Consider the following 72,089-nt stretch of genomic DNA (forward strand, 5'->3'; position numbering starts at 1 on the left):
GGTCATATTTGTAAGAAAGAACTGGAGAGCAGCTGGGAGGTAGGCAGCCAGCGATCCCTGCTGCAGGAAGATTTCCACAGGCTGCATGAGGAAGTGGGGTAAGGAGTTATACCCTCATGGAAGACGTCAGAAAACTGCAGAAGGAAACAGTACAGGATCCCTTGCCGTGAAGCGCATCAAGAGCTGTGTTTAGGAGAACTGGATGAGGAGGCCTAGAGGGCAGGGCTCCAGCCTTGACTCTCACACAAGCTCACGCTTGGGAGCCATGCAAGCCGCTCAGCACCTGTTGTGGATCAGATAGGTTCTTCCAAGGCTGCAGAGGGAGGGAACATCGTCCCCGTGGGAAAGCACAAGGCTGTCGAACAGCCTCTTTGCTTTCGTTCCCACCTGACTCCAGGCCTGTCGCTCCCATTAGCATACTCCAGGCCACAGGGGACCAGTGGGCCTGGTTATTAATGTACTTTCCAGGCGGGAGGTCCAGAGTGGGCCTTTGTCATGGTCGCTAGTAGTCTCTGCATCCCACCAGCTCTGCAGGAATCCGGGCCAGGGTGAAATGTTCTTAAAAGAGGAAAATTACCCAGAAAGCGTCTCCCAAAGAAAAGTCGGCTCTGAAAAAGTTTGTCCGTGTTGCAAAGCATTATCTTTAAGTCCTCCAGCTAAGCTAAAAGCCTGTCCCATCCCTCCCTGGGATTTCTGGTGAATTAATAATGCCACTGATGAATATTCAAAAGTAGACAGCTATTGTGCCTCCAAGCACATAATTAATTATTCATTACACATTTTTATTCACTGAATTAAAAAACACAGGGTGCTCTGGGAAATGAAGTGTACTTCACTGCAGGGGCATGAAATTCCACACTGCCCCTTTAAGGACTGTTATTCTCTATTTGTGGTTACCAAGCAACATAAATGCTGGGCAATTAGATCATGGGTTGTCCCTGAAGACTGATGGGATAATAAGCAGTAGTTAAGTATTAAGCTGACCCAGTGAAGGTCCCATATGAATAAACCTGGGTAGGACCACAGCTGGTGTCTTTTAAATGAAACTTTTACATTAACACCGTACAAAAGGTGATTCTGTTCTAGGAGCACGCGTCGGCAAAACTTGCTCATCTGCAAACCCTCACAGGTTCGATATGTCATGCCTCTGACATCGTTGCACTTGCCAAGCTGTACAGGGAGTGCGCTGTCCGCTCCCAAACCACAGTGGCTTACCTCCATCAGGATTCATCCTCAGCCTCCCAAAGAAAGGAAACGAACCAGTTGGGGAACTTCCAAGTAGGAAAGCTGAGTTTCTCCACTAGACTGAAGTTGGAGCAAAGGCCACCCTGGCAGGAAGGCCCAGTGATGGAGAGCGAAAACTCCTCCTTTGCTCATGGCCACTCACTCCTTCCTGGATTCCAGCCCCAGGTGGACCTTCCTGCCCTTGACTCCAAGGGCCAAGTCCTGATTAGTCCAGGGCTGGGCTCTGCATCTATGCACTGTCTCTCTTCTAGGTGTCACACCCCTCAGGGATCAAATTCAGGTCCTGGCCATGTCTGTTTCTTCAGAGACTCTTACAAATGATTATTAAATAAATATTAAGGGTTTGGGACACCTTCTTTATTAGTCATGCCGTTTGGTTGTAAGGTAAACTTGGACTAATGATCAAAGTTAGTTGTCGGTTTATAAATCTACTGACACTCTTCTTCAATGCCCCTGAGTTCTGCCAGCAGGGATGCCATATACAGTTGTACAGGATGTGCACTGCACAAAGGGCACATAGCCAAAGGGGTAAGTGGAGACTGAAACCTGGCCTGTGGTCCAATTACTAAGTCATACACCTGTCCAGAATTTTTCTAATTCTCACAAAGGCACTGAATGGGCTGACAGCAGCCCTGGCTATAGTCAGAATGTGGTTAGCAGGAGGGGAGAGCTGGCTCTGAGGAAGTAGAGCCAGTGGTCCTTAGAAGGAAGAAGCAGCAAACAATCTGGGCAGGCAGAGGCTGGAGCCCAGAAGGTAACAGGTATCACCAGTGAGGTTCAAGAGAGAAAGCCCTCGGGCAGAGCTTGCTTTCTGTCCTTGCACAGCCCCCATGTATGGCTTTAGACCTAAGCAGAGGCCCACAGGTTATCTTCACTGTTGACTCAGGGACAAGGAAAGGAAGTATGGGGTGTGAGCAGTGAAAACTGGCAAGATAGAAACCAGGACGTTTTTATTTGTGTGCGTCTCAAAGCAACTTTACGGGGTGTGCATTTATCCCCATTTGCAGATGGGAAGACTGAGGTTTAAAGAGTTTAACAACCTGCCACTGTCACAGAACCAGAAAGAAAAGAGGGTCTTGATCCAAACAGGCCAACTCTAGAGCCTGTGCTCTTAACCAGTGCTGATATGCAAACTAGCTAACAACCAGTAGGATATCAGAGCAGATACCAACCAGCCTTACAGATAGAGCTGGGTCCTAGGGGCCCCTGCCAGCCACAACCTCTCAGCTGCTGGATTACTGGGTGCACAGGGCAGTGGAGCGGGGACGAGGGTGGGGGGAGGTGGGAGGGATGGCAGCAGAGATCAAGCAGCAGCTGTTTACCCCTAGAATGCAAACCTTCAGTGTTCTAACAACTGGTGCAGCCACGCAGATGCCTACCCGCCAAGTGTCAGCCTGCTTTGAACAATTTCAAAGCTTCCCATGAGTCTAAAGAGAAGCATAAGGGGTTAGCCTGAAGCTGAGTGCTGAGAAGGGATCAGAGTCTGTGCTCAGGAAGTAAAGGTGAGGCACCAGGGTTTCCCTGGTGGCGCAGTGGTTGGGAGTCTGCCTGCCGATGCAGGGGACGCGGGTTCATGCCCCGGTCCGGGAGGATCCCACATGCCACGGAGCAGCTGGGCCCGTGAGCCACGGCCGCTGAGCCTGCGCATCCGGAGCCTGTGCTCCGCAACAGAAGAGGCCACAGCAGTGAGAGGCCCGAGTACCCCCCAAAAAAAAAAAAAAGATGAGGCACCAGGAGACACAGGGCAGAGCACTTCCAGCAGCCAGCTTTTCAAGCCCTGGGCTGGGGCCTTCCTGCTCAGACAGAGAACTGAGAAACTCACTGCTAAAGAATAGAAAACAAGGCTGACGGTGGAGCTTCTAAGTCCTGGTTCAGGCGGAGCCACTGACCAAGCATCCCTGAACACATGTCCCGTCTCCCCGCTGGTAAAATGAAGGCTTTGGGCTAGAAACTCTTTCAGGAGCCTTCCAACAATAGCGTTTTATGATTCCATGTTTCTAACAAACATACACGCTATTGAAGGAAAAGGAAAAATAAAATCATCTGCACTTTTTGTCATCGAGGTTTTGTGTTGTTGTTTTTTTCCAAGCTCAGAATGTCCTATGATCCCCACTGGTGACAGGAGATGACGGTTTTATTGTAGTTGTAGATCATTAATTTTGTAGACAAAAATGTGAAAACACAGCTTATCTCTGTCTGCAGACACTTTGCTATGCCAGAGCGTGAAACAGTTCTCAGCTGAAGATAAAGAACGGCTGTCTAGAGTTTTGTGATATGAAGCAGAGAAGACAGTTCCCCCCAAAGCTAAGTGGGCTCCATGTTAGACATGAGAGATAGGCTGCAGCAGTCTTCGGGTAAGGACTGAAGTTTATAGGGGAAGGAACAGAGGGTGGGGGCTGGAGAAGCTGGGAAAGGCCAGAAGAACAACCCATTCAGCTACGCTTTCACCACAACCCACCCCTCCTGCCCTGCTTCTGTGTAGACGCTCTCAGAGCCACTGTTGGGGCACTAATTATCACCAAGACTTTCTTCCTTCCTATGTGCTTTTCTTGAGAGCAAGAACTTTATCTTAGTTGTTTTTGTTCTCTGAGAAATTAACACAGTGCCCCGAACAGAATGAACACTTAATAAATGTTTGATAAATAAAAGGATGGATGAATGGATGGGTGGATGGATGGATGGATGGATAGATGGGTGAGTAACCCAGGGATTCTCAGTGTCTTCTCTCTCCATTCTCAAAGGGGCAGAATTTGCAAACTTAAGAACTTTCTAGGTTTGTTCTTGCAAATGTCCTCCAGGTCTTCCCATGACTGCATCTTTAACTCTGAGCCCTTAATAGTCAGTGCTAGCAGGACATTCTGGTATAGCAGAGCAAGGAGCAATGATAAAACTGAACAAAATTCCCAGAAAAAAAAAACATTTTAGAGATCTAGAAATCAATCAAAGCTACACGCCAAACTGAGAAGTGGTTATTCATGAAAAACTACAGTAAGTCCCCTACATACGAACCTTCAAGTTACAAACTTTCCAAGATGCAAACGTGGTCTTCAGCAACTTAGTGACCCTCGGCGAGAAGCTGGAGCTAGATCTGCAAGAGGACGACCTCATTGAACTCCTTGCTGTGCAACACGAGGAGCTTACTAATGAAGACCTGATGGAATTGGAGGCCCAGAGAAAGGACGAAGGGAGACAAGAGGAAGAAGAAGTAACTGAAGAACCAAAGAGATGCAGGAAATGGCAAGGGGGTTATCTTTATTTGAGGAGACACTGTTAGTTTTTGAGGCACAGGACCTGAACATACAACAGTACACGAAGGTTGCAGCAGCCGTTCAGAATGCTATCAAGTCATCTATAACAAGAAAAAAAGAACTACTACCCAGACGTCACTGGATCATTTTTTCAAGGGGGTAGATAGAATTGAATCCAGCAAGGGACCAGACCCTGTGCCATCAGCGTCAGGCGTGAGTGACATTGCAGCTTGTCCTCCGTCTCCTATTGCTGACGACCCTTCAGCTCTACCATCTCCCACCTCCTCTCCCTCCTCCAGTCAGTAACTCTTCTTGCCTGTTCACTCGATGCCAGCCCCTGTGTGCCAGCTGTTGTACTGGACTAGTATACTTTTCAAGGTACTGTACTGTAAGATTAAAAATGTTTAGTTTTTCTGTTTGCTTTTTTTAATGTATTTTTTGTGTGAAAGTGTTATAAACTTATTACAGTACAGTACTGTATAGCCGATTGTGTTAGTTGGGTACCTTTGTTGGACTAACTCTGTAGGACTTATGAACAAATTGGACTTATGAACGAACACACTCTTGGAATGGAACTCATTCATATGTAAGGGACATACTGTACTGCACTTCAGATAAGAACAATGGAAGTATCTAGCATCCTTGCCTGGGGCTGCTCCTTTCCCTCATTCCAGATCCTTCTCCCAAAGTGAGGTAAGCCATGAAAGCCAGTAGCTTTGATGGCAGAAGGGGTAGCTTGATTTGGAGTAGAGCACTGGAAACCCCAACCCAGGGGCTCAGTCAGTAAGAGTAGCAATTTCAGTGGCAAGTGAGCAGAGAAGACCAGCAATTCAGCTAGCCTGAGGTTGTGGTTCTCACTGGGGCAAGTACAGTACAGACCAACAGACTGGCCAGAAATTTAACAGGGTGATGTGGGAAAAGATACAAGGATAGGAAGCCTTGACAAGCTCTTGACATATCGATGTAGGAGAGACTGGAGAGGACCCAAGCTATGCAGATATCCCAGGCAGATTATAAGCCTGTGCACATGTTCTGAGAAGATATGAAAGGAAAAGGGAGCAGACTAAAAACTACTTGAACTTTAAAGGTACTCCTTTTCTTATATAAACCAGTCCATCAGGGGAGGGTTGAAGCCTTACCTGCTCAGAATGTTTGAGCACAATTTCTGACAAATCATTGATTAACTAGTAGGCTATACAAATACAGGGGTAAGTTTCTAGGCATCCAGGCTTTAAAAGATGGAGGTGGGAGAGGGAATAGGTTTTTGAAAAAACTAAGCAGAGACATCTGCAGCTGCACTCTGAGGGAAAATAGATTCCAGAGGTTTAGTCCAGGCAAGTTATTAAACAACAATCAAACAGCCACAACAACCACCATTGGAGAGTGAGGGAGGATCAGAATCCAGAGTGGCTACATTATGTAATCTTAAATTATTCAGTTTTCAACAAGAAGTTATAAGATCTGCAAAGAAACAGGAAAGTGTGAGTGAACCACGCTAAGGAAAGGTGGAAAAAAAGTAGTCAGTAGAAATTTTGTCTAAGGGATCCCTGATGTTGGAGTTAGCAGACAAGAATATCGAAGCAGATGTTATAAACATGTTCAAAAAACTAAAGAGAACAATCTTTTAAAAATTAAAGAGAAAAACAAATATTGTATGTTAATGCATATATGTGGAATCTAAGAAAATGGTACAGATGAACTGGTTTGCAAGGCAGAAAGAGAGACACAGATGTAGAGAACAAACGTATGGACACCAAGGGGGAAAAGGGGTGTGTGTGTGGGATGAATAGGGAGATTGGGATTGACATATATGCACTAATATGTATAAAATAGATAACTAATGAGAGCCTGCTGTATAGCTACAGGGAACTCCACTTTGCTGTATAGTAGAAGCTAACATAATATTGTACAACAAGTATACTCCAATAAAAAAGAATTAAATTAAAAGAAAGTATAAAAAATTAAAGAAAATATAACAATGACTCAACAAATAGAGAATATCAACAAAGATAGAAATTATTTTTTAAAAAAACAAATGAAAACTTTGGAGCTGAAATCTCCAACTAACCAAAATGAAAAATTCATAAGAAGGACTCAACACCAGATTTGATATGGGGATAAGAAAGAATCAACAAATTTGAAGATAGACCAATAGAAATTATCTAATCTGAAGAAAAAGGTGGAAAAAAAGAATGAATAATAATGGTATTACCTTGGACACATGTGGAACAACATAAAAAAAACCAATATATGTATAATGGGAATCTCAGAAGGAGAAGAAAGAGAGATGGGGGCTGGGGATGGTAATAAAAAAATAATGCCCAAAATGTTTCAGTTTTGATGAAAAATGACATATTCTAGAAGCTCAATGAACCACAAGTAGAATAAACACAAAGAGATCCACCCTAAACACATCATAGTCAAATTGTTGAGTAAAAAAGAGAAAATCTTGAAAGTAGCAAGAGAAAAATGACTCATCACAAGTAGAGAAACAGCAATATAATTAATGGTAGACTTTTCATCAGAAACAATGGAAACCAGAAGGCAGTGGAGTGACATATTCAAAATTCTGAAGGAAAAAAATATCAACGAAGAATTCTATATCCACTAAAACTATACTTCAAAACCCAAAAGTAATATGGAGACATTTTCAAACAAACAATGACTCAGATAATTTGTTGCTAGCAGACCTGCCTTAAAAGAAACACATTTATTTATGCTGAATAATTTGTTGCTAGCAGACCTGCCTTAAAAGAAACACATTTGTTTATGCTGAAAGGAAATAACATCAGACAGGTACTTGAATCAAAGAAATGAAAAGCACCAGAAAAGGTAAATATAAGGATAATACAACATGTTGCATTTTTTAAATCTTTTCCTAAATTCTTTAAAAGACAGAAGATTGCAGAAAACAGTAATTATAACTTGCTGTGATGTTGGGCTTATAACATGCAAAGACACACACACACACACATAAGTTCTAGACATCTGTTGCACAACAATGTGAATCTACTTAACACCACTGAACTATACACTTAAAAATGATTAAGATGATAAAATTTCTATTATTTTTTACCACAATTAAATATTTTAAGCATTTATTGAAAGGATAGATAATTCAATAATAGTTGTAGACTTTAATACCCCACTCTCAATAGCATAACTAGACAAATCACCAAGAATACAGAAAGTAACACTGTCAACCAATATGACCTAACCAGTATCTATAGAATACTCACCCAATGACAGCAGAATATGCATTCATCTCAAGAACACATGGAATATTTTCAAGAATAGATCATGTTCTATGTCATAAAACAAGTCTCAATAAATTTAAGAGAATTGAAATCATACAACGTATGCTCTGCAATCACAATGGAATTAAATTAAAATCAAAAACAGAAAGAAATTTAGGAAATCATTGAATATTTGGAAATTAAGCAGCATAATTCTAATTAACCCACAGGTCAAAGGAAAAAAAATCAGAGGACAAATTTGGAAATATTTTAACTGGAGGAAAACAAAACATCAAAATTTATAGGATGCAACTAAAACAGTGGTTAGAGGGAAGATATAGTTTTAACCATTTATCTTAAAAAAGAAGAAAAGTTTCAAATTAATAACTTAAGCTGGGACTTCCCTGGTGGCGCAGTGGTTAAGAATCCACCTGCTAATGCAGGGGACAGGGTTTTGAGCCCTGGTCCAGGAAGATCCCACGTGCTGCAGAGCAACTAAGCCCATGCACCACAACTACTGAGCCTGTACTCTAGAGCCCACAAGCCACAACTACTGAGCCTGCATGCCACAAATAGTGAAGCTCACATGCCTAGAGCCCGTGCTCTGCAACAAGAGAAGCCACTGCAATGAGAGGCCCGCACACCTTGACCAAGAGCAGCCCCTGCTTTCCACAAATAGAAAAAGCCTGTGCACAGCAACAAAGACCCAACACAGCCAAAAATAAATAAATAAATACATAAATTTATTTTTAAAAAATTATAAAATAAATAACTTAAGTTTCCTCTTTATGAAACTAAAAAACAAAGAGAAAACCAAACCCAAAGCAAATGAAAGGAAGTAAATAATAAAGATGGAATGGGAGCCAATGAAATATAAAACATAAAAACAATAGAAAAAAAATCAATGAAACCAAAAGCTCATTCTTTCAGAAGATCAACAAGGTTGAAAAACCTTTAGCTAGGCTGATCAAGAAGAAAAAAGACACAAATTATCAAGAACAAGAATAAAAAAGGGAAAATCACTAAAAAGGGATACTATGAACAATTTTGTGTCAATAAAATAGACAACTTAAGTGAAACAAATAAATTCCTAGAAAGGCACAAATTACCTGAACTGACTCAAGAAGACAGAAAATTTGAATAAACCTATAATTCGTTTTAAATTTTTAATTAGTAGTTTTTAAATCTTCCCACAAAGAAAAATCCACTCTTCAGTGATGAATTCTATCAAATATTTAAAGAAGAAATAATACCATCCCTTTACAAACTTCCAGAAAACTAATTCGATTAACAGTATTACCTTGATACCAAAGTCAGACAAGACATCACAAGAAAAGAAAAGTAGATCAACATACTTCATGAACATAGATGTTAACATTTTAACAAAATATTAGCAAACAAAATTCAACAATATATTGGGTTGGCCAAAAAGTTCCTTCCATTTTTAAGTAAAAATAAAAGACACATTTTTCATTTTCACCAAGAACTTTATTGAACAACGTATTCACCCTTTTGTTCCACTAACTTGTGCCATTTTCCAGGCAACTTCATAATTCCATCTTCCCAAAACTTTTTACCTTTTTGAGCAAAGAACCATTCCAGCTGTCATTTACAGTCTTCCAGGGAACTGAAATCTTTTCCATTAAGAGAATTTTGTAAAGATCTAAATAAATGGAAATCCAAAGGTACAATGTCTGGTGAATATGGCAGATGAATCAGAACTTTCCAGCCAAGCTGTAACAGTTTTTGCCTGGTCATCAAAGAAACGTGTAGTCTTGCATTATCCTGATGGAAGGTTATGAGTTTCCTGTTGACTAATTCTGGACGCTTTTTGTTGAGTGCTGCTTTCAGCTGGTCTAATTCGGAGCAGTACTTGGAATTAATGGTTTGGTTTTCTGGAAGGAGCTCATAATAGAGGACTCCCTTCCAATCCCACCATATACACAACATCACCTTCTTTGGATGAAGACCGGCCTTTGGTGTGGTTGGTGGTCGTTCACTTCACTTGCCCCACGATCCCTTCCATTCCACATTATTGTACAGTATCCACTTTTCATCATCCATCACAATTTGTTTTAAAAATGGAATGTTTTCGTTATGCTCAAGTAAGGAATCTCATGCCAAAGTACAATCAAGAAGGTTTTTTTCACTTAACTTATGTGGAACCCAAACACCAAAGTAATTAACATAACTAAGCTGGTGCAAATGATTTTCAGCGCTTGATTTGGATATCTTGAGTATGTTGGCCATCTCCTGCATGGTATAATGTTGATTGTTCTCAATTAATGTCTCGATTTGATTGCTATCAACTTCAACTGGTCTACTCAACTGTGGAGCATCGTCCAGCACGAAACTTCGCAAACCACTTTTGACACACTCCCTCAGTCACAGCACCTTCTCCACACACTGCACAAATCTCTTTTTTGCATTTCAGTTGCATTTTTACCTTTCTTGAAACAATAAAGCATAATATGCTGAAAATGTTCCTTTTTTCTTCCATCTTCAATATTAAAACGGCTACACAAAAATTCACCAGTTTTGATGTTTTCTTTTTAAATGCACGCTGATATGACAGCTGTCACAATACAATCTAACAAAATTGTTTCAAATGAAGTTAAAAACAACTAAGCGTTAGTAGAGCCATCTTACAGAAAAGACCGAATGAACTTTTTGGCCAACCCAATATAAAAACAGATTATTCATCATGACCAAGTAGGACTTGTCCCAGAAGTGCAAGGTTGGTTTAACCTCTGAAAAAATCAATCAATGTAATACACTATATTAATAGAACAAAGGGAAAAAACCATCTGAAGATACAGAAAACAATATATGACAAAATATAGCAAACATGATAAAAACTCTCTACATAGTAGGAATAGAAGGGAAATTCCTCAACCTGGTAAAGAGCATCTATAGAAAACCTATTTCTGATATCCTATATAATGGTGAAAGAATGCACACTTTCCCCCTAAAATTGGGAACAAGGCAGGATATCCCTTCTCACCTCTTCTATTCAATATTCTACTGGCAGTTCTAGCCAGTACAGTCATGCAAGGAAAATAAATAAAAGGCATACACATTGGAAGGGAAATAAAACTGTCTTTATTCACTAACAACATAATTCTGTGTAGAAAAGCTTAAGGAACACACACACACGCAAACACACACACACAGCTAGCTGCTAGAACTAATAAATGGGTCCAGCAAGGTCACAAGATATAAGATTAATATAAAACAAATTGTACTTCTATATTCTAACCACATACAATCTGAAAATGAAAAAAAATCCCATTCACAATAATATCTGAAAGAATAAAATATTTAGGACTAAATTTAACAGAAGAAATTCAAGTTTGGGACACTGAAACTATAAAACGCTTGTTAGACAATTTGAAGAAAATTCAAATCAGTGGAGAGACAGTCCAAGCCCATAGATTGGAGACTCAATATCATTAGGATAATAATTCTGCCCAAATTGATCTATACATTTAACATAATCCCTATCAAAAACACAGTAGGCTTTTTTTGTCAAAATTGATTGGCTGATCCAAAAATTCATATGGAGATGCAAATGACCCAGAATAACCAAAACAATTTTTTAAAAGAAAAAAGTGGAAGAACTTACACTACTTGACTTTAAAACTTACTACAAAGCTATTCTAATCAAGATAATGTGGTCCTGCAATGTTCATTGTAGCACTATTTACAATAGCCAGGACATGGAAGCAACTTAAGTGTCCATCGACAGACACAGAAGATGTGGTACATATATACAATGGAATATTACTCAGCCATAAAAAGAAACGAAATTGAGTTATTTGTAGTGAGGTGGATGGACCTAGAGTCTGTCATACAGAGTGAAGTAAGTCAGAAAGAGAAAAACAGATACCGTATGCTAACACATATATATGGAATCTAAAAAAAAAAAAAGAAGAACCTAGGGGCAGGACAGGAATAAAGATGCAGACATAGAGAATGGACTTAAGGACACAGGGAGAGGGAAGGGTAAGCTGGGACGAAGTGAGAGAGTGGCATGGACATATATACACTACCAAACGTATAATAGATAGCTAGTGGGAAGCAGCCGCATAGCACAGGGAGATCAGCTCAGTGCTTTGTGACCACCTAGAGGGGTGGGATAGGGAGGGTGGGAGGGAGACGCAAGAGGGAGGGGATATGGGGTTATATGTGTACATATATCAGCTGATTCACTTCGTTATACAGCAGAAACTAACACAACAATGTAAAGCAATTATACTCCAATAAAGATGTTAAAAAAAAAAAAAGATAATGTGGTCCTGACGTAAGGATAGGATCAATAGAACAGAACTGAGAGTTCAGATTATAAAACTATTACATTTATAATCAATTGATTTTCAACAAAGGTGCCAAAGCAGTTTAATGGGGAAAGAATCATATTTTCAACAGTAGTAATGTGACAATCAAATACTCATATGCAAAAGGCTGACTTTAGACCCTTATCTCACACCATACACAAAAAATCAAAGTTAACTAAAACTGTAAAACTTTTACCAGAAAACTTAGCAAAACACTTTGAATCTTGGGTTAGGCAAAGAGTTCTTAGATAATGACACCAAAAGCACACACCATATAAGAAAAAAGTGATAAATTGAGCTGCATCAAAATGAAAAGCTTTTGTGTTTCAAAAGACACCCTTAAGAAGATGAAAAGAGAAGACATGTACTGGGAGAAAATATTTGCCAATCATATATTTGATAAGGGATCTGTATCCAGAGTACGTAAAGAACTCTTACAACTCAATAATTAGAAGACAAAAACCCCAGTTTAAAAACAGACAAAATTGACTAGACATCACCAAAGAAAATATACAAATGGCTAATAAGCGCAGGAAAAATGTCAACATCATTAGTCATTAGGGAAATGCAAATCAAAACCACAATGAGATAGCATTATACACCCACTAGAATGGCTATAATCAAAAAGACAATGACAAGTTTGGCAAGCATGTGACACACTGGAACCCTCATACGTTGCTGGTGGGCATGTAAAATGGGGCAGCCATCTTGAAAAACAGCGTGGCAGTTTCTTCAAGAGCTAAACATAAACTTACCATACACCCCAGCAATCTCATTCTTAGATACCTATTCAAGAGACATGAAAACATTTGTCCACACAAAGACGTGTATGTGAATGCTCGTGGCAGCATCATTCGTAAGAGCCCCCAAACTCAAAACAATCCAAATGTCCATCAGTCGGTGAAGGGATGAACCAAGTGTATATCCTTACGATGGGATTGTGTTCAGCAATGGAAAGGAAGGAACGACTCAGACACCTTGGATGAACCTCAAAAACACCACACAAAGTGACAGAAGCCGGAAGCAAAAGACTACATATTTTACAATTTCATTTACATGAAATGTCCCAAAAAGGCAAATTTATAGAAACAGAAAGCAGATGGGTGGTTATCATGGGCTGGGGGTGGGAACAGGGACTGACCAAAGATGGTGGAATTACCAGGGTGATGAAATGGTTCTAAAACTGGATTAAGGTGATGATTGTAAAACTCTCTATATTTAGTAAACATCATTGAATTGTAGACTTAAATAAGCAAGTTTTATGGTATTTAAAGCTGTAAAGCTGTAAAAAAAAAAAAGTCAATGTCCTGGCAGAGGGTTGAATTGGATAAAACTCACCTTCACCCCAACCCCCTGTCAACTTGATTCCTCAGCTACTACAAGACCGACATACCAGACTGTGCAGGCAAATGCCCAATTTCTTTACTGAAAAGTTAGGGTAAGGGCAGTTTCAGAAGGAGAATTACAAGGCTCAAGGAGAAAGGTTAAGGTTTAAAGATTTTGAAACTTCCTTCAATCTCGCAAGAGATCACAGCCACGTCTTCTGAGCGCCCCCTGCTCCCAAGCGCTGTTCCTCCCTGCGCCCTCCCTGCATCCTTAAGCAGCTGCCAGACCTCATCCTCAGGGGGTTATTCCAGCTCTGGGTGGGACCAGGTCTCTGGGCTCATGGGTGAGGCTCATGCACCTTCCAACTCTGGTGCCTTTAATCTCCCATGAGAGCTGGGGCTTGCAACTTTCTTTACCAGTTGACCATTGTAGGAACCCCAGTTCCCAGAGGGGATTTCTCTTGGAGACAGGCAGAGATACCACATGTATCCAGTCCTTCTGTCTGAGGCACCAACTGGCTCCCAGAGTCTTTGGATCACTTCCCCAACCTCCACAGACTGAGAAGATGTTTATTTCTTTCCCACTCTTCCTGGGGACCTGCGGGTCTCACCACCTTGATTACAACCAGCCAGCATACACCAGCAGGAGGCTGCCAGAAGAGCACGCATCCGGGGCTGGAGTCCAAGGGTGCTCGATGGAGGAGGCCAGAGAATAAGGCTGGAAAGGGGAGATTGTCATGCTGGGTGCATTTCCCCAGAACACAGGATTTAACCTCCTTACCAGAACACCACGTGATGGTACAAACTTGCTACTTCAGATGGTTCCAGAAGTGTGGGAAAAAACCAATGCCCACACTGAAGTTGAAATGCCAGGATTGCCACAGCAGTCAGTACAAGAAAGGATTGAAAGGCTCAGAGATGTCTGTTGGATTGGATGCGGTGTGTAAGGTCAGAAGACACACAGGTGATTAGGTTACATATGAAGCCCTGGAAGATAAGTCATTTATCAAGGCCATGAGCTAGTGAGAGGAGCGCCAGCAATCATTGTGAAGTTCCTTGGTCATCCCCCCTCTGTAGGCCAGGGCTGATGCTAGAAGATGAATTTACAGCACTTGTTTCCCTGATAGCAATGGCGATGCAAGCCATCAGAAGCCAGGGTGATGCAGCTGTGATAAACAACAGGGTGAGAGTGGCAGCCAAGGGGCTCAGAAGGGGTGGGCGTGCAAGCTGAAACAGATGCATCGTCATGACAGCCCCACTCAGCGGCAGCCTCAAATATCAGTGATGAGGGAAAACCCTCCCAACAGGCAGGGTTCGAGTGGTGCCTCTGGTCATTCACTTTTGCGACCTAAAGTTAGGATATATAGTCTCAGGTCAATGGCAAAGACCTTGGCAGGCTGTTGAGGGACTTGTAAAGAGGCAGATTGGAAGATCTGGGACAAGGAAGTCTGCGAAAGAAACATGTAGGTGAGTAGACGGGAGTGGACACAAGAGGTGAAGCTCTTTTTATCACATGGCCCACCACCAAAGAAGCACTAAACAACCCAATGGCTTGGCCAGCTGACATCGGCAAGACTCCTCATCAGCTCCCTCAGTGCCGACATGAGGGACACATGAGCCGAGGGGACGTGGGGGCCACGCAGGGTCCCAAAAGCATGGGTTTCCACTCACCAAGGCTGATCTAGCTACTGCCACCACTGCCCAGGCCTGGGAAGGGCAAGGTGACTAGGAGTCTAACCCCTCAGGGACGAGGGTCCTACAGCCAGATAAGTCCTTGAGACCAACAAAGGGGCTGGCTGGAGGGGCAGGGAATCTAAAGTCGACAGTAGAGGAAGGAGATGCGATTATGCGTATGAGTTAGTGGCCCTGAGATGAGCTGTAGGATCAGGTTCAGTAGCTCCACTAACCTTTCTTTTCCAAGTTTCCAGCAGGAAGAGAGTGCCCCCTGGATCCTAGAGGAGCAGCTCCCAGAACATGTATGAAGACATAGATCCAGAGGTGCCAGGGGTGGACAGAGGTGAACACCGTGATGAGGAAGTGAGGAACCCATATTCCTCAACAAGGGGGCTTTTGTCCCGACGGCTGGGAGCCCTGTTGGCAGTCAACCTGCAGCTCTCGCTGTGGGGAGTCCCCGAAGCCAAGGTCACATGCTTTCCCGCGTGCCCCGCATGCCATGACCGCTCCCTGCAGGAGTCCAAAAGGCTAGCTGTCTCAGCCCAGCTCAGGTCGACAACAAAGGCCACTCTAGTTCCAAAGCTCACCGTGGAGCCCACCCAGGCAGTCCTCGCACCCACACCTTGGCTCCTCCCTCTGCCCAGACCTGCTTCCATCCCCTTCCATAGGTTTCCATTCCTTTATATATAAAGGTATTTCAATGCAGTCGTTAATCACATGCCCAAACATTGTTTTATAACTACATATAATAATATCATTCTCCTTCCACTTCAAAACCCACATTTCCATCCAAAGGTCACAGCTTTACCCATCTCCATGCCCACACCAACCAGTTTCCCCGGCAAAACTTTCTAGGTCGAGACTTCCCTGGTGGTGCAGTGGTTAAGAATCCGCCTGCCAGTGCAAGGAACATGGGTTCAAGCCCTGGTCCGGGAAGATCCCACATGCTGAGGAGCAATGAAGCGTGTGCGCCACAACTACTGAGCCTGTGCTCTAGAGCCCGCAAGCCACAACTACTGAGCCTGCGTGCTACAATTACTGAAGACTACGCCCCTTCTCCGCAACAAGAGAAGCCACCACAATGAGAAGCCCACGCACTGCAACGAAGAGTAGCCCCTGCTCGCTGCAACTAGAGAAAGCCCGCGCACAGCAACAAAGACCCAACGCAGCCAAAAATAAATTTTAAAAATAAAAATAAATAAATTTATTTTTTTAAAAATCCTTTCTACGTCTTGGCAATTTACAACAAGATGGCTGCCATTTTTGTGAGCAATGCTTTGTACCAGGCATTTCTCACGTATCCTCTCATTTGATCCTTAGCACAGTTATGAGGTCATTCCTATGTCTTTTCCATTTCTGATGAGGGAACCGGAGCTCAGAAGGTTCAGTTTCTCACTCAAAGTCACATCTCTAGTGAGCAGTAGGACCAGTCTGATTCCCGAGCCACTGCATGCCCACACCACGTTTCCAGTTACCACACAAAAGGAGAAGACTTGCTCGGTGCTCCCAGAGGACAGGAGGAGGACCAATGGGTGGACATTTTGCAGGGAGGCACATCTCAGGTAAGGAAAATGAGGAACGCTAGCAAGGGAATATTCAAACGAGAGATGGGATTTTTTGAGAAGTAGTGAGAGCCCTATCTCTGGGGATATCCAGGCTTCTACCAGGACTAAGAGAAATGTTCATTTGGGCAATCAGAAAGGCCCCAGCCAACTCTCAGAAGAATGGATTCTCTGATTCCATAAATGACACGAATCTCCTAGCACGGAGCTGACTTGAAGTTACCAACTGACAGTGATTTGAGGATCAGCGGGGTCTTGACCAGCACAGAAGTCCTTCAACTGCAGTGAGGCCTGCCCTGGCTTGTGGAACACTGCCCACTGCTGGGGGTGACTCTCACTGCCCCAAAAGCAGGATGCTCAACTGAATGACGGCTGGAGGTCCCTCCACGATCCCGGTGCCCTTGACTGCATCCCACCACGTGTTTAATGGATGCTCTAGATGTGTGTGGTGATGAACGCCAATCAGCCTCAGAGGGCAAACCTTATGGAGATGCAGATGCAGATACACCAACTACAGCTCCTACGGTCTCGTGATCTCTTCCCATTCCTAAAATGTGTGTCTTGAAGCCTTGTGTGTGCGTTACCTGCACGTGCAACAGCCTCAGATTCTGAGCATGACTCCTTCCTCTGATATCCTCCTTGGTAACCCCTTGGCTTTGGGATTCCCAGACTGGAGAGTAGCATTCTTCTTCTGATGCAGTGACCTCTCTATCAGCACCCACCCCAGCCAGAAAACCTGGACATTGGAGAAATTCAGAGTAGTTCCTCATCGAGAAAAGTGCAATCCTCAACTCAGTTCACCTATCCTTCAGTCACCACTTTAGATCCAAGTGAAGCTGAAGGAATATCAGCTATCCAACAACAAATGGGATTCTTTGAGGTTTAATATTCTTACTTAGAACTCATTCATTCATTTAACAGATATGTATTGAGCCAGAACCTATAATAGGCTTGTGTTAGTCCATTCAGGCTGCTATAACAAAATACCAGAGACTGGGGGGCTTAGAAACAACAAAGAATTATTTCTCCCAGTTCTGGATGCAGGAAGTTCAAGATCATGACACCAGCATGGTCAGGTTTTGCTGAAGAGACCCACTTCCTGGTTCATAGCCAGTGCCTTCTCCCTGTATTCTCACATAGGGGAAGGGACTAGTGATCTCTCTGGGGCTTCTTTTATAAGGGCACTAATCCCATGATGGGGCTCCACCCTCATGAACTAAGCACCTTCCAAAAGCCCCACCTCCCAATACCATACCATCCAGGGTTAGAATTTCAACAAGTGAATTTGGGAGGGACAAAAACATTCAGATCAGAGCAAGGCTCTAAGACAGGCAAGTGTTTTCTGTTAAAGACCAGACAGTAAATATTTTAGGCTCTGCAGGCTAGCCAGTCTCTGTCACAACTACTTGACTGGTGGTGTAGTGCAAAAGCGGCCACAGACAATGTGGAAACAGACTGGTATGGCTACAGCCCAATAAAACTTTATTTACAAAAACACACAGCAGTCCAGCTTGGCCCACAGGCCTTAGTTTGCCAACCCCTGCTCTAAGAGTACAAAGAAGAATAGATGTTTCTATGTGTATGTAGGAGGAGGTGGGGTTTCTTCAAGTCTTCTGAAATTTTGTGAAACTAGAAAAACAAACCTTGATCTCAACTCACTTTGACATGCCACAGCAAACCAAGGCAAGCAGTGAAGGACTTCTGACCTCCAGCTCTTGACAGCACCAAAGAGCCCTGGGACAGGAGACCTGGGTTTGCGTCTCACCAGTGCACACACCACTTCCAGGATCCTTGGTTTCCTCTTCAATAAATTGAGAATATTGATGCTTATATGAATCAAGGGATTATGATGAGGATCAGATGAGATAATAAATGGGAAAGTGCTCCAAAAATTATAAAAAGCTATGGAAATAGAAGGTATTTTCAATATTATCTCCCAACCTGATGCAAAGGTTGAGATTTGGTCCCAGTCCTGCCACTGATTAGCTGTGACTCTCCGGGAAGGTCACCTCTCCTCTCTCCACCTTGGTTTCCTCATCACTGAGATGCTCAAAGGGTATGACTGAAGTGCTTTGTTGAAAATGTGTATTTTTATCTTGTCTTAATGTCATTATTAAATAATAATCATTATTATCATCATTTTATACCATTATCATCGTCTTTGTTTTTATCTGGGAGCTCGCTAGATATTTTTGTTGCCATGGCATATACTTGGCTGCCAAAGCCACTTTCCCCCTTTCACTTTGAAATAGGCCCTCGTTATTGCTCCAGCCCAGAACGAGGACCCTCCCCTAGGCTCCCAATAGGTCATTTGCTCACCTCTGTCACAGCTCTCAAAACTATGTGCAATAATTGTCTGTCTGTCTCTCTGTCTGTCTATCTCTTCGCTAGACTGTGAGCAACTTGCTAAGAGGCAGGGAACCATGTCTAATTCATCTCGTATCCCAGCACCTGCCACAGTGTCTTGTGCATGGTAAGCTCTGCTGGGTTCATCTTACAAGAATCTTTGGGTCTGCCCGGCCACGATTTTTGGCTCAATGTTGCTGCTGACCCTCCAGGAAGATGGCCTGGCACCAACTGCATGCGTGAGGGCCACAGAGAGGAAATGCCCACCTTCCTTGCCAGTTTCATGGCAGGACCATGTTGCCAAGGTGTGTCTCCTGCTTGCCTACCTAGCCCCTGTGTGGCCTAAGCCAGTTCTCCAGATCGCCCTCAAGAGCAAGCCAACAGTGCCTCACCTCCCCCTCCTGCAGCATCCCCTCCCCTCCTGCTCTTGAGCATCTCTGTTCCTGCAGATGCACCTGGAGGCACCCTCAGGGCCCACAGGTCTGCAGGCTTCAGGCTCATGCTGTGGTGGCCGCTGCTGCCCTCATGACATGGATCTTCCCCAACGGCTGCTGGAGGAGCCGGGCAGTGCTTCCCGTAAGAGCAGAAGGTGTATCATCCAGGAGGCAAAATATCACCATTGGGGAAGCAGAGTCAGCGATCAGGTCTTCTCCTTCCCCAGGACAATCATGCAAGGTTGCCGTAGTTCAGAGGCCTCGAGAAGTCATCCTGCAAAGACAAGCCATCAGCTGTACGTGGTGGAAGCTCAGTGCCTTCGTCCACTCGGGTGGCTATAATAGGGCACCACAGACCAGTGGCTTATAAGCAACAGAAATTTCTTTCTTATAGCACTTGACTCTGTTGACCACCCCCTCCACCCCCACGTCCTTGTCTCCGGGACGTGCTCCCTCCCAATTCCCCTGGCCAGCCCTCCTCTACCTCTTCTCTAGATGTACTTCCTCTGCCCCAGCTCAGAACAGGTGTTCTCCAAAACCCCACCTCCAGCCCACTGCCCCTCTTGCTCTTCCCAGTCACCTGAAGGGTGTGCTGTCTCGTTCCCACGGTGACAACCCCCATCCTTTGCTGATGACTCTCAAATCTATGCCAGTCCTCCAAGTGTCAATCTGTATCCAGCTGTCTGCCGAGTGTCCCAAAAGTCCCTCAGCATCACCACGTCTAGAAAACATGCTGCTGCCCTTTCCCCTCTCTATCCCAGTTGGTGGTACTTCCACTGCTCAGCCCAAGCCAAGACCTGGGAGTCACCTGGAAGTCCCTCCCCCACTTCCAAACACTCAGCCGTCCTACCGACTCTTCTCCCCACAAAATTCTTAAACCTGCCCGCTTTGCTCTACACGATGACTCGCTGCCCTGGGGTGGAACCTGTCGTCTCTGACCTGAATCCTTGCTGCAGGCTCCTCACTGGTATCTCCTAGATCTGTAGCTCTAAGGGGCAGAGACGGACGGCTCCACACTGCAGCCACAGGGAACTTCCCGGAACTTGAATCATTTTGTCCCTTCCCTAAAACTCTTCAGGGATGCCTCTTCACCCTCTGTGACCTGTCCCTTGTCAACCCAATCATCTTCCGCTCCTATTAGCCCAGACTCAGTCTAGTTAGCACCAAGCATCTTCTATTTTCCTGCACACACACCCCACACAGTTTGACCTCCAGCTCTTTGCCTGTGCTGGTCCTCCTTCCTCTTACGGCTTTTCTACCATCCTTCACCTAACTCTGCCATCTTCCAAAACTCAGACGTCATCTCCTCTAGAAAGTCTTCCCCAAGCACCTGTTGGCTATGCCCTACACCGCCTTGACCTTGAGACCCTGGGCAAGTGGGGGAGACACCCATCTCACAGGACCGACGAGTAACACCAGGGTACTTGTCACAGGGCTGGCCTGAAGTCAACCTCCACAGCCGGAATCCTCCCCTGCCCTGTCCCAGCCCTCATGGCCCTGGGCTGCTTCCTTGTCAAACCAGGAGCCCCCATTGTCCGGTGCCTGAGCCTGTGCAGTGCCTGACACAGAGGACAGACTGAGAAAACGTCTGCTGAACTAAGGGAAGAGTTGAGGAATGGAAGAAAAGGCAGGAAGCACCCGTCGGCTGATGGGGGCCTGTGGGGTAACTGTCCATGCGCTGGGCCCTGCCTGCTCTGTCACCAGTTACCTGGTGGCCTTGGTCAGATGATTCCAACTCTCTTAAGGTTCTCTTGTCTTTAAAACGGGGGTATTAATAATAGTGCCACCTCCATGGGTAGGCTGTGCCCAGTGGGGTGCCAGGGCCCAGGGTCAATCAGCATGAATCTGGGGCAGGTGGGCCACGGACCACCCTGTCCGGCCCCTGACCCACTTCCTCCTGATGCTACGGGAGCCCGGGGGCACACACGTGCTGCACACTTGTTTCCTTGGAAAGCAGGCATCGTTTTGTCCAGGCTGTTGCCCGTGGGTCCTTGTGGACAACCTGCCAAGCTGGGGGAGGCAAGTTGGAGGGAGCTGGTGTGGGGTCCTCGCCACCCACCTGCCTGCACCAGGGGTGTATGGCCCACACCCACCCAGCTGCCTCCCCTCTCTGCTCCCTTCCATTCCTCTTTCCTTTCCTCTTTCCCCTTCTGTCTCCCCTCCCTCCTCTTGTTCCTCACCTCCTCTTCCCTCCACCCCTTTCTGCTTCCTCTCCTCTCTGACATGTCTCTTGGTCTCTCCTCTGTCTCGTTTCTGTTTTTCTTCTCTCTCTCTTTCTCTCTTGTTTCTTTTCTCTTCTTTCTCTCTCCTCTGTGGCCGTCTTTTATTCATCAGACACCCGCCTTTTTTTTTGAAATTTATTTACTTATTTATTTATTTATTGTTGTGTTTCTGTGCGAGGGATTTCTCTAGTTGCAGCATACGGGGGCCACTCTTCATCGCGGTGCGCGGGCCTCTCACTATCGCGGCCTCTCTTGCTGCGGAGCACAGGCTCCGGACGCGCAGGCTCAGCGGCCATGGCTCACGGGCTTGGTTGCTCCGCGGCATGTGGGATCTTCACAGACCAGGGCCCGAACCTGTGTCTCCTGCATTGGCAGGTGGACTCTCAACCACTGCGCCACCATGGAAGCCCCACCCACCTTTCTTGACTCTCTGTCCTGTGCAAAGAATTTTTCCCCTGCTGCCTCCAGGCAACGTCGATGGAGAAGAATGAATTTTTCATTTGTTTTCCCATTATTCTGCTCCTTTACCTAAGAAAGTGGAACTCAGGTCCCTCTGTTTGTGACTAAAGATATGAGACACCTTGATCTCTGAGTTTTGTTTTGTCATTTCCCATAAAAGCAAACCCCACTCAGAAAGTCAGGCGCCAGGCCCAAGGCATCAGAGTGGCAAGCCTGTCAGCACGTCAGGTGGACTCTGCCCTGTTGGTGGTCAAGGATATTGGGGGGTCCTCTTTGGCTTCAGTCCCTAGCAGGAGGGTAGGAACCTGTTAGAAAGCTTTCTCCAAGTTTCCAAGGATGTAGGTGCTGGAAGTTATGTTTCTAGCCAAGGGCACCAGCTGTGCACATGCGTGCTCATGTGCGTGCACACACACACACACACACACACACACACACACACACACACACACTGAAGGGAGATCTGTGCAGGATTCACCTGCCTCCCTGAAAAATTTATTGAATATTTACTTGATCAGGGTCTTGAGTCACTGGAAGGGAAAACAGACTTGGCCCAATGAGTTTTCCTTCCTCGTTCTAGTTTCAAAAGAGAAACTGAATCAGGATCGGCTCACTTGGATTTGTTTTCTGTTTACCGTGAAGATGTCATGTCCCTCCCTGCTTCTCACTTCCCATAAGGCGACCGGGTTCAGTGAGACTGGATCAACCATCCAAGGGTCAGATGGGAGCACCACGGGGATACTCAGTGCCACCCTGAAAAAAAACGATGATTGTCCTCATCACACCCCAACTCCATTTCATCCTCCAGGTCTCAGCTGCAGTGGCCTCTCCAGTAAGAAGCTGTGCTTACCACGCTATGCAAACAATGCAGTTTTCCCTATTAGTCTCTAGCACGGTCTCTGATTTGTTTCTTTCTTACACCTCCATCGACTGGACTTGTTTTGCTTGTGTATTATTTGTTGATGGCCAGTCTCCCCCCATACAACACAAGCTCCATTAGGGCATAGAACTTGCTGCTGGCTCAGCGCCTGGCACATGGTAGGTGGCCGGTTAGTATCTGTTGAATGAATGAATAGATGGATGGATGAATGAATGAATGAATGGGATCATCTTATCCATGCTCCTGATGTCATCAGTGATGACACTGAGGCCCCAGGGGAAAAAACAGTTTGCCCAAGACTGCCCAGCCAGTGGGGCTCCAATCACTCCCAGCACCCTCCCCTGACCCCAGGTCTCCCTTTCTAGGTTGGTCTCCCCTTAACCAAGGTCCTTCCACAGGAACTTCATACCCACCCACCTGCCATCCGCTTAAGCCAGGCCCATATTTCCTTTGGAGTAATAATTAAAATAACATATTCACCAGCTGGTTTTTTTTCCCCTAGATTTAATCTGCTCAGGCTCTGATTTGCATATTAAAAGCACTAATTAGCCCCTCCGAGTGCTTGAGCACGGAGAGTGCGGGAACTGGTCACATCGTCCCTGAAGACTCGTCCCCGGTGCTCTGGGCTGGGATTCGGATGGCGGCCGAGCCTTGGGCAGGGAGGAGCCTTTGTGTCCCCGCGTTTGGGGACTGGAGTGCTGCCCAGCTTCGTCCTGTGGCTCTTCTTCCCTTTGAAGTGTCGTGTTTGATCTTTGATCTAGTCTGTGAGTCTCTGCTGCAGCACCTTTGGAATGTGCCTTTGAGCCGCTCCTGGCCGCACCAGGTGAGGCTCAGGGCCCCCGGAAGGTGGACGGCCTTGGAGCGGTGGTCCCCCAAGGTGAGCCCCAGGTCCATCACGGCGGGCTGTCCTCCTTCCTAGTGAGGATAAGAAGGGGCAATTCCAGCGCGCCGGGCCCTTTAAATTATTCCTTTATTGGAACGATACAAAGGAATAGCTCACTGCTGTTGTTATTATTTCCTTAAAAATAAAATCGGGGCGATGTGTGTGAGGGGAGCACGAGGGGGGGCCGTCCATAAAAGCTGTCAGCCCATGAAGTGGGATTCTGAGTGTACCTCCAGCAGACTGCAGGCCCAGAGGTAGCGTTCAGTGGCCCCCCAAAGACGGCTCCGAGTTTGCCCCGCTCCCCCTGGGCTGAGATGTTAGATGAGGACCCGCCTGCTCCGCGCATGGCTCAGGGAAGGAAACCGAGGCCTCAGGAGCCGACAGAGGCCAGCCAGGAACCTGGCTGGGGAGCCGGTCCCTGAATTTCAGAAATTCCACCTGGCACGCCACATGCTGCACCCCCAGACCCTGGGTTTTCACAGCAAACAGCCCCTCCCAGGAAGGCCCGGGAGCCTGCGCGGGCTGGGCCGCAGCAGAGAGAGCCAGATGGCGGCTGTGTGAGCACCAGGGGGCAGGCCAAAAACCGTAAAAGGGAAGAACTCGTTGGCAAGAGAGTTTCTTTCATTCCCTCCCCCAGCTCGGCTCGGGGTGGGCTCCAGCTCTGAGGGATTCAGGGGAGAGTGGGCGGCCGGGCCCAGCCCTGATCAGAGCACACGGCCGGCCAGCAGGAGGCAGGCCCAGAGCCAGGCCAACCTCCCAGGCTGCCTCAAGGCCCCTGTCTGCGGGTCCCCTCCCCTCCCCTCCCAGAGCCAGAACACCGGCACCTCTTCCGGGCCATCTTGAGACAGAGCCCTTCCCGGTCCATTCCTGTACTTGCTGCAGATTTGCTGGTTGGGCATCTCGCCTGCACCAGACAGCAGGATGGATGGAAGATTGAGAAGGCGTCTGGGAGGGTGAGACATGTGGCCTTGACTCTCTCTGCAGCCAGATCTGTTGCCCGGAAGAAGCAGCCTCACTAGAGACACTGGCTTGGCTTTGAAAGGAAAGCGTCAGAAGCTCGGGGAGGAAGCTTCAAAGTCAAGTGTGTATCTTACAGTCAACAAAGACCCTGGGGAAGGGAAAGGGAGGAGACAGCGTTCGCAGTGCTCTGTGGACAGAAGACTATCCCTTAAGAATCTCTCTTGACTTTGGTGGGAGGAATCATCAGAAACTTAAGGAAACGTGGAGTCAACTGAAAAGTTTTGTATCTTTCAGTCCAGACAAGAATCATGTGGACGAGAAAGGGCCAGCAAACCACGGCAGCCCGAGGTTTATGGGGCAGAAAAACGGGGGAGCTGGAGTGCTCCGAGCCAGCCAGGCCTGCATGGAAGCCACAGAGGGCTGGACCTGGGGGAGACGGGGCCAGGGTCGGATGGCCTGAAAGAGAGGGGACCATGCTGGGCCACTGGGGCCACCAAGGTGGTGGAGAAGTTCCCCGAGGTCTCAGGATGGAAGGCTGCAGGGAGGAGTAGGGGGTGTAAAGGGAAGGGGAAAGGATGCCCAGCAGGTGAAAGAATTTGGGGTTCTCTTTGGGCCTCATAGAGCACAGGCTTGGCTCGGGAAAGTTGTTAGATATTCCCAGCCTTCAATAACGAGGTCCACGGGGCAGTGGGAGGAACTGTCACCCCTGCAGGCGGGAGCACAGGTCCATCTAGAATGCCAAGTAGAAGGCAGAGTGGAGGAGGGGCTTCGCAGGACCCCCGCAGGGGCTGGAGAGCTGGTCCCGCAGACCACACACCCCACCGGGACAACAGGCAGGGGGTGGTGATGGAGGGGCCGGCGACTTGATTTAGCTCGGCCGCGTGGTCCACGGGCATCCTGTTCCCAAGGAGAAGTGGCAACCCCTCCCTCCGTCCAGGATCCATGTGTCAGGAAAACAGAAGGCACAGGAGAAAGTGCCCATCAGAAAAGGTGATGGAGTGGGTGAAGACTAACATTGAATGAAGACGACAGTCAATGTCGGTCCCAGTCTGGAAACTCCGGGACCACAACTTAGAAAGTCCTAAATTCCACCACGTGTTCTGGGGGCTATTTTCCAGGAATGGTGGGTTTTCCCTCAGGGAATAGAATCTTTCCAATGGGGGAGCAGGGAACCCAAGTCAACTGGTTGCTGAGAAATTGCCCCCAGTTGCATTTCAGGCCCACAGACGGGCAATCCCGGCGACTCCATAGAAGCTGATGGCAGGGCGCTTGCTCACGTCTGTGTTCTCTGAATGTGGTTATCTCCTCCCAGGTACACCAGCTGGAAAAAGCTGCTCTCTGTGACCAAAGATCTAGACTGCCACCAAAAAGGGGGTCACTATGGGGCTCTGAGGGCACTGTTTTGACTTGAGGAACATGGTCAGCAGGGGCCATCAGAGGTGGTCAGCTGCTTCTGCTGCGGGCTCCTCTGGGCTCTCAGATCCGGTTGTTAATTAATCAGTGCACAGCTGGAGGGTGTCCTGAAGAGGCGTGAAGGAACTGTACAGAGGTGGAGTGTCAGGTATTGCTTTCCTCTTGGACTTGCAGTTGGAGAAAGCTGAGTTGAGGAAGGAGATTCACCCCTCATTTGACCCTGAGGATGTAGATGGGGTGATGGCGGGGTTTCATCAGTTGGGATAGAAACAAGGGGACCCAGGCTCAAACAGATGCCCAGACGAGCACATTTGAGCAAGAACTGATTAAACATGAAGACAGTGTGGACAGGAGAGAGACTTTGTATGTGTATCATGATTTTAATTTCTCCAAAATGATCTTAAAAAACAAGAGACTGGTAAACTTGTCTAACTTTTAAACAGAAGAGAGCTTTTTTGTTTTGTTTTGTTTTTGCGGTACGCAGGGCCTCTCACTGTTGTGGTCTCTCCCGTTGCGGAGCACAGGCTCCGGACGCGCAGGCTCAGCGGCCATGGCTCACGGGCCCAGCCGCTCCGCGGCATGTGGGATCTTCCCAGACTGGGGCACGAACCCGTGTCCCCTGCATCGGCAGGCGGACTATCAACCACTGCGCCACCAGGGAAGCCCACAGAAGAGAGTTTTAAATACACACTGCTATGTGTAAAATAGATAACCAACAAGGTCCTCCTGTATAGCACAGGGAACTATATTCAATATTATGTAATAACCTATACGGGAAAAGAATCTGAAAAAGAATATATATATATATATATATATATATATATATAAAACTGAATCGCTGTGCTGCACACTTGAAACTTATATGATAATGTAAATCAACTATACTTCAATTAAAATTGTTTTAAATAAATAAATTAAAATTAAAATTTTAAAGAGGGTTTTAAGTGCCACATTTGCACGTTGGGCTGCTATTTTGGTGTTCCGTGCTGTGAACTGTGTTTTGTTTGGACCCTCCTATTGGAGCAGAGACGACATCTTTGCCTGCTGTAGGTGATGTGACCATGTCTGGTGGGGTTGTCTGGAGATGACACTGGACAGAGCTGAGGTGGGAAGCAGACTTGGGGGGTGGCCTGAGCTGGTGTCTCGCGTGGCCATGGATCAATGTGTGATGGACACAGCCGGGTGTGTTCCAGGAGCTTCTGGGGCAGTTCATGAAAGTCCCTGAGAGGCTGAATTTCACATCTAACTTGGATCCAGGAGGGTTTTAAGGGGCTACAGGAAAGTTAGAAATTGACCTTCCAAGATGCATCTTCTCTGAGATTCCCCTAATTTCTCCCCCACGAGGTGCCTAGTCACACTCCTGGCTGACCATGTGCCCAGCACATGCAGGGAGCATTGGTCCTTCCGAGGGAGTGCTACCAGGCATCATTAGCTCATTCTCAGAAGGGCTAAAGAACTCTCTGGAGAAGAAAGGCTTAGAAATACGTGGAACAGAGCCACACTCATGAAAACCCTCTCCCATCAGGCCTCTCCTCGCCTCGGTGGGTTGGAAGGGATGATGGCCTATAAAAACTGCTCTGCCTTTTTCATTCTCTTCCCTGTTGGATGGCTGGTCCGTGGAGAGGCTGTCAGGCTGACAGCTGTTCTCACTAAGAAGGGACCTTGGCCCTAAGGGGAAGCTGGGATAGTAAAGAGCAGAGGAATCAAGTTGCTGGTGGCTTGGGGGGGGGCAAGCAGGTGACTTGCTCAGGGTCACACGAGTTGATGCAGCCCCCCTTCCATCAAAAGGTAGTCTGTTGGTCAAAGCAAGTCACGAGGCCAACCAAGATACAAGAGGCGGGGGGACTGCAAACTAGCGTGGCTGTGTTTTCGCACCCACCACATACACACTCCACAGCACAGCAATTCCATTTCTCAGTGTACACCCTCAAGAGACTCTTATGCAAACTGATAGGTACGAGAATGTTCACTACAGCATCGTTTGTTATGGCTAAATTGAAAATGAAAACGCTAATCATTGGGAGAATCTAGAGAAGAGAAAATGGCATGTTCATGCATTGGAAAACTATACAGCAATTTATAAGATGAACTAAGTCTCTATTTACAACTGGGATGAATCAAAGAGTATGTGGATTGGGAAAGAAATAACTTGTAGAATTGAATGTATAGTATCATACGATTTTAAGGAAATATTTTAAATACAAAAGTAATACCATATAATATTTACATACAATGCATACGTTTATGTAGATATAGCATGAAATTGAAGGGATATGCATTAATTAGGTGAGATTTGGTGGCTATGAGGAGTAGAATGGGTGTGGAGGCAGGACTGTGACTGGACCAGTGATGCTGCTGCATCTCTAACTGAGGAGAAGAATGAGTGAGTAGATAGGTCTAATTTATACACTTGGCATCCAACCCTGAGCAATTTCAGACTAAAACTATACTCTTGGCAAGAGGGAGCCATGAAGGAGGAAGATAAAGGGGGAAGCGGGCTAAGGGGGATTTGTAGCAAGTTGAAGAAATGTTAGCATCATGCATTGAGGTAGGACCGCCTTGCATGGGAACACGCCTGCACACAGAATATGAACACTCAGCTCTTTGCTTTATCTTTCAATTGTTATCCTTTTCTGTTCATTCTTGCAATGTACACTCTTTGTCAGAAAGGCCACGGGCCATTGCTATGGTCTAGATAGAGTTGGTGTTGGTCACCCGTTATGGGCTAAGCAGCTAATACTGTTACCCACGTGGGTGGCTATAGTTCAGTGGATCAGCATTTGTTCATTGACTCCTCCAGTGAACATTGATTGAGTGCCTTTTATGAGTCTGGTGCTATACAAGGCACTAGGGACACACCAGTGACCCAACCACCATGGCTCCTGCCACCACAGATCTTACAATGGAACAGTCTCACTCAGTGAGAAGTTGCTCTTGACGTTCCGATCCTCCCCTGAATTACCCACTCTGCTGTGGTCTTCTGGCTTCTTCCACCTTCCCCTCCTGAACAGAATAAATACCCCCAGGCCCTGGGCTCCCCACTGCCAGCCGTCCTCACCTCCCCCAAGGCGGGCTCTGGAGCGCTCAGTGCTTCGGTCCTGGCTCCAGACACAGCTGTGATCGGTGGTCCTAAGTGGCAGCGCATTGGTAACCAGGGGCGCCCTGCAACCCCACCCACAGTGCACACAGCCAGGTCTCCAGGGACCACTTATACCACACCCAAGGCTGCTGTTCAGGCCTCCCCCATCCCCGCTCCCCATCTGAACACTGCTCATTTGTCCTGAGGCACCATCACTCACACCTGCCCTTCTCGCAGCTCTCTGGCTACACCTCCTCAGATCCTGTGCAGACTCCTCTTCCCAGGTCTCAACTGCTTCCTTCCCCCATCACTGACTTCCCATCTCAGTTCTCAGCCACTCCCTGGGTGTCCTCGCCCACGCTCCTCCACGGTCACGGGTGATGGCCCATGTAATTCCAATCCAGGTACCTCCTGGAGGTCCAGACCCATAGAGAGGATGGGAATTTTCCACCTGGATGTCCCACAGGCACCCCTGCAGCCTCTGCACGCCCACAGGTGAACTCCTCTCTCCCAAACGCCTGCTCCTCCCTTGCCTGTGTGCCCACCATCCACCACCCAAAACGGAAAAGGGGAGTCATCCTGGACTCCCCCCTTCTGGCGCCTCACGTGGAAAGAGTGGCCAGATCTTGTTCATTCGACTTCTTAAACATCTGCTCATACGTCACCTCCTCTCCACCTCTTCTTCTCAAGCTCAAGCCTTCTCATCTCTTATCTGGACCACTGAGGTTTTATCCATGTGGTTTCCTGGGCCCAGGTGCCCACACTAGCTGATGACCTGGTTGTATTTCTCCCATCAAGCGCGGACCATTCCACCGACATCGACTCGGTCTAACGCATCTGCCCTGTGCTGGGTGCTGGGGAACTGTTATGAACAAACACGATTCTTCTTTCAAGAAGCTCAATACCTCATGGTAACAGCAGGGAAAGAGTGAATTACCATACACATTACAAACTATGGGAGATAGCAAATGACACAGTGGGAGCACCCAGGGCCCCTTGACGGGGTCTTGTGGACCTTGTGAGACTTTTTGGAGGGACTGACGGCTGAGATGAGCGAGGTCCTTCTCATTGTCACAGGCTGAAGTCCAAACTCTCCAGTAGGTCTGTAAGACCCTTTGTGAGCTGGTCCCTGGCTCCCACAGCCTCATTCTCACCTCCTCCCACACGCACACACACACGCGCACACAGACACACGTCAAGCATGCCCAACCACCACGCGGCAGCGGGTGGGGTCCGTCTCCCTGTCATCTGGCCCCGGTACAACATCTCGCATCAAGGATCGTGTCAATCTGTGAGCTTGCAAATCGGCACTTAGCTCGCGTGCCAAAGTCCACAGTCCTAAGTTTCGGTGGCAGAAAGACATTGCTGAAAATAATTGTGCCTGGCAGCGCTGGGCCGGTTCCAGAAGGCGGCCGGTGCACCAGCGCACTCGGAATCTTTGGTTGCTCTACACAACAGCCAGCTGCCTCCATACCCTGCCCAATTAATCTGGAATGAGCTGGACTGTGAAGACGTGCCCTCACAGCAAACTGCTCCTGAAAGAAGGACCCCAAGGCCATCTCCCGGCCCCGCCCCTCTCCCGCCTCTCCCCCTGCCATCGCTCACCCGAGGGCCCTGCTGCTGCCAGCTCCCCACAGGTAGATGGGACCAGGTTGTGGCAGGAAGCGACAGCCGCACTGGCGAGCTGGCAGCAGAGACCCCTGCACTGCCAACCATTAGCCACTGACTCCATTCCTGCTGGCTCCAGCAGGCGATGATTACAAATTCCTGCTCGCTGCCCCTCCCGGGAAGGAGCCCATGCACCGAGCCCTTTCCTGGAAGTGACTCTGGCCCATTTCATGTGGTTGAAACTCCGAAGGCATTTCTGAGGCCTGGCATCTGCCGGCAGGGACCTGTTTCCCCATCTTGGCGCTCCCCGAAGAACCAGAAAGATGAGGCCAAAAAGGGAAAAAAAACACACCTGAGTACCTGTCGGGTGCTGCCCCTATAGTTCCCTCCAGGCAACCTTCTGAGAAGGGCTCTGTCCCTCTTCACTCCTGTTAACATGCAAAACGGAAGCTCAGAGAGGGTGAGGGCAGTGTGGGAGGCAGCCCAGCTGGTGGGTGAGCTCAGGCGAGGGCTCCTGACTCCATCATCGCTCTGCCCACCCCCTTTTCCCATGGGCGGGGCAGGGCCATGCAGACCAGACATCCCTGTCCAACTAGGTCTACAGCGATGGCAGTGTTCAGAGGCCCATTCCTCCTTCCTCTCCTTCCCCCTTTTCTTGGCCCCATTCCTCCCGAGATCTCAAGGGTCCCCTTCCACGTCATCCCAGTTCCTGCCTCCCTCTCCCCCTCCATTTCTGGCTATTCGTGGAGCTCAGAGAACTCCTGACTCCAGAAAGGGCACCCAGGCCTGGGTGGTGGCGGGAAACATCCCAGAGCTTGCAACGGAGTCATCCTTAAGAAATAAGTGACCCACGAGACCATTCACGTTGTGCTCCTCCCGGGAACTCGGAAACTTCCGTGAGCTCTCAGCCCGGCGAGCTGCCTTGAGGTGGGCTTTGGGGGGCAGGTTGTTCTTTTTCTTCTTTCTTTTTCCTTTTCCCTCCACCCTCTCCACACAGAGTAAGCCGCCAAGTGCCTGCACCCGGCGTCGCCTCCTCTACGCCCACCGGATGCTTTAAGTTGCAACCTCGGTCCCCAGTTCTTCCTTCCAGCACCTTCTCCCCTCGCTATGTCACCCCATCCTGCGCCCAGCCCATGCACCCACCCCCGCCTCCATCACTTCCGAGAGACAGAACCTGTCTTCTGGGTCCCACCTTGACCAAGAGAGATACCCAATTTTCTCCTCCCACCAGCACCCAAAGTTGTGTTATTTTCCGGACCGTGCGTGGACCGGGAACAGGAGATGTGCAGGAAAGGAGGCAGAGGAAGAAGGGAATGGGATACTGGCTCGTCCAGCATCAAGACATGCTGCAAGACAACCAGCATCAAAGTCAAGCACGGCTTCAAGTAGGGATTGACTCTATCAGCTGGGCTTCTGGCGGCCTCGTCAGCCATCCAAGACCCGCAGGGGCTGGCCCATTTCAGGCCGCTCTGGCACGAGGTCTCTCCACTCACGCAGAAAGTCACTCCAACAATTAAGCTCGGGTCCCTTTGTTCCCTCCCCTTCCTCTCTCTCTCTCTCCCTCCCTCTCTCTGCTTCCCGCGAACGCCACGTCCCACTGTGCGGGGTACCGCAGGCACCCTCCCCATCAGGCCGTTTCGCAGTGGTACTGCAGAGCCGTGGAGAGGAGCTAATTGGATTTGTTGTCACCTCCCGAAGCTGCCAGGAGCTCACGTCTGCTCTGGTTACAGATGAAGACATCACGGTGACAGGCTCAGAGACAGCTCAGCTGGTATCCCAAGGCCACTAATAGAGCCATGTTGATTTAATGTCCGAGTGGAGAGGTGCAGACAAGCTGTTCAAGTTTTCCCTTCCAAACAAAGCAGGGATATACCATCCGTCATCTGTGGATCAGTAAATAAGCAACCATGTGCCTCCAGGAGCTCTTAACCATCGCCACAAAAGAATGACAAACTATTTTAAACGGGGAGACGGGACTTTGAAACCCAGCATCCCTCTGGTTTATGCTGCCCTCAGGGAGCCCGGCTGATTCCACCAAACATAAATTTTACTTAACTATGTGATTATGAATGAATCCTATTAGCCTTAAAATCGCCCGCTCGGTAAAGGCATGCCCCGGTGTGTGTGGTCTCTGGTGTGTGTGGGGGCAGGTGGAGAGGCACCGGTGAAGATGAGACCTATTTGCTTTCAGTGAAGTCATCTGTCTGTTCAATAGAGTGAGCACCTACTATGTGCCGGGCACTGGGTTGGGTGGGGGAATGGGATACAGTACCCGCACTGGGAGGGGTAGATGGACACATCGACAGGCACCCGCAGCCCAGAGCAATAGGTATGTGGAGACAATAAAAGCAGGGCGGCAAGGAGAGGACTGAAGGGGAAACGCCGCTCCCTTGGAGTGTCTGGAATGAGCTCCCAGGAGGAGAGGCATTGAAGCCCAAGGTCCACTTTCAGAGGAGGTGGGGGGCAGGGAGATTCACCGCAACTCTCTTCATTCTGGGCAGCTGGGGTCTATAACAGAGTTACCTGGGGTGACCATTCCCCTCTGTTGTCAGGCTGGTCCAGTGGACCAGGGATGGGCAGTCATTTTCTCCAGCCCTCTGGTCATCCATGGTCCCCTTGGGCCTGCAGATGGATGGGGCCCACAGAGTGAGGAAGGAGGGGTGATGTGACACTTGAGGTCTGAGAATTGTGGGAGGGGGGTTCTGTGAGGGGTCAGTGCTTGGAGCTCAGACAGTCCACCCAGCACATCAGCCCCGATCATGGGCTGGGGCCGGTCCCCTGCCTTCCCATAGCTTCTGAGCACCCACATGACACCCCTCAAAGGAGTTCTCCCAGACGGGGCACATGCCAGGCTACTGACCACCCATGGACCATTCTCGGTTATGCGGCCCAAGCAGGAGGGTCTTGAAAATGTAAGTCAGAGTGAACGATGGCCAGTTGGACATCACCCTCGGGCCCAGGCATCCGAATGTCCAGCCCCTAGCCACTCTCCCTGTCCCTGCCCCACGCTCTCTAGGCCTTCACTTCAGGGGCCCACCTGCCACTCCCTTCTTCAGCCCTGATCCCTAATGGCCCAGCAGAGACAGGGTTAGAAGGGGGTCCCACAACTCAACAGAAGGGAGCCCTCAGGGCCACTCCAAACTGGAGAACCATCTAAAGCCCATCATGGGAAGGGATCCACCCCAAACCAAGGAAGAAAACCCTTGCAGAGGACCTTTATGTAATCGTAGACCATGGAGTACAGCGCCCCCATCTTGACAAAGACCTCCCACTCCCTCAGCTGAATCGTCCCCCACTCCCAACCATCCCGAAGTTATAGAAAAGTGGACAGAAATCCACACACCCCCAGCCTGCAGCTTGAAAGGAAACTGATCTGAAGGATTCTGGGAAAGGAGACAGGGCATCACCCACGCACCCCCAGGTATTTCCCCAAGTGCATTTGAATGCAGCCCACGAGGCCTGGGCAGAGCTGCCCCAGTGGAGGAAATCTGACAATATTAACATGGCACCCATGCAGCAATCCTCAGGGGAAAGTGATCGAAAAGGAGAGAAAGACAGAAAAACAAAGATCCTGGCCTACAAGGAAACATAATTCTGGAAAGAGAAGGAGGTTCCTCATTATTGAACAGCTAATGAGCATGATAACTCAATAAAACAAAAGAAGAAAGAAGTACGGTGGAAGCATCAGTGGCAGGGAGTGGATTCATTTAAATATAGAACTAAAATTCAACAGCTGTGGTTTTAGAAAAGACTTAGTATCATGAAATAGCAGAACTAGGGACTAGGGATGGAGGAGGTGTGGTGGTCAGTCTCAGAGCTGAGAGGCCAGTGGATGGTGGCTGAAATGGAAGCATAGAGGGCCTGGCCATTAGGCAAAAGGAGTGAAAGATGTGCATTTATTCTGGTTTCAGGAACCTCACCTAAATGATGGTAAGAGAACAAAACAGCTAAAAACACGTAAGAACAAAGAAAGCAGGGCTGACTACCCAGCCGATGAGAGAGGTCAACAAAATTTTGGAAGATGGACAGTTGATGGGTCAGTGGTAAGTGACTTAACACACTAGAGAACTAAAATTTAATTGATTTCAAGGGGTGGGGAGGAGGGTGGGCAACAAGAAGTAAGCAAGGTCCCTCAAAGAAGCCCAGCCAGACCCAGGAGCCAGAAGGACCAAGGACGAACTGAAGACTGGAGGCTAAGATGGGTCTAAAGACAGAGGACGGGTGGAAAGTCAGAGCGAGGACAGCAAGCCCACCAGCTGTCCCAGTCACCTGGGCCTGAGGGGTTTCCCGGATGTAGGGCTTATGATGTTAAAACCAAGATGGTCCCAGGCAAACCAGCTATCCTTCCCCACACCCATCCTGTGCACCTTTGAAATTGCCCCTCCTACCACCAGGAGAAGACTGGAATAAAGTTTACTTTGTGGTAAAAATGAACAAGGATGTGGTTCAACAACCTCAGGCACAGTGAACACCCTACTGAAAACAGGGGGTTAAGAAAGCTTGCCTGGAGAATATGATGGGACACTGGCGCCCGGTCCTCACTCGGTTCAGTCCCTGCCTGTCCTCCACGCACAGCCCCAGCCCCAGCGGGAGATTTGGAGATTCCCCTTTGAGGACAGCGTCCAAGAGGGAAAATCTACAGATCCTGACAGTTGGGAACCTGCCAAAAAAATGACCAGATCGGCATCCAGTCATCCTCTATGAGAAACGTCAGCGCACAGGCCCCGCCCCTGCACCCAGAGCTTCCACTCAGCTTTGTAGTGCCTCACTCTTAACTACGGATGGACAGCCAAGGATCACCACGCGTGATCACCGGAACTGGAGAAAAGCCTTTAATCCAAAAGTTAGAAAAAGAAAAAAAATTATAAGGAAACCGCAACAGAAATCATAAAAAATACCACATCTGATAAATAAGACTGGATGCTAACAAAATAACAAAAGGAACAACCAGAGGGGAAGAAAAGGACCTAAGAAATTAAAAACATGGCTGAAAAGCAGAAACGAACACACCACTGTAAAGCAATTATACTCCGATAAAGATGTTTAAAAATTTTTTTAATTAAAAAATAATAATAATAAATAAAAATTCTAAAGAAAGAAAATCAACTATACTTTAAAATGAAATAAAAATTAAATTAACAAAATAAATAAATAAAATAAATAAAAACATGGCTGAAGAAATTTTAACTTCGGTAGACAGTTCAGAGGGCAAAGTTGAGGAAACCTCAAAAACAGAAGCAAGACAGGGAATAATATTCAATATCCTGGGATAAAGCATAATGGAAAAGAATATGGAAAAGAATACATATGTATAACTGAGTCACTTTGCTGTAAGCAGAAATTAATCACAACATTGTGAATCAACTATCCTTCAATAAAATAAAATAAACATAAGCAAGAAAAGCAAAGAGATGCAGTCACAGCACAAATTCAACATGCCAGAGTGGTAACAGTAGCTATCTGTTACTCTCTTCTTTGTCATTTTGTGTGTTTTCCAAATTTCCCACAATAGACACTTATCAGTTTTATAGTCAGAAAATAATATATATATAAAAAGACATAGTCAAAATCCTGTGACCATACAATAGGCAGCATGTCGGGGGCTTGGGGCAGGGGTGCTGGGCTGGGCTGGGGAGGGAGGCTCCCCTCATTCTTCACGGGCACCCAGATCCCTGGGCAGCAGGGGAGGAGTTCCAGAACCCTCCCAGCCGGGCGCCCAGTGGCTCAGGGCCTGGCAGGACTGGGCCTGCAGGAGGCTGGGGAGGGGGGCGGCCAGTTGGACAGGCACGGAAAGGGGAGAAAGAGCTTGGATTTAGATGAGATGGGTCATTTTGCTTCCCGTCCACAAAGGACCAAACAAGAGGAGTGCCAGAGGAACACCTGGGAGCTGCCGAAGTGGGGAGAACTAGGTAGCGGTCCCTCCGTGTAAATGAGGAGGATGGTGGCATCTCTCCCCTTCGCTCACCAAGACCTCAGCCCGTGCTTTCACTCAGCAAAGGTGAAGCACACAGCTTCTCTGTGCCGGGCCCTTGCTAACACCAGACACACACTCATGGACAAGGCTGGGCCCCCAAAGCAGACACATGGACCAGAACTCGTTCTAAGGCCCCTGGTGCCCTGACTCCACAGGGACAGCGGCGGGGGGAGGGTGTTCACGGTGGGAGAGGAGGGGGCTCCAGGTCCTCGAATAATCCCTTTAGGTGAGAAAGTGTTTTGGAAAAGAGCACAAAGGTGGAGGACAGCAATGACGGTGGCGATTGCGAGTCATGGTGCCTGTGAGGAAGACCGTGCAGTGACCTTCCCCCGCACCCACACCGATCACGCATCATCGCCTCCATGCTCCCCAGGGGGAAACTGAGGCTCAGAGAATCAGGCAAGTTGCCCTGGGCCACCCAGCCGCACAATGCAGACTCCGCCCCCCACCCCACCCTGGGCGGCCTCATTCCACCTGCCAGGCTCCACGCCTCCCCGACGTGCTGCCCAGAGAACCTTACAAGTTACCGACAGAGGCAACGTGGCGGGGACAGCAGAGGTCAGTCTAGAGACACGTGCCCCTCTCGGCCTCTGCTCTGCACATCCCCCTCCAAGAAAGGCTGTGGACACGACATTTCAGGCTGGCCCTGGAAGGGCACGAGGCAGTTGGGTCATTGCCTCCAATGTGGCTTCTGATGTAGGACTGAGCGAGGGGCAGGGGAGGAGAAAGAGGGATCTCATTTTTAGTTCAGAGGAGGCTTTGCCCAGCACAGGGACAGGTATGTGGGTCACCTTCTGGGGGTCCTCCCGGGATCATTGGCACCTGTGGAGGCACTGACCCCACCATTGCTGGTTTCAAGGCCTCAGTAAGGGAATAGAAACATCCATCCATCCATCCACCCTGCACAGGGGTATCGACCACCTCTCAGAGTCACCTGCGCCAGGTGTGAGGACAGAGGTGGACACCACGGCACTGGCCCCCGCCCCACGGAGATGACCTACGAGGGGGGCAGGGCCTGAAGTGAATCGTTGCTCTTGTGATGAGGGCTTTAAAGGACAAACGCAAAAGAATTCTGGTCTGCGGGTGTCAGGGAAGGATGCCCAGAGAAAGTGATGATGACAGTGCATCTCACAGAATAGGCAGTGTAAGAACAGCCAGGAGGGGTGGGCAAAGAGGGGAGACTGTTCCAGGCGGAGGGAAGGGGACATGCTAAGGTCCTGGGGTGGAGAGAGGAGCTGGAGAAGAAGGAAAGGAGCTGAGCAGACATGTGGATGCGGCCGAGAGGGAAGGAGCAGGAGACCGTCTGCATCCCCACGCACCAGCCCTGGCAGCTCTGCCCAGCTTTGGGCTTTTAACAGACCGGGGTTTGGAGTCAGGAGCTGGGCTCACCCAGGGGTGCTGCTAAGTCCATTTTCATCTCTCTGGGTCTTGATGTCCTCGTGTGTTGAACGGACAAGAGCACAATAGCTCTTTGTACCCTGCAGATGAGTCTCTGAACCCAGGAGATGAGCTGTCATCCCTGGCAGAGGAAACCCAACCTCCCTCCTGCGGGGAGGAGATGGGCCTGCAGCAGGGAGGGAGCACCGGAAGGTGCCAGAGGACTGCGGAGGGGCCCAAGCGCAGCTCGGGTCCTGGCTCTGCCTCTACTGGTTCACTTCTCTCAGCCTCGGGCCCCTCATCTGGAAAATGGGGGCAATGACACCTACCCGCAGGGTGTCATTAGACCTGGTTCTGAAGAAGAAGAAGTATTGGCCACAGTGTCTAGCACTGCTTCCGCCAGGCCTGCAGCGTGATGAAGGTGTGAGGAGCAGTGGGGAAGTGCACGCTTTAGATCCTCGGGGGGAGGAGTGGCCGCAGATGCTCGGGCTGGGCAGCGCCATCTCCCCGGCGGCCCACGGGTCCCCAGCAGCGGAGGACCACTGCTCCTCGTGTTTTCCACCAGGAAAATGGCTACAACGACAGCACATCCCAGAACCACATCCTAGTCTATCCCTGAAAAGACAATCTCTGAGTGAGAAAGTTTGCGAGACCGAGTGACCCTTGCTCTGACCCCTGAGTCTCAGCCCTGGCCCTTGGGGATCTCTGAGGCTGCCTCTCCCTGCCCACCACAGGGGACACGGGGAGACCCAGCTCCTTCCAGAGCTTCCCCGATCACACCTGAATCTGGCCGTAACTTCCTCCAAAGCTTAGCTAACCACTGAGGGAGGACAGCAAGGAACAAACACAGAAGCCGAGAGGCAGGAATCGGGTCCACCTGACACAGTGCAGGGTCCTGACCCCGGGAGAGCCAGCTACCCTGCCCCCTGCCCCCGAGTAGCCTCGCCTGGGTGGTATTCCAGAGTCCTAGCTGACCTCACGCCCAGGCTGCGAGGCTCCGTGTCCCCAGGGAGCTGACAGCCTGTGGGAGGTGGGAGCCACCACAGGGGGCCTCGCTATCACAGGGCAGTGCTGTGACAGCCGGGCACAGAGAGCTGCTGGGGAGCAGACAGCACTTGGCCCAGCCCGGAGGGTCGAGGATCCCTGGAGGAGGGCATGCTGAGCAGAGTCTTTGGAAATGGGTGAGCACGAACGATAAAAAAGAAGCTTTGGAGCAGCCTTATGGAAACAGAGCAGCCTGGACCTCAGAGGCTGCTTAAAGCAGAGCTGTCCGTCCATCTGACAAATATTTGTCATGTTGCTACTACGTGCCAAGCACCAGTTTAAATGTTGGGGAATGCATGTCCATAGGCAGACGAATGCGTAAAGAAGATGTGGTATATGTATATATACAATGGAATATTACTCAGCCATAAAAAGGAATGAAATAATGCCATTTGCAGCAACATGGAGGGACCTAGAGATTATCATACTAAGTGAAGTAAGTCAGGCAGAGAAAGACAAATATCATAGGATATCACTTATATGTGGAAAATCTAAAAAAATGGCACAGGGCTTCCCAGGTGGCGCAGTGGTTGAGAGTCTGCCTGCCGATGCAGGGGACACGGGTTTGTGCCCCGGTCCGGGAGGATCCCACATGCCGCGGAGCGGCTGGGCCCGTGAGCCATGGCCGCTGAGCCTGTGCGTCCGGAGCCTGTGCTCCGCAACGGGAGAGGCCACAACCGTGAGAGGCCCGCGTACTGCAAAAATAAATAAATAAATAAATAAATAAATAAATGGTACAAATGAACTTATTTACGAAAGAGAAACAGACTCACAGACATAGAGAACAAACTTATGGTTACCAAAGGGGAAGGGGGGTGATAAATTAGGAGTTTGGGATTAACAGACACACACTACTATATATAAAATAGGTAACCAACAAGGACCTACTATATAGCACAAGGAACTATACTCAATATTTTGTAATAACCTATAAGGGAAAAGAATCTGAAAAGGAATATATATATTTATATATATATAATATATATATATATAGCTGAATCATTTTACTGTACACTTGAAACTAGCACAACATTGCAAATCAACTACACTTCAATTAAAAAAAGTTGGGGAGACATGGTATGTTAGGGTTCTCCAGAGAAGCCAAAGCAATAGGAGTTAGAAAGATACAGCTATAGATATAGGTATAGATATATAAGATATAAGGAATTGGCTCATGTGATTATGAAGGCTAACAAGTCCCATGATCTGTCATCTGCAGCAGGAGACCCAGGAAAGCCAGTGGTGTAATTCCTAGAACCGGGGGGTGGATGGTGTAAGTCCCAGTTGAGGGTAGGAGAAGACAGATGTCCCAGCTTCTCAGGCAGAGAGAGTGAATTCCCCCTCCCTGCATGGTATCTGTGTAGTAGATACAAGCACTATGGAGACCAGTATGGAGTTCTTTAGTCAAAAGTCTACAAATAGAACTACCCTGCATGACCCAGCAATCCCACTCCTGGGCATATACCCTGAGAAAACCATAATTCAAAAAGATACATGCACCCCAATGTTCACTGCAGCACTATTTACAAGAGTCAGGACATGGAAACAACCTAAACGTCCATCAACAGAGGAATGGATAAAAAAGATGTGGTACATATGTACAATGGAATATTACTCAGCCATAAAAAGGAACAAAATTGTGCCATTTGCAGAGACATGGATGGACCTGGAGATTGTCATACAGAGTGAAGTAAGTCAGAAAGAGAAAAACAAATATCGTGTGATATCACTTATATGTGGAATCTTGAAAAATGGTACAGATGAACTTATCTGCAAAGCAGAAACAGAGACACAAATGTAGAGAAAAAACATATGGATACCAAGGTGGGGAAGGGGGTTGGGATGAATTGGGAGATTGGGACTGATATATATATACTACTATGTATAAAATAGATAACTAATGAGAACAGACTGTAGAGCACAGGGAACTCTATTCAGTGCTCTGTGGTGACCTAAATGGGAAGGAAATCTAAAAAAGAGGGGATACATGTATACGTGTAACTGACTCACTTTGCTGTACAGCAGAAACTAACACAGCATTATAAAGCAGCTATACTCCAATAACAATTAATTTAAAAAACAAAAACAGCCATGGTCATTTCTTTTTCTCATGAATATGCAATTTCATGAGAAAAAGCTTGTCCTTGCCCCACGTGGTGTCAGCTGGGGCAGCTGGACAGGGGCACTGAAGAGTTCCCTTCCAAGATGTCTCACTCATGTGTTGGCTACAGTTCTGCGCTACAGGTCTGAGTTCCCTTCCATGTGGGCCTTTCCAGAGGCTGCTCAGGCTTTCTCCCAGCATGGTGGCTGGGTTCCAAGGATGAGTGTCCCATGAAAACCAGGCTGCATCACCTGTGATACGATCTGCCCTCAGAAGGAGTGTCTTTTCCACCATAGTCCAAAGTTCTCCCAAATTTAAGAAGAGGGGAAAAAGACCCCACCTCTCAATGAGAGGAGTGTCAGGGCAGCACCATAAGAAGAACATGGGGGGGGGCTTCCCTGGTGGCGCAGTGGTTGAGAGTCCGCCTGCCGATGCAGGGAACACGGGTTCGTGCTCCGGTCCGGGAAGATCCCACATGCCAGGAGCGGCTGGGCCCGTGAGCCATGGCCGCTGAGCCTGTGCGTCCGGAGCCTGTGCTCCGCGGCGGGAGAGGCCACAACAGTGAGAGGCCCGCGTACCGCAAAAAAAGAACATGGGGGATGGGATTCGGGGTCATGGTCAGCTTGGGAAAATCCTCACCATCGCAAGGAGTTTGGGTTTCACTGAACACGTGACAGCTCAGTGTGGGTGGGCGACATGACGTGATTACATCTGGAGAGGATCACGTGAGCGGCTGAGTGAAGAGTGGGTTGGAGGGGCTGAGCAGAAGCAGTTCAGGGGTTATAGCCATAGTCCGGCTGGGGCGTGATGGCGGGTTTGTCCCCATGCAAGCCAAGAAGGGGGGGTGGTTTACCGGCATGCACCGTGACTAGGCTCTGTGACAGGTCAAGGTGGGCCATGTGTGGCCTGCTCGGGGGTCAGGACTGCGGCCGTGGGGACCTGCTGAGGGATTTTAAGCAAGGAAGTAATACGACCGGGACTGTGAGCTTTTTTTTTTTTTTGCGGTACACGGGCCTCTCACTGTTGTGGCCTCTCCGCTGCGGAGCACAGGCTCCGGATGCGCAGGCTCAGTGGCCATGGCTCACGGGCCCAGCCGCTCCACGGCATGTGGGATCTTCCCGGACCGGGGCACGAACCCGTGTCCCCTGCATGGGCAGGCGGACTCTCAACCACTGTGCCACCAGGGAAGCCCCATGGACTTTTTTTTCTTAAATAAATTTATTTATTTATTTATTATTATTTATTCTGGCTGCATTGGGTCTTCATTGCTGTGCACGGGCTTTCTCTAGTTGCGGCGAGCGGGGGCTACTCTTCTTTGTGGTGCACGGGCTTCTCATTGCAGTGGCTTCTCTTGTTGCGGAACATGGACTCTAGGTGTGTGGGCTTCATTAGTTGCGGCACGTGGGCTCAGTAGTTGTGGCTCGCGGGCTGTAGAGCGCAGGCTCAGTAGTTGTGGTGCACGGGCTTAGTTGCTCCACGGCTTGAGGGATCTTCCCGGACCAGGGCTTGAACCCATGTCCCCTGCACTGGCAGGCAGACTCTTAACCACTGTGCCACCAGCGAAGTCCCCAGGACTGTGTTTTAAAGGGAGCCCTTGGAGAATACTGGATCTGGGACAACGCTCAGTCTGGCCTGTGTAGAAAGGGCCTAGAAAACCAAGTTCTGAGCCGCCTCATTCAGCAGCCTCAGTAAACTCACCAAATGCCGATGGGCCACCTCTGTTTCAAGTCCTAAGTCTGTCCTGGGGACTATGAATTCACAGAGCTTTTAGATTTTATCACCTTCTTGCCTCTCTGGGACACGTCTGCTGCTTCTGCCTGCCCAGCATCCATTCCCTCTTTGTATCAGTCAGCCTTTACTGAGTGGTGCTGTAGTAACAAATGATCCCCAGACAGATCTCAGGGACTTACAATGGCAAACGTTTCTTTCTCGCCTGCATTTCACGTAGGCTTCAGGTTAGCGGGAGCTCTGTTCTGGCGTCTTTTTTAGTTTTGGATACAGCCGCTGTGTGTGACAGCACCTCGTAGTGGCAGAGGGAGAAGATGAAGGGGGCTGGCGGAAACCTTAACGTTAAATCTCTTAAAGCTTCCACTCAGACGTGGCACACGTCACATCTGCTTGCATGCCACTGAGCAGAGCAAGTCCCTCGCCAAGCTCAAGGTCAGTGGGGAGGGGAGGTACACTGCAAGCCAGGTGGCTTGGGAGGGAGTGGGTGTATAATCCTCTGATAGGAAAGGAGAATGAAGACAATCTACCACCCAGCCCATCTGGTAGCCCCTTTGCCATAGATGTTGGTTCAAAGATGGGCACATGGCCCAAGCCAGGCTGAGTCAACAAGATTCACTTCTAAGCCTTTCACTGGGGCTGAAGGGAAAGGGAAGCATTTATTCTCATTGACACTTCTGAGAAGGTGGATGTGAGCCTGGAGCTTCCCACAGCCAGCCTGGTGCTACGTGGGGACAGCCTGCCTGAGGATGGAGCCCTCCAGGAGACAGCAGGAGCAAGGCCAAGTCCCAGCAACATCACTTGGGCCCCTGAAGCCAGTTGCGGAGGAGGATACCCTTGGCCCGTTTGGTCACAAGAATCTGCCCAAGCCGTTTGAGCTGGGTTTCTGTTGCTTGCCACCACAAGACCTGACAAATACGACAACCGAATCGGGCCCTCTCTGACCATCACAGCTGAACTTCCTTGAAGGTGTGCTTTGCTTTTTTAACTAGACATAAAGTCCTTAAGGAGAGAAACGCATAGCACATATTTTCAATCACCCTGAGTATCTAATACACCTCTAAGTACACATTTGGGGGGGAAGCATTTGTGGAGCATTCACTCTGTGCCAGGCATTGTGCTAGGTGCTTTTCCGTGTCGTATATCATCCGAACTTTTGAGGAACCCCATCAGGTAAATATTACTGTCAAGATTCAAAATGATTAAACTCTCTGTCCAAGTTGCACCCAAGTCAGTAACAGAGCCGGAGCTGGAGCCCACATTTGCCCCTGCTGTTGGCAGGTTTGTCTCCCAGAGCTTCCAGACCGCCTCCCAGGGCTCCAACTCAGGGTTCTGACTGTCATTAAAGTGGATGTGTCACTCCTTTCAAGCCAACCTGCTTGTGACCAGATGCAGTGAGTCGGCCAGCCAGGGCCGGGTCTGGACTCTGTGGACAGCAGGGGAGCCTCTTTGCCTTGGCTCAAAACCCCAGGGCTCCCACACTGACGTCCAGCCCAGCCTTGCCCCTGACCACAGCCCAGTGGGCCTGTAAAGAGGTCGAAGGCCGTACCCACTCCATCCACCACCTCCAAAACCAGTGTATCTCTGGGCCAGCCTTTCGCCTCTCTGCCCGTAGGCCTTGCAGGCCAAACACCACCCGCCAAAATTCCAAGCCTGTGCCATGACCCCAGCTGAGCCCAAGCTGCCCCAAGCCCTCTGCCTTCCTCGAATGCCTTGTCTCCAGCACCCAGGCCTCCTACCCTGAGATTATTAAATATAACCCCCGTTTGCAGGAAATATGCAAAAACTGTTTATCTTTGGAAACTAAAATATATGAAACTGAGTCATCAGGCAAATTATATGCATCAGTAAGTGATAAATGTTCAGGGCCAGCAATCCTGAAATAGCGCATGAAAGCCCTTTTCTACTCCTCTTTCTGCCTACAGAGCACTTTCGAGCAAAGTTCATCCCTGGCAGTACAAAGTCAAGCCCCATGGAGCCTCTCCCGTCGGTCCTGCCTGCTCAGGGGGTGCTGGGGGCCCCAGGGCAGGGAAACACCACGGGCCACTGTCACGGCCCCTCTCTCCCCTCCAGGGCAAGACTGTTGCGACATCTCTTCACTCCAGATACCACCCCAAGACCCCCAAGGTTTGGCAGCTTGGAGCTAAAAGGAAGTCCAGTAAACGTTACTTTCCCGAACATTCTCTCAATACGACAGCCACCAATGGCAACTCCTCAGCCAGGACAGCCAGAGAAGGGCCCTGGCAAAGCGGGAGGTCAGAGCACCCCAGTGCCCCTCTTCACGAGGCCCTCAGAGGGACCACAGCTCCTGGCGGCTCCCCCCTCTCGTAGGAGGTCCCTGCTCATCCCCAACCCCTCCCCCACCGACACGCACACCCGCTGCCTCCTTCCCCTCCCCCACCGCTCCTGACCAAGTGGGGTCCCTGCAGATAAAACCTGAAGCTCTGGGCCACAATGGACTGGACGGCAGGAGATCCAAATTCTAGTCCTGCTTTCCCCCAACTCACCGTGTGATCTTAGACCTCCCCTGAGCCTCTTTCCACATCTGTAATCCAAGAGTCTCTGGTCTAAAGCCCCTGTTGGCCCATCATTGATTTTCTCATTCTAAGCAGCTGCTTTGGGATAATCCAGCCACTACACTCATGCATTCACTCAACAAACACCAGTGGAGCACCTCCTGTTTGCCAGGCACTGTGCTAGGCCTTGGGGCACTGGACCAATGGAGACAAGGTCCCTCCCAGGAGCCGCTGGCAGTCTGGGTCCTGAAGCGCTCCCTGGGTAAGATGCCTGCTGAACCCGGAATCAACACGCTGCCCTTTATCCCGCACTGGGTCTCAGCTCCATCCCATAACCTTTATGTGAGGGCCTTCTGTGTGGAGAGGTAGTAATTTCAGTTGAGCACCATGGTTAAAAGCTCCAGCAGAAATGAGTTCCAATTCAGATGCCCCCACTTACATTTTTTCACTTCGGTTTTTTAGCCTAAAATGTAAATGATATGGAACAATCTTACAGGGCACCTCGGGGATTCCAGGAGATCTAGAGTAGTAGTTGGCACAGAGTAAGCACTGTCATTACTAAAGGGAGTGCCCCTGCCCACAGCAGCACCGACCACGCTGAGCTCCTGAAGCCGCGCGATGCATGGCTTCCTCCAGCTCAGGTGTGGCTTCAATTTCACTCTCTGCTGTCAGGGCCCAGGATGACCTCTGCTGTCCCCTGCTGTCCTCCACCCCTCTCTCCTGGTTTGGCTTCTGGCCGTACCACCATGGAGCGGTCTGTCCTTGGCCTGTCATCCTCATCTGAAATGTGGAGCTGATGCCACACCTACCCTGTTCAGGGCTGCCGTGGGGACCCAATGTGACAGCGTCCATGGAACCTGTCGTTCCTGTGAAGGTTTCGTGCCTCAGAGTTTGTCTCCCATAAAAGCAGAAAGTCGCTCTTCCTGTGCAGGATCCACTGGGAGGCTTTGGGCTGCAAGTAACGGAAACACGGACTCAAGGAAGTTTAAACAATAAAGAGGTTCATTGCGCCGCATACAAAGGACCCTGAGGTGGCGCCGACTTCAGATGTGCAAAGTCAGCTGCCCAGCCTCGCTGTCATGGGGAGTGGGAACCTCGTACCAATCACAGCTCACAAAGCCGAGGCCAGGTGGAGGAGGATGGCCCCTGAAGAAGTCAGACCCGAGCCCCAGGGGAGGAGGAATGGATTCACAGCGAGCTCAGGAGTGTCTGCCACGCCAGCTCACACGGGAGCTTTGAGCGTGAATGCTTTCGTCTACGTGCAAAGCATTCTCAGCATTTCCTAAGGAAATTGAGGAAATGAGTAACAAGAATTGGTAAAGCCTTGACTGGGAAAGACGTACAATCCTGTCCTTGGTGATTTCCTCCCGGGAGCCGCGGGCTCACACAGCTCAGGACGAAGCAGCCTTGGGCGGATTTACTGGCCGCTCCGCCACGTCTCCAGTAGAACTCTTGGTCAGGCCAGTTGTTGTTCTGGCAAATGCCTAAGCTTTATGAATCTCCCTTCTCCAGCCCCGGGATTACAACTCACCGGGGAAGGGTAGGGAGGGCGCCGGGGAAGGCAAGTCCTGGTCCCGCCAGGCCGTTCAGGACCCTCCCCACCCCCCGCACTCCTGACCTGCTTCTGCTCTGATCTATCCCCAGCAACGCCCTCCTGGCCCCTGGCCCTGACTGTGGCCCGCGCTCCGGCCCCTCTAAGAACGGCACTTGCACAGGCCTCGCTGGAATTACAGCCTCCGCTAGAGGGACTGCTTCCCCGTGGCTGGGCTCCCAGGGCCGCACTGCCTAGGCAGGTACAGGCCCTGCCTTGGCCTCAGGACACCCAACCAGCCCCCGCCCCTGCCTCACCCCCATTAACCAGGGCAGTCCTGGTGCCAATGCCATGGGCCCCAGCAACTTCCAGTGAAGACCCCAGTTCTGCAACCAGCACCCAGCAAACACTCCGGGAGGCTCCAGGGCTAGCACCCAGCAAGGGCCTGGTGCGTGTTGCTTGTCATGGTGACAGAAGCAGCAGTATCCCCCGAGGGCATATGGGGACCACAGTCGAGGTGTGCTCCTAAAAGGACCAGCTCAGGCATCAGTCCCAGAGGTGAACGAGAGGCTGGAGGTGAGGCCGAGTCAGGAGCAAGGAGGGAGGCTGGTGCGGGGAGGTCAGGTCCCCGGGCTGTCTTGGCTTCAGACCATCAGATGACATAAGTGCCCTATACGTGACTGCACATTCCAGTGTTGCAGTGTGGCCGGCTGGTACTCTGGGGTCCGCCACATTGTGGCCGGCTGGTACTCTGGGGTCCCCTCTCCTCCAGAAGTAGCCCCCGAAGCAGGGGCTAACCCTGCGTGGCCACATCTCTGGTGTCCACCCCACTCCCAAGCGGCTGGGCCAGAGTCTGCCCCCCAGGATTTGGAAACCGAACCATGACTGTGTGAAGACTTGGGGCGGGGGCGCTGTAGTGAGTCAAGTAAGGGCCAGCTCAGGTGATGGCCACCACCTCCTGCTGGCCAGGTCCCCGGGCCGCCCTGCTTCCCGTCCTTCCTGAGCCAGCACCTCCTCCGATTCCGCAGAACTCCCCCTTCCCGCGGTAAAGTCTCTTTTGTTGGATAAGACAGTCAGAGCACATGTCTGTTGGTTGTGGCCCCAAAGAATGTGAACGAATACAGTGGCGTCAGCCACATCCTCCCTCTACAGGCGTGGAAACTGAGGCCCCAGAGGTCATGTGACTTGCCGAGGTGGCCCGGGGAGCGAATGGTGGGTCTGGGAGAAGCCAGGCTGCTTGGCATCACCCCTCACTCCAGAACATTCTGTAATACATCGGACCTGGCGCCTTACGTCAGCCCCCTTGGCCCTGGCTCCAGATGGGTCCTCACTCCAGGCCCACTGACGCTGCTGAAGGAAGGAAGGTCCTGGTCTGGCTCAGAGCCAAGCCGTGAGACGAGACGGAAGGAGAAACTTCCCATCACCCCCCCGCCCCCTCCCCACAAGCCTGCCCAAGAGCCCTGGCTCTCAGAGCTATTGCGGAAAGGCCCTCCACCTGCCAACACACCTCCAGCTCTGACAACTTCCTGAGGATGAGGAAAGTTGCAACACTCCCCAGGTAAGGAATCTGTGCAGAAGCAAAGGGGGGAAAACGGCTGTGGTGTGTTTACTGCTCCCGTAGCTGGAAGGAGCGATTCTGCTCTCGGTAGTACATAAACACTTGGCAAAGTTGGGTTTTCCATGGTTTGCTGAACTCCTGAACACAGATGTCCCATTTGTGTTTCATTAGTACATCCGCCGCTCTGCGGCTTTCGACCTCTGCACCAGGCAATAATTACCTGGCTCGGGCCCATCCCTTCACCAGCTGGCTGGGGACTTGCTCTGCCCGACCAGGGCTGTGTCTGCTGTCAGCCCTTTCCAGGCAACTGGACAGCTCCGTCAAGGGGATGTCTCAGCTGAGCCCGCGTTAGCATGGGGTGGGGGAGGTGCGTAGACTTGAGCAGACGCTTCCAGAGGGAAAAGAGCCTTCCAGAGCCCAGCCACCCTTGGGGAGGCTGGAGGAGGGAGGGAGGGAGGGCGAGAAGCGGGAGGAGGGAAGGGTGGAGGGGAGGAAGCGGGGGGGGGGGGGGGGGGGGGGGGGGGGTGGCGGGGAGAAGGCTGGATGGGGAGGAGAAAGGGGAGGGAGGGGAGGTAGTTGGGGACCGGTCCCTGCTGGGGGAGGTCTCATCCCTGAGCTGGGCGCACTCGGGCAGATCTGGCAGGGCCCAGCCTGGATCCCAGCTTCGCATCGTCTGGCTCCAGCCAATGGGCTCGGGCGGCCTCTCAGTCCCAGGGCAGCGCACATGCAGGGGAGCTCCTGGCAGGGTGTCAGCTGGATTTCAAGAGCAGCCCTGGCAAAATGCAGGGCTTTCACCTACAGCTGACAAACCCGAGTGTGGGTGAAGGGGATCAGGGCAGCCCACGCCCTCCCCACACGTGTCCCTACCCAGGCTCCACTCCTGGGGCTTCAGACAGCCAGTGGACACGACTCCCAGAAGGAAGGAATCGGATCTGGACCCTGAGGCACAAGCATGCGGTGGTCCCCAGGCCCCAGCTTGCTGCCTGTGAAATTCTGAAATTCAGCCCCCCTCCCTTGTCTAGAACCCTTCCATGGCCCTGAGCCCACACTGGAGTTTCCAGCTTCGTGAGAAGCTCCCCAAAACCTCCATCTGCCCCTGGTATAAATTTTCAACTTCATCTTTCATTTATCGGCACCGAGGTTTGGGGATCTGGACACTCAAATCAAGAGTAAGTCTAACATAGAGAACAGACTTGTGGTTGCCAACGCGGGGGGGGGGGGGTGGGGGGGGGAGGGATGGACTGGGAGGTTGGGATTAGCAGATGCAAACTATTATACAGAGAATGGATAAACAACAAGGTCCTACTGTACAGAACAGGGAACTATATTCAGTATCCTATGATAAAACCATGATGGAAAAGAAATGAAATGAAAAAAAGTGTATATATGTATAACTGAATCATTTTGCTGTGCAGCAGAAATGAACACAACAACGTAAATTAACTACACTTCAATAAAATAACTTCTTTAAAAAAAAAAAGAGTAAGTCTAAGATGGGACCGGGAGGGACTCAGTCAGAAAGCTATCACCTTTTGGATGGAGGACCCTACAGGGAAGGGAGGGAAGTGAAACCAGAGGGAGGGCCAGCCTTTATTAAGTGCCTACTGCATGCCCCGTGCCAAGCCCTATGAATCATGAACGTATTTAATCTTCCCAGCAACCTGAGAGAAAGCCGTTCTCTCACCTGGCTGATGAGAAGACCGTGCCCCAAAGAAGTAAGTTGTCCCCAGAGTGGAGCTGGAATTCAAACTCAGGTATGGGGCAGCGTGGGCTCAAAGTTGCACAGGACCTGGGGGAAAGCAGAGTGAATGGTTACAATTTTGTGAAACTGCTGTTGTCAGTGATCCTGAAACATTTCTCAGGTGACTAGCACTTGCGGAAGTCAACTGCACAGTGCCTTTCGTTACAAACTTACAACCTATAAAACGGGTCCTTAGTTAGACTGCTGGGGTTGGTTTGGGGTTGTTTTAGTGAATGTATAGAAGTGTATTTATATCCACAAATTCGTGGTTGCACTTGTCATCTTGCTGCCTTAATACAAATTTCCCCATAAGTTCTTATCCACAAACCTTCCCTCCAGGAGACTTTCAAGCACAAAAGCGTCACCACCAAGGAGAGGGGAGAAAAGCAGTGACACAGCTGAAGATGATGAAGTTCATCTTTTGGAGCCAGTTCCCGTGTAAGTTAGCCTGGACGCCCTGAGTTAGGAGGGGGTTAGGGGGGCCTCTGGGCTTGGCAGCGGGGGTCCGTTAGCGATGCCTACCCGGGACATGCAAAGAGAGAGAGGCAGCTTTCTTGGCAGGTATTAATCCCTGGAAAAGCAGAGACGAACCAAAATGATGGCCCTCCAGCTGCAAAACTGAGCACTAGTTTGGGGGCTACGACAGACTCAAACGCCCTCAGCTGCAAAGAGCCTGCTGCCCCAAAGAGCCCTTTGGATCGGAGGTGCCCTGTTAGCTGGGGAGGCCCCCGGCCATAGATGAGCAATGACCAGGGCAGGTTAAGGCAAAGGGGTCCGCCTTGGACAGCCAGGGAGCTGGCATCACCTCTGTGACTGGAAGTCAGCCAGCCCAGCTGCCCTAGGCAAGTGAGCTCAGACCCAAGCCCTGGCTGAGGAAGACCCACACCCACCTCTGTCCCCATCTGCCCGGTCTGAGGGTCACCTCACACGGGCTGCCTTTGCTCGTCTGGCGTCCATCAGTGCTTCCCCTGAATCTCCACGAGAAAACACTCACGAGAGGCCCCTGTGTGTGCGAGAGATTCACCTGGAGGCGGGGGCTGCAGGGCGTCCCATCGCAGCGATGAAACGGCTAGAGGTCCTACGGTGGCCTCACTGTGTGCTCCCGGCCCCACCGTCCTCCCAGGGCTGGATCAGCGTGAGGCAAGCCAGCCACTCACCTTGGGTGCAGAATTTAAGAGCGCGCCAGAAATCAAGATAAATAATGTTTTAATGCAAAGAGTAATGGGAAAGAGTCCATGATGAATAAAACATCCACATTTTAAAGAGACAAGATCATTCTTAATGATTTTTCCTTTGCCTCTGTCTCTAATACGGCTCTGCACAGTTGAAGCTGTATTTAAAATGTTGATATTTTGTTCATTGTGGGGGTTTTTTTTCAGTAATTTCGAGTTTTTTAATGTGGCATTAAGACACTATTTTTCTCGATTACTGAGACTTGGGGCGCCCCCTTCCTTCTGCCCCCCGGGGCCGGGGCCTCTCCTGCCCTGGTCCCCCGGCTCCCCGCAAGTTTCTCCTTCCCAGCTTATTCGCCCCTCTGCCTCTGCTCCCCGCCTCGAAGGAACACTGACAATTTCTTCCTTTCATTTTGTTAGGGCCACTCAACTCTTTCCATCTCTATCCCCAGACCCAGCCCTCCATCTCCCAAGACCTGAAACTTTGAAATTACTCTTAGCAAAGGACCGCCGATTCAGACAGAGGGGCAGAGAGCAATACGCAAGGATGGGGATAAATACATGAGAGGATTTTCTGCAGACATGAGGTCCCCTCACTCACACAGAGGGTTGTTCCCCCTAGTTATTCTAATGGCGGGAGAGCCCCGCGGAAGCCAGGAAGCTGCAAAGGTAAGCTGTCCAAAGAATTGTGAGGATAGAAATCAGTGGCCACCCAACATGTTAATCAACTATACTCCAATATAAAATAAAAATTAAAAAAGAAAAAATCAGTGGCCACTAGTGTAGAAAAGACGTGGAGTCCGGTTTGCATGACTATCATGTGCGCTGGGAAGGGGAGGTCTTTTTTTTTTTTTTAAACATCTTTATTGGAGTATAATTGCTTTACAATGTTGGGTTAGTTTCTGCTGTATAACAAAGTGAATCAGCCATATGCATACACATGCCCCCATATCTCCTCCCTCTTGAGCCTCCCTCCCACCCCCCCATCCCACCCCTCTAGGTGGCACAAAGCACCGAGCTCATCGGGGAAGCCCGTCCTCTCTCAAGGACCCGACCTTCAGCAGCTCTCCTTGGCATCTGAGGGGGTGCACATATCCTCTGGGCAGGACACCGCAGGGTCCAAGGCTGGTCTGGAGGAGAAGGGGGATGATTGACCCATTCTTGCCTCTCCCTCTGATGCTGGGAGAGTCCCCCACGGCTCCCACAGACCCTCTGCTTTTTCTGCTCCATCCTCAGTGTCTGGGGCAGCCGAGAACACTAAGGAAGGGTCCCCGTGCCCATACTTCTGCAACTTGGGCTGCAGAGACCAAGAGAAATCAGGAGGCCCCGCCTGGAACGGGGAGGATGCAAGCTGGGCCAGGAATGGTACGAAGGCCTGCTTGGGCCTGAAGAAGAACCAGTGGGATCAAAGCCTCAACAGAGTCAGGCCGGTGTCCTGGGAGGCATCGCCCACCAGTGCGCCTGGCAAGCAAAAGTAGAGACGGTGAACACACTGCGTGTACTAGGCACACGGACGTCTCAGCCTGGGGCATCACCAGTCCTAGTTTGTAGCGGAGGGAGCTGAATGCAACGCAGCCAGAGGAACCCAGGCTCAAGAAGCTCCCTGGCCAGCTACCCAGGGAGCGGGACAAGAAGCTGGGGCGAGGCGGCGGGGGGGGTCCAAGTGTGCTGTGCATGCACAGACCATACTCCAGCGAGGTGGGCAAGCAGGAGGTCAGAAGAGCCCAGAGGAGATAGGGAGGAGGGAAGAGGGAGGAGGGAGGCCACGCTCTGGGAAGGAAGGAGGGGGCCTTCTCTAGCGCTTGGGAAAGGGCTTTACAGACTGCAGGGCTGGGATGGTGTCTTGTCCCTGCTACTTACTAGCTGTGTGACCTTGGCCAAGTCACTCTACCTGCTTGCCCCTGTTTCCTCATCTGCAAAATGAAGACTGTGGTGCTGCTCACCTCAGGTTGTGGTGACCATTCATGGTTCAAACTATACAGTGCTTAGGACAGTGGCCGGCACACAGCGAGGGCTCTATGTGCTGACCGTATTTAGTAGCATTATGGACACATACCAAAGGCTATTATTATTATATTTAATTCATATTACGCATTGTTGTTTAAGCCACCAAGCCTGTGGCACTTTGTTATAGCAGCTCAAAGTAACTAAGACACACGTCTTCCAAGTCCGTGCCTGATTTTTATATCCCAGTAGTCAAAGAACCACTCCCGAGGAAGAGCTAATGGAGAGACAGAAGAGCAAGCGCCAAGTAACATTTTCTAGGAACATGTGAGTTCTGCTTCTGCTCCAAATTAGTTACTATGCCTCAGCAAAGGGGCTTCCCCAGCGGTCCAGTGGTTAACACTCCACTTTCCAATACAGGGGCCACGGGTTCGATTCCTGGTCAGGGAGCTAAGGTCCCATATGCTGCTGGGTATGGCCAAAAATTTTTTTAAAAATTCTCTTCATTATTCAGAATGGGATTAATGCAGCCCATCTTCTAGGACTGTTGGAAGGGTTAAGGAAATGTACATGAACTGCTAGGAATTTTCAGAAACCAAATAATGTGCCCCAGGTTACACGGTGTAACCTGGGGTAGGACCAAAACCCCGGCTTCCCTGTTCCCAGCCCCGTGTCTGTCCACTAGGCCACGCTGCTCTTTGTGGTCTGACACCCTGTCACTTCTTTAATCCACTAGGGCAAAAGTCACAGACTGGTGGTCCAAGAGACAGTTCGTCTTTATAGCAGTTAAATTCTTTTTATTTTGTTGCTGGTTTTTTTAAGATTTTTTTTTTTTTTTTTTTTTGCGGTACGCGGGCCTCTCACTGTTGTGGCCTCTCCCGTTGCGGAGCACAGGCTCCGGACACGCAGGCTCAGCGGCCATGGCTCACGGGCCCAGCCGCTCCGCGGCATGTGGGATCTTCCCAGACCGGGGCACGAACCCGCGTCCCCTGCATTGGCAGGCGGACTCTCAACCACTGCACCACCAGGGAAGCCCCCAAGATTTATTTTTATTAATTTATTTTTTTGGTCGTACCGCATAGCATGTGGCATATTAGTTCCCCGACCAGGGATCGAACCCACGTCCCCTGCAGTGGAAGCGCGAAATCTTGACCACTGCACCGCCATGGAAGTCCCCGTTTTTTTAAAAAATAGGAAATTTCACACAAAAACATGGATTTCCACCTTCCCTTGAGAAATCATTAGCTGTACCAATGCTGGGCCTGGTTCCTGCATGGTGACAATGGACCAGCCTGAGAGGTAGCTGTCCCCCCAGGGCAGGTTATGGGCCCTGTTTTGCCACGCCCCACCCCCCAACAAATACCAGACTGTTTCTTCCATTTCCTTTCCCTCCTGGTCCCTTGAGCATCAGGGCACAGGAACATGTAGCCTTTTGGAGGGAAAGCCCCTTGCTGCCTAGAGGAAGACCTCGTAACACCACAGCCAATGAAAATTGAAAAGCATCCCTTAAAACACGTCCGCAGTGATTAGCAGGCTGGAGACATGATTTATGAAGAAGGATGAACACAGGAAATGTGCCGAGCTTGGCTAAACAGTGACGTGGGCAGAGAGGCTCCGATCACGGGCCTCGGGAAGGAGCTGAGTCATTAGCAGAGACTGAGGGGGCAACTCAGGGAAGCAGAAACTGAGCCATGGAAATTCTCAGTTGAATTATCAGGAAACTACCCCTAGAATCGTGAAAGCCTGGGCAGAGGGAGGAGTCGATGTGGAGAGGGAAGGGAAATGCCTTTCCTGTTTCTGGCTTCAAAGGAAGACACCAGATAATTCAACGGACACAGAGGAAGCAGCTCTCCTGCAGAGAAGCTCTGTGGACTGGAGGAAGTGGCCCCAGGAAGGGTGCTCAGCCTTCAATCTTCAACACCCAGAGAAAGTGGCACTGGGGCCTGGCCTGCCTCAGCATCGGGGGTTGTTATCAAAGTCTGGCCATGGGATCCTGGTTTTGGAAGACTAGTCTGTAGGAGCTTTAGTCAAGACTCTTCAGGTGCAACAAAAACCCAATTCAAACTGGTTTATGTGAAAAGGAAAATTGTCGCCTCCCGTAAATGATAATTTCAGAGGTAGCACTGCTTCAGGAATGGCTGAATCCAGGGCTTCAACTGATATCATCAGGACCTGGTCTCTCTCCATCTTCTAACTCTGCTTTCTTCTACGTTGGCTTCATTCTCAGGCAGGTTCTCCCCCATGGCGGTGAGTTGGGGACCACCATCTCCTGGCTCACATCCTGGAGACATCAGGGAAAAGAAAGCACGCCTCTTTCCCATGAATTCCAGCAGACATCCCCAGATCAACTCTCATGGAACCAATTTTGGATCGCGTGCCCTCCCCATTGTAACCAACCAGATTCATCTGGGGGTGTGAGGCAGTGATTGGCCATCCAGCACTCTGGGCCCACCCATGGCACTGGGATTGGAGTGGGGTTGACACTCTGGGATCTGGAGAGACTGGCACTGAGTCTGGCCCAGGTCTCACAGTGGACCCTGTGTGCCCCGCCAGCCAATGAGGCTGGGACAGTCAACATCCTGGTCGCTTGGTAAGGGCTGCCTTGGGGTCTGGGTGAAGCTGCACCTCGAAAACCTCAGTGCCCACAGCCTACAGTGGTTTGGAGAAGGTGGGGTGCAAGGGCCCCAGGGCATCTACGTCCGGAAGGGTGAGAGGGCACATCCAGGTACCCACAGTGCCCCCTGCCCCACCCCAGAGAGCTCTCAGTCTCAGCCTCAGAAAAGATGAGCCCCCTTCTCCTGCCCAAGGACTGCCTTGGGTTCCAGCCAGCAAGGTAAGGGCAGCTGGATGGGGAAACTGGCCTGGGCTTCTGGAAAAGGTTGTCCTTGCTGATTTAAAAAAAAAAAAAAAAATTGATACAATGGTCCCTTTTCCACCTTTGGACTTCATCACTCTTCATCATGTCTGGATGGCGTGGCTGGATCTGGGCAGCCGACGTGCCCCACGAGGGGAGGCAGCCTGAGGTTGAGCTGTGGTGCTGAGGACGCCCGGGGAGGGAAGTCGCTGAATTAGCAAACCTGGAGCTGCCGTCTCCGGAAGTCCTGCCACGTGACACAGACAGCGTCCTCGTTTTTGAAACTCACTGAGCTGGGCTTTCTGGTACCTGCAGCTGAAAGCAGCCCACCTAGACAAGGACTAAAGGATGGCAGCTCTGCTCAGAGCAGGAAGGGATGCGGCACGCTGAGCGCCCGGGGCCTGGCAGTAGCTGGGGGCCCAGGCCTCGCCTTGCACCCCTCAGTTTCAGCTGCAACAAACTACTTTTTCCATCACTTCTAGGCCCCAAAGGGAAAATTTTTTCCTAAGCAATGTTCTTACTCTGGTTTAAATAAGCCCCCCTCGAAAAGGGAACCCTTCTACCCTGTTGCTGGGAATGCAAATCGGTGCTGCTACTATAGAGAACAGTACGGAGGTTCCTTAAAAATCTAAAAATAGAGTTACCATCTGATCCAGCAATCCCACTCCTGGATATACATCTGGAGAAAAACATGGTTCAAAAGGATGCATTCACCCCAATGTTCACTGCAGCACTATTTACAATAGCCAAGAAGCTATCTGTCGATGGGCATTTAGGAAGCAACCTAAATGCCCATCGAGAGATGAATGGATAAAGAAGATGTGGTACATATATACAATGGAATATCACTCAGTCATTAAAAAGAATGAAATAATGCCATTTGCAGCAACATGGATGGACCTGGAGATTATCATACTAAGTGAAGTAAGTCAGACAGAAAAAGACAAATACCACACGATATCACTTATATGTGGAATCTTAAAAAAAAATGATACAAATGAACTTATTTACAAAACAGAAACAGACTCACAGTCTTCGAAAACAAACTTATGGTTACCAAAGGGGAAAGGTGGGGGGAAGGGATCAATTGGGGGTTTGGGATTAACAGATACACACTACTGTATTTAAAATAGATAACCAGCAAGGACCTACTGCATAGCACAGGGAACTCTGCTCAGTATTCTGTAATAACCTAAATGGGAAAAGAATTTGAAAAACAATAGATACGTGTATATGTATAACTGAATCATTTTGCTGTACACCTAAAACTAACACAACATTGTAAATCAACTATACTCCAATATAAAATAAAACGTTAAAAAAAAAAAGCTACCCTTAAAAAAGCCAGGGATATTTTCTTTGTACACGGTCAAAATAGAAAGCTCCCCACCGTCCAACAATTAGGGTAATTAAATTCATTGAACTCCATCCATGTGATGGCTGTGTGTGCAGCCGCTAGATTGATGCTGACAAACGGTGCTTAAAGACACAAGAGATGCTTTGTATATACCATTAAAAGGGAGAAAAAATACACAAAACCACAGGTACGGTATGATCCCAATTTCATACATATATATTGATTCATAGTTTTTTAATATATACACACAGAGAAAAAAAGACTGGAAGAAACACAACAATGTTTAGCCCTGGGTGGTGGAATTTGGGGGAATACTTATTTTCAACTTTATATTTCTACATAGTTTCACATTTTCTACAATGAGCCTATATTAGGATGGTAACCTGAAAACTACAGTGAATATTAAAATAAAGCACTTGACAGCACTTGAGAAAGTGCCGGAAGGAGAGACAAGAAGTTTTTTCATGTTTTCTGCAAGGTCCAGGGCTCCAAGCGCCCACAGAGGCCACGTCAGGCCAGAGCTGACCATTCGTACAGCCCAGTGAGCACAAGGCTCACCCTGCTGATGATACAGGAGAAAAAAGTCACAGGCTGAGATTCCTGGGCCCAGGAAGCCCCCCAAAGTGTGCAGAAGTAGCCTTCCCTCCCTCTGCATCCACTCACCTCCATCAATTCCACCTCCCACCAGATCTTGGGAGTTTCCTCCCCAAGACAAAGAGGCAGCCAAGCCCCCGGAAGAGCGCTGGTATTGAAGCCAACCCCACACAGGCGACTCCCTGAGAGCCCCTCAGACTCAGGGAGTTTGGCACGTGGGAGGTTAATTCTCTTATCAAAACTGTACAAAATCCTAATTTTGCAGAGTGGCAATTTGGGGGAAAAAAACCCAGCAATGGGAAAATGTTGGTTATGCAGCACTAGACGTTCAGTTCTCAGGGGATCAATTATAAAAACACTCATTCAGCTATTTCTATTCAAATGAACACCTGAAGAGGAGGCCTCAATGGTTTTAAAAGTGTGTGGATATTACTGGATAAATGTTAGTCCAATAAAAGAGATCATCATCTGCTATTTGTGTACATTTAAGTTGACACCAAAAAGATCTTTGTGGAGGATCGCTGCGGCTGCTTCTTTTCCTGCATGCATCTTTTAATCTCCTACTCCCTTAACACTTTAGGGACTGAAGAAAACAGACCAAATGCGGCTGGGTCATGGGTTTGGGTGGGTTTTTTTCCTCCTTCTTCTTCCCCCAAGATTAAAGGGACCAGGCTGCTGCGGCGGCCATACCTGAAGTGGGGAGCTGAGGTCCGTCACACTGATGAATATGCAATGTCCTGCTCGGAGGCACAGTCATCATCTCTAATAAGAATTCACGAGCCTGTGTTTGAAAACAGACATTTGCATTTGCCCTGCGGTCACAGTACATGGACCATTCTTATTCAAAAATTTATTTTTCTTCTTTTTTTAAGGCCTGGAAATATTCCTTGCCCTCACTCCCCACCAACACACGCGTCCTTCGTTCTGTGTTCCCTTTAAACAGAAATTAAGAGAAGGGAGCCCAGAGACCCCGCAGCTCCTTCCCCTGAAGCTGCCGGACCTGGGGGAGGGCTCCAGCTCCCAGGAAGGGACCCCCTAAAGCCTGATTCCAGCAGATATACATACATTTTTCACGTCCAGCACGTTTCTCAGGCCGGAATGAAATGCAGAATTAAAAGGAAGGGGAGCAAAACAAATGGGGAGGGATTTGGGGGTTCAACCAGCCCCTCTATGAGAAGTCAGGGTGGGATTCTCTGGCCGCGCCTGGGTACCCGACCGTGTCCAGTGCAGGACAGGATGACCAGGGCGCTGTGGTTTCTGAGTTAAAAGTCCCTGGAAAAACAGCACCCAGCGGGTTGTTTTTGAAAACCGGACTTTTAAAAGGGGGTCTTTTTCATCCAGATCCATTAACTTGTTGGCAGTATCTGACAGGGGGCGGATGCCAGCGCTTAGGCACAAGGAGCCAGCCTGAACACCCCGTCGCTCTCTGGGTCTCTCCTCCCTTGCTGCTTCCTCGGCGAAGGGAAAGGCGCTTGGCCTCCAAGGCGACCCCGGCCCCGTCCGCGCCGGTCGCGTGGCTGCGACCCCCGAGGCGACCCCGACCATCCGCGCCGACCGCATGGACGCGGCAGCGTGCGGCCTCCCGCGGACCGAGCGCTGGTCCCGCCCGGCACCCCCTCTCGAATCAGCGTCCCGGCCGGTCCTCGGCGGACCCCCGCCGCGCCCCCCTCCTTCCTGCGATGTCGGCCGAGGTCAAGGGCTGGACCCAGGAACACCGAGCTTTGCGCCTTCCCCCTCACTGCGGGCGCTCGGAGCCGTGGGCTCGCCGTGTGAGCGCGGCGCCTCCGCGGGGCCCGGACTGTGCGGGATCATCGGTCCTGTCTCCGCTCCACCCAGGGGCGCGGCCGGGGACAGGGCGGCGGGGGAGGATGGGCGCCGCGCGGTTCTGGGCCGAGCCCGCTGGCCGGAGAGGGCAGGTTCCTTTGTGGGCCGGCCTGGGGCCCGCGAGCCGAGCCCCCATTTCAGGGCTAACAGTGACACCTGCAGTTTAACCCGCCACATGTCACGCCGCGGGACAGCCGCCCGGGAGAGGCTGGGCCTCCGGGCTCCACCGCATCGCCCACCTGGGGCCAAAGGGGCCAGGGTGGCCAGGGATCTGCAGGGAGGGGGCCAGGCGACTCAGCCCTCTGGGCCCGATGAAGGATCCAGGGAGGCGGGGGCCCCACCTGCTGCCCCCGGTCTGCAGCTGGGAGCCTCCAGAACCAAGGACCTGGCTGGGCTGCTCTGCCCCGACCAGGGCCCCATGGAGCAGCCTTCCGGCCACCAGCTTGGGCCAGATGAGCCCAGGGGTCCTTACTGGGAGGAGGCGGGGCTGTGCAGCGCTTCCTCACCCGCTCCCTGGTCCTCCCGGACCCCACTCAGCGAGGGAGACGACCAAGTCCAATGCCCTCATTTTACAGATCAGGAGACAGGACCACAGAGCGGAAGCAGCTTGCTCACGGTCACCCAGGACTGCCACGGGCCCCTTCCTGGCATGGCCATCATGGGGAAGTGCATCTCATCTTTTCCATAGAGGGTCCCCTGTCCACCACAGTCCACCCTCACACCCGCATGCGCGCGTGCGCGCACACACACACACACACACACATACACACACACACACACACACACACACGGTGTGAGGGCAGCAGGTCAAAGCTGAGCTCTTCTCTGAATTCAGTGCCGGGTCCTGAGGCTGGTTTCAACAGCGTCAGGCCTACTTCCTCCCGGTAGCTAGTTCACAAAAGCCTGAGAGCCAGGGCTCAGGGAGGTGGGAATGAAGATGAACCGACAAGAAGATTTCTTTATAACTCTGCTCAGTGTTCTGCTGATTGCTAGCGCAGTAGCAGATGTGGTATGCCTAATGATGCAAAGACGAGAAGCAGCCCCTAATCCCTAAATGAACTTATCTCTAAATATATACAGGGGAGGCTATATAAACTCCATTGAGCCCCTCTGCTGTCCCTTCCGGCTACCCGAATTGAGGAGTGACAGGAGGGAGAGGGCGCCTAGGAGAGAGCTGGCAGGGGCACGAGAAGGGCAGGGAGGGGAGGGTGGCCACCCACCACGCGCACCCCCTCGGTCACGTGACCAAGCCGGCCGGGCAGACAGGCAGCCCAACTTCCTCCCCATTCCCGCAGCGGGATCTGAGGGCCTTCCTCTCCAGGAGCCTACAGTGCCACCCCTGCACCAACCAGCACTCCCTCCATGTAGCTGCTTCCCATTAAAGGTACCGAAACAAGCCCCTCAGATTGGCTTTTCTTCCCAGTCTTGGTCTCTGCAAAATACTTCTGTGGCAAAAATCAGCAAGGTTTTCAAACTGCATTTTTGATAAAGGAGGTTAAAAGGGCATCAGCCCTGGGCCTTCTGTACTGTGTGCAGGCTCTGGGCCGGGGCCAAGGAGGGCCCAGCGGCCAGCAGGGACAGATATGAGTCCCAAGTGCAGGTGTGTGCCAGAGGTAGACCACTGGGCTCTGGGAACACAGACTGGATGGACTCTGCATCCTCCTCTCTGCCCCGGGCCCTGCAGGAGTGCCAGGGAGAGGGCAGAAGAAACAGCCAGTGCAAAGGCTCTAAGGCAAGAGGAGGCCTGGCCTGGTTCGGAGCCGGCAGGTAAGTCTGGAGAATGGAGGGCGGGGGTGACAGGGAGCCTGGGAGCAGCCGGGGTAGGGCCTCCAATGCCAGGAAAGGAGCTTGACCTTTATCCTGCAGGAGGTGAAGGGGATCCTCGGTTCCCTCAGGTTGCTGCTGACAAATAAAGGCTCTTGCTGCCATGCTGAGTGGGTGGGCAGGAGGGTGGGTCCCAGTTCAAGACTCAAGTCCCAGAGATCTCAAGACCCCAGTCAAGCCACTTCAAATAGCTGTTTAGCCCAGATGGCCTGCTCATCTTGAAGGAAACCCAAAGAAGCACAAAGACACACAGTGGAACAGAGAGTGAAATCACACTCCGCCCAGCCCCTAGCCAAAGGAGAGCTTATGCATATGCAATGTGGGCCCACTCGGAAAGCTTTCCATTAGCCGCGTGGAGAAGCCGAGGCCGGGCCAGGGAATCTATATTTCACCTTACGTTGCACACAGCTGGGTTCAGACTGGCACCAGTGCTAATATGCAAAAAAGGCAGTATCTGTATTCATCAGGACTCTCCCTGAGAAGCCAGGAGGGGCTGGGCTTCTTTTGCAGAGCCAGCAAACAAAGAGAGGTGGGTGGGGCATGCCAGCGGGGGTCAGGCTGGCAGGCTAGAGCCAGGAGGGTCAGAGGCCACTGGAACGGCAGGAGAGACCAAGTCTTTGTCAAATCACAGATTTCAGGGGGGAAAAACATTCTTGATCAAACTGGAGACTTAGAACCCAAAGGAGCTTGGAGCTGGAAGCACCTCCAGGAACCCCCTGTCAATTGGCCTCATTTTATTGATGGAAAAATTGAGGCCCAGAGAGAAGAAATAATTTTCTGAGAGACACACAGCCAGTTGTGATTTTTCTTTTTTTGGTTAATATGCAAATACTGTTGTGTTTAATTTTTGTTCATATAGACAAAGAAGATCCAGGAGATGCTTCGAAGGTCAGTCCTATCCAGGCCATGCTAATATTCTGCTACGCACTGTGCGGAGAAAGAAAGAGCTGAAGGTATGATCCTTGCCTTCAAGATGCGTACATACTGTTGAGAATAAAAAGCCCAGCTCCTAGGCAGAACACTTAGCAAACAAGAAAAAGCAAACTGTAATAAGAACTTAAAGTATGGGGCTGTCTGCGGCCTCAGAAAATGTCGTACGAGGTACACACGGACGATCTATGGACCACCAGCCTGCTCGCAGGAGTCCCCTGGGTCGGCATCGCATCAGAGGGTGCGGTTCAAACGTATCCTCCAACTTGTACGTTTTTTTCACTTCACTCTGAGCCCACTCTTGACTCCCCTTCCCAAAACCCCTTCTTTAGGGTTTTCTGGGAGAAATGTAAAAACCTCACCAGTCTGTATAGAGGGAGGGAGAGAATGCGTCTCAGTTTGGATTTCTTGATGAAATATTAATTATCTGTGGTGTTAATCTTCAAAGTCAGATTCAAATTGCACACCTTCCTGGAATCCTTCCTTAACTCCATACCTGTCAGCATTTATATATGTATTTACAAGAAAGATTAAGTCAGGCACGGTCTCGTGACTTGACATTTTTCAGTGTATATTGGGTTGGTCCGGTAGAACTGAAATGTTTTCCAAAAGTAAAACCTTGTCTTCCATTGTCATACCTCCTTGATCTCAAGGAGTTGAATGGGAGAGGAATAAGGTAAGATAAAGGTATGTCCCTCAAAACACTAAGAAAAGACGCAGCCCCAATGGTTCAAAGTGTGCATTTCTTAAAAAGTCGGTGCTTTGTGATCACCAAGAGGGGTGGGATAGGGAGGGTGGGGGGGAAAGAGACGCAAGAGGGAAGAGATATAGGGACATATGTGTATGTATAACTGATTCACTTTGTTATAAAGCAGAAACTAACACACCATTGTAAAGCAATTATACTCCAATAAAGAAGTTAAAAAAAAAAAAGTCAACTGAGGCTAAAAGGCAGCCTTCCTTCCCTCCCCCAGCACAATTAGCAAATCGATTAGCAAAGCAGCTGTCTATGCCAGGCTTAGGCATCTTACAAGCTGGACACCTCTTATCTGAACTAGTTTCCTGATCTGTAAAATGCAGTTAACAGGGCCTACTTCACAAGCTCTTTGTGAGGAGTACAGGGGATCAGGTAGGTGACGTTTAACCGGGGATACATGAAGCCTGCTGAAGTTAAAGGCATCTAGGATAATCTGGTTCGAGCTGTGAAAACAGATATACAAGCAGGTCCACAAATTCGTACCCACGAATGATCCGCAAGGTAGCCACGAAGAGCCTTGCTAGGCACCTGAAGAGGCAGGGCACAGCCCCGGTAATGGGTGTGTGACGTTCTTCCCAGAGCTCGGAAGCCTTTTCCGCGCACTGCTTGGTTCAGAGATTTAGGGCTGAGTTCCAGAGGAACAGTGTCAGCTAGCCAGACGACCAGATAAATATGCTTTCACTTGTAGCCTAGACCGCCTGCCCTCCTTCCTGAGCCTCCCCTTTTTTTATGCCAACTCCTTTTGTGATGATCGCAGGGATTACCTTAAAATCAGCCTGTGCTCCTCGGAAGGACAGACAGTTAAGGCTGAATGGGAATCTGGCCTTGCTCTCTCTTGAATGCTCTTAGCATCCATTTAAAGAAATGGGAATTAGGGCAGTGATATCATATTCATTTTTTTATTACAATGACTCATAAGCCAAGATTGGGGTTTTTGGAAATCACTTAAGTTACAGCTTGAGTTCCTTTACCAGCACTGGGCCAGAGCTATGCCACATTTTCTCTGGCCATTCTCAGGAATCTGCTTAGCCCCTGTCATTTTACTCTGCAGCCAGGGAGGTGATGACCTGGAAGACTTTGGGTAACCAGCAATTAGTCCTAATCCAAGGAAAGGGTTTGACAGTGACCCCTGAGATCTACAAGGACCTTCTAGTTCCAACCCACATCCCCATTAGCTGGGCTCCCTGTCATGGTTTATTCAGTAAATGACGACAAGATTTGTCATGTCAGAGTCTCTTCCCAGTAAGGGGGAGAGACCACAGGCAGAAAGAGCTCCTGCCTTGAGGAACCCCCTTGGCCATCAGGGTCCTCTCTTCAGTGTCTGTCTGCTTAGGGCTGGTCAGAGGGTCTGAACTGCCACGTGACTGCTTTCTGGCTGGTGCTCTTGAACAAGTCACTGAATCTCTCTGAATTCTTAGGTTCCAGGCAAAACTACTCCCACAGGGCTGTTTTGAGAACTGAGTGAGAGATGCCAAACAGGACCTGGTACACAGTCAGGGGCCCCTGTCCTCCAATCCATCGCCCTAAACATTCCTGTCATAGCGATTGGCTCCATCATCTAGAAGCTGTGGGACCCTGGACAAGCAGGGAACTGCTCTGGGCCTCAGTTTCATCAGCTATAAAATGGGAACCATAACATTTATCTGCTTAAAGGATTGTTGATTCAATGAGATAATCCATGTAGAACATTTAGCACAGCACCTACTACATCAAGTCTTAAAAAATGTTAGCTGGTGCACACTCCCTCACCCCACCCCCGGGACATCAGAGCTCCTCGGAGCAGGAATCGGTCAATCCTTCATTCCCTGAACTTATACTGGCAAGCATCTACCACATGTCGTGGGCTGTGGCTCTGGGTGTGTATCAAGACACGGCCCCAGCTTTCAAAGAGCTCAGCTCCCAGGAGGGGTGAAAAGGCAATAAGGCAGATGCTAAGAGATGGAGTCACAGATTGCTTCAGGAGTGGAGGGGTCTTACCCAGCCTGAGGGATCCAAAGACTTCTCGGAGAAGTTGATGTCTAACCCACAACCTGCAGGAGTGAAAGCCAGCCAAGCCCAAAGGGCATGGAGAGTGGCCGGTCAGGAGGGGGCCTGCCCTACCGCCCTCATCTGACCCACCCAGAGCTCGCGCCAGCACCTGGGGCTTGGGAAGTGCTGACAGAGTGATGCCCCAGCCTGCTGCACAGTCAATGCCCTCCTCACATCTGGCTCACGGCCTCTCCCCCCGAGGAGCAAGTGGGTAGCTGTGGTCCTGCACCGCTGGGTGTGCCAGGCCAGGCTGCTCCAGAAAAGCCTCACAGACCCCTGGGGAGCTGCTCACACACCCAGGTCCTCAGGTCCCCAGTCAGAGATGCGGGTCAGGGCCTCAAGCTGTGCTGCGGAGTGGCTTGGGTTTTGGAACCAAGGTTCAGGGCGAGGCTGTCCAGGGGTCAAGCAGCAGGGGCCGTGAGGTGTGTGTCACGCCTCGGGCCACACACCCCTGGCCTCTTTCTAGCAAAGGTCCCCAAAGATCTGTCCTCATTTCTCCTCTCCGTGCCTCCCCCTCGGCGCCCCCCACCCTCAGATTTCCCTTCCCAGCTGAGAGATGTTTATTGCTGGCTACTACCCTCCCCTCCAGCCTTCAGTGGAGACTGCAATTAGTAGCAGCAGACAGACAGCCGCGTCAGGACGGCACTGCCCCAAATCCTGTTGGGCTGTCTTCGCCAGTGTCTCCCACTTGGGTCACGAGGTGCCTTGGGACTGGAGTGCCCTTTGGTCAAACTGTAGCATCTCCTGTCAGTGGTGGTAGCAATGCCTCCCACCTCCCCTCCACGACTTGGGGGCACTGAGAGCGATCCAGCCTTGACCGCTGACTCCTGGGTGGATGGGCGCTGGAGTCCTGAGGTCAGCCGGCAGCGCAGCAGGAAGCGGGGGGAGCAGCGAGCCCGGGCCGCACCCGGCCGTGGGCTGTGACTGGGAGGTGGCAGTGAAGGCAAGCAGGGGTGGCTGCGTTATCAACGAACATACGCAGAGCCGTTTCTAGCCTTAATGAAGACTCACAGATATTCGGCTTAGCAAAGCTGAGCCCCCACAGTGACGGATGTCAGGGACTAAAAGGCTTTCTGGGGGAGGACCCTGCAGAGACGTGGGCCGCTGTCTTCCTAGGTCCCGTCACGGCACCCACAAGTGTCGGAAGGAAAAGGGCACACTGCGCACGGCCTCGGCTGGCCTCAGTGACGTACCTCGAGCCCCGTGAACTTGCTTCAGGGCCCACAGCAGCCATGAGAAAAGCGCTACTAGCACAGACCTGGGTGTCGTGGCCAAGTGGTCGAGGCAAGCGGCAGGATGGCCGCGCTGGAGGGAGTGACCCAGCACGTGGAACGAACCAGTGTCCAGCTGCAGGTGCCATGGCTCCGTGCTGAGCCCCAGCGCACGGAATGAACCACGTTTTCAGTCAGGACCACGGGATTTGGAAGATCTCCTTCGTGGGGTTGGAAGGATCGTATGAGGTGGGGTCGACAGAGCACCTCCTGCAAGCCTGGCACTCAAAAAGGATGGTGTTATTCCATCTTACAGGGCAGGGTGGTCTGTCCCCAAACCCCCAGATCAGGGAGGAAGAGAGGGCAGGGGAAACCTGAGAGTACTAAGTAGTTGTCACAGACTATGGGTGAACAAGAGCGAGATGAAGGGCTCCAACCTGTATCTGGAACGAACTGAGGAGCAAGGGCAAGGGCATGACAGCGACAGGGTCCGAGATGTCCCAGTGCGGGCTGGGCACCGGCAAAGGACGGTTTCTCCTGGCCTCCCGCTGACCCTAAGCGCAACACAAGCACAGAGCGAGTGCCTGGAAGCAGGGTCTGATGCAAGGTCGAGAGGGGCTGAACCCGCCTTTTTCATTCGGTTTGTGCTCCCCGCACCACCACCCCCGCCCCGCCCATCCCCACTGTAACCCACCAAGAGCTTGGGCCACGTCATGGTCACGTTCACAACACAGGTGCGACATCTCTTTCTGGTTACCCTACCATGACTGCTTCCCAGTCACGCCACACACAAACCCCGCCGTGCCTTCCCGTCAGTGCCTCCGCCTGGAATGCTGTCCCCTGCCCCCGCCAACCCCTTCTGGCCCTCTGTTATCACACCGTGACACATCTGGGCACTTCTCTCTCAGCCCCAGCTCCTGTGCATCCAACTTCACAAAACTCTGCCACCTTCCTGCTCCACTGAAGTCACCAAACTCCTTGTTGCTTCAGAGAAGTGCTGCCGCCTCTCACCGTGCACCTGGCTGCCGCGGCCTCCCTGGAAGCCTGTCTGCTATAAGAGAGCTCCTGCCCTTTTGGAAGCACGGGGTTATTTTTCTTCAGAGCCTTCTAGTGGTCTGTAATTCATCTGTTTTGTGGGCCATCCTTACTCCCTGTGAACTATAAGCTTTCCTAAGGACAGCGGCTATTGCCAGTTGCGCTGACCGTGGACACCCAGGGCCTCTACACAACTGCTGAATGAATGAGCCAGTGTCTCAAAACAGAAAGGGACTGGGCTTTGGAAACAGACAGGTTCAACCCATTACTGACTCCACATAGAGCTGTCACTGCTGCTAAGGGTGGTGACACCGAGTGCCCAGCACAATGCTAACACTCAGTCTCAGCTCCCGGGCCCTGCTTGCCTGATTCGCTCTCACTGCGACAGCACCCAGCAGGGTAGGATCAGTGACCACTGGTTAAGTGAATGAACATTCTGAGGCACAACTGTATCCATCAGAATTACACTACTGCACCATAAAAATAAGAGGGGGGTAGAATCGGGGGGAAAGACCTGGCTAAATTAAGACCTTCTGAACTTGTTTGTTCTACCCATCTGATGGGGTGTTCATTTCAGCATAAAGCCAGTCATCACAGCGAACCACCAGAATTCTATCCTCTCCCTAAGAATTTCAGGGAGGACTTCCCTGGTGGTGCAGTGGTTAAGAGTCCGCCTGCCAATGCAGGGGACATGGGTTCCAGCCCTGGTCTGGGAAGACCCCACGTGCCGTGGAGCAACTAAGCTCGTGCGCCACAACTACTGAGCCTGTGCTCTAGAACCCACGAGCCACAACTACTGAGCCCACGCGCCTAGAGCCCGTGCTCCACAAGAAAGGACACCGCAATGAGAAGCCCACGCACCGCAACAGAGTAGCCCCCGCTCGCCGCGACTAGAGAAAGTCTGCACGCAGCAATGAAGACCCAACGCAGCCAAACATACATACATACATACATAAATTTATTTTTAAAAAAAAGAATTTCAGGAAGTCTTTGACCACCACACAGCCTGTTCCCCTCTCATCTACCCCTCCTGGGTCCAGACCACCACGTTTCTCCAAGGCCACACTCCAAAGGGTGGTTCCTTAGGACACAAGGTATTCTTGGGTTCTTCACTACACCTACTCAACAGCCATGACAATTTGTACGGAAAATGCTTATGACATAAAACTGCTTAGCTAGTATCGTGTTAAAAAAAAACAAAAAGGGCATGAGAGACAACATATATGAAGAGATCTTAAAAACTAACTTTAAGAGGCAGGATTATGGATAATTTTTATTTTCTTCTTTATAGTGTTTTGCATTTTTCAAGTATTACAGTGAATATATATTCCTATTATAACCAGAAAAAAATCAACGAATTCTAGGTAGCATAAAATGTGCCTAAAATCAATTCACCTAATAACGAATTTGCCAAATGACATATTCACCCACAATCCACATTGTAAATAACAACGAATGACAGTCATGGCATTTTATACACAATATAATGGACAAAGCCTTCCCTACAGAAAATTTGTTTTCAGATACCAATTTGTATTTTTACCTCTTTTTTTTAACATTAAGTATGGTTTTAATTTAATTCCTCTAAGGGCACGTCTGCCTTATTTTTATGTTTTTAATAACAACTTATCAAATGAGTATCTTCAGACATGATACAATAGTTACAGCACCTCCTGAGCAAGCTCTAAGGTCACTGTTGATGTTTTTATTCTACTCTGAAGCAGTTTAAAAATTTTTAGCACTTCTTGTAGGTACTATTCTGTCTTAATTGGCTAAAAAAGAAAAATATTTATAAGAAATCATCTTAATATGGAAAATTAACATTTTTTTAAAAAAATCCTAATTTAAGACAAACCAATTGTTAAGAGAATTGGGTGTGAATAGATCAGTTCACCCAAACTAGCCAGAGCCTGATCCTCCCCAGCACTAATAAACACACATTCATTTCCTCTAGAGTCTTTGAAGTTCTTCTCCCACTGCAGCCTGTCTTTGCAGATTTCCATCCCTCTCACCTTCAGTAGGCCAGCTGCAGGGGCATCCAAATAGCAGAAATGCATTTGAGCTGTTCTGAAACTAGAAGCTTATGCAAAAAAAGAGCTAATAACCCTGGCCTTCCCTAATGATACCCAAAGAAATACACTAAAAAGCAACATTGTCGAGTGGGAAAACACGAGGTCATGTTTCAGGATTAAGTCCTTAGAATAAAGCAGGTTGGAATCCCAACTGACTGACCGCGGGCAATGGGTTTCACAGACTAAGCCTGTTCTCCTCATCTGTAAACGGTGGCGCCATTAGCTATGTCAGGAACAACCTCATAGTTTGCTCTAACAATTAGACCTACTGCTTTGACACCATTCACTGTCAGAAATTCTTCCCAGGTCCATTTGCTGTGTCTGAACCCTCAGCCAGGAGCAGGCAGGCATGCTCTGTGTCCTCTGAAGCTGTGTGCTGCATCGCTCTTGGCACTAAGGCAGAGGAAAGTCTTCCGATGAAGAGGCCAATCTGCCCCCACCCCACAAAAATCAAAAAGAAGAAAAGAAAAAGGGCTTTACCTGACTCAACTTTTTTCTCCCTACCTTGGTCCTGCCCAAATTTCACACCAGGAAAACAACTCTGGGAATTAGGAGCGGTGGTTTTCCAGATATTCCTTTGCCGACTACAACTGGCCTTTGTGCCTGCCCTCTAACAAATTCAAATTAGGTTTAACAAAACACTTAAAAATCTGTGATTCTCTAAACGTGTTATTTACTTGTTAATCCACATTGAATTCCAAAAAGAAATAAAAGACATAAAGAGTTATGTTTTACTCAGAAACTGAAAAGAAAGCTTTAAAGAACTTGCACAGGGTCACCAGGCTCTGGTGGACAGGATAGGATTAGTACTTCCTGAAGGCCTGGGCTTTTTGTTAACTGGTGACAGTATTTGGCTGAAATAATAATTTACCAAAAAAATCCAGCCTCAGGTTGATCTGACACAAAGTTTAAACTTTAATAGAATCTCAAATATTCAACCTCTTTCCAGTGTTAGATTCCCTAAGTCCTACCTTGGATCAAAGCTCAAACTGCCAGAGACCATTTCGGCTATAACCCAACGAAGAACTAAAACTGTCAAAACTTTAAGGCCAGTGAGTGTTCAGGGTGAAAGTCTCATGTTAAAGGAAGTACAGATTGGTCAGAATCTGCTTCTGAAGGTAGCGGTAAGATGACTGCAGATCAAGGAAATCACTATGAGCCCAATCTAAAATTTTAAATACTGCCCAGCAATGGAGATGATGAAATATGGACTCCTCCATCAACAGAAATGGATAAGCCTGTCACAGATACGATGAACTAGATGTCTCATTAGGTTCCTTCTAATTTTGAGATTTTATGAACATGTTTTTTAAAAATTTTAAGCCTTATGATAGATACACATACACATACTTCCAATCCAACCATGTTTGCAGAGGCAAAGACCATACTTGCAAAATTAACTTTTTCAAAAATTTTCATTGTCAAGAAACTAAAGTGTCCACATTTGGGTCATTTATTTAACAAGACAAAGGCCACAATAATACAGTAGTTTCCTTAAAAGAGAAAGCTGTCCAAGACAGTCTCATATTCAAGAAAAATAAAGTTGAATACATGTAACCTAGAATGGTTTAAAACAATCATAGGCAGAATCTCTATCTTTAAAGCAGTGTTTATTAGAGAGTGCCAAAAATTCTTGTGGACTATCAGGGAGACCACACAAAACAGAGAACAGCTTAACCGAATGCCAGTCACCCAAGCTTACTAGCAGTGATAGATGAAAAATATATACAATAATCATTATGACCATGATACGTACGTAACACCCCGTGACCAGTATTTACTGCAGCCAATGCTTATTCTCGAGGCCGTCAGACTTGACTCCTGTAAGACTCTAAGGAGACCGCTCAACTTAGGCTTTCTATAAGAACTGTAATATTTTCTAAATAAAACTTAACTTTACTAAACCAAATCATAATGAATTATGAGTGCTTTTAAGAATGGGCAAAAACAATTATTTTACAGTTGGGAAATGTGTCATACTCGCAAATGTATTTGTCCTGAGCATTCCACAA

The sequence above is a fragment of the Tursiops truncatus genome, chromosome 2, assembly GCF_011762595.2.
Source record: "Tursiops truncatus isolate mTurTru1 chromosome 2, mTurTru1.mat.Y, whole genome shotgun sequence".
Classification (NCBI taxonomy): domain Eukaryota; kingdom Metazoa; phylum Chordata; class Mammalia; order Artiodactyla; family Delphinidae; genus Tursiops; species Tursiops truncatus.